Raw genomic sequence first — 60,948 nt, forward strand, 5'->3', positions numbered from 1 at the left:
AAGTAATGTAAAAATTTGTATTTGTTTTTTGCAGCAAGGCTGAATTTATTTTTATTTAAAACATAGTAAAACAGCAATATTGTGAAATACTTTCAGAACTTAAAATAACCGTTTTCTGTTCATTTGAAGAAAAAAATTATATTTGACAGTGTTTACATTGAGTAAAGTGCAGCAAGATTTGTGTAGTTTGTTGTATCTGAATTCTTCAGCTTTGACTGGAAGATCTGCAAAGACACTGCAGTCTACTGTGCCAGTGCCGGTCGAATCTCCTAGTATGGCCTCATCTGAGCCATCTGAGTAGGATGACCATGAACTTGTTGCCCAGGCAGACTTGCTGGAATCTTACGTGATATTGAACATATTTTTAAGAAAATATTTAAGATTCTAAAGTAATTCATTCCTGGGTTACCAAATGTAATTTTCAGCAGTTGTAACTGTGTCACATGATTCACATGATCTTACATTTTATTTTATATCATGTTATTTTTTGTTGGACCTGACAACATTAAAGGCTTTAGTGCAGTCTAGAAGTTAGTTGAGACATTGGTTGGACTCAGGGACCACAGCCTTGACAAGAGAGGAATCTGCACAAATTAGACTGGCAGATTATGACAAAGAGAGGATTGTGTACTCAGCACGCCACCAGTCATCCCTCAACAAAGGACTGTTTAGGGCAACAGAAACAATTCTGGCACCAGGAGTAGAGAGTACCAGAAGGTAAGATCTTTTTTATCATATTTCTCCAGGTTTCTTGAATAGTATGATTACAATTGTGCTCACAAGTTTTCATACCCTCTGCAGAATGTGCAAAATCTTAATAATTTTAACAAAATAAGAGTAATCATGAAAATTGCATGTCATTTTTTTTATGTAGTACTACCCTAAATAAACTATTTCACATGAATGATGTTTGTATATAATCCACAAGAATGATAACTGTCAGACATACTTCCACCAGCACTACAGAAGTGTAACAAGGGCAAGAAATTTATCCATGAGAAACACCATAGTACATGTCCAGTCTGTAAAAATATGCGATCATATTTCTGAATATAAGTAGTTCCTTGAACAAATAAACAAAGCAGAAGAAAAGGAACAAACACAAGTGCGAACACGTTACTCCCATGTGTTCTTTCTGTAGTGCTGGTGGAAGTCTGTATGACAGTTAACATTTTGTCTTGTGGATTATATACAAACATCAGTTATGTGAAATAGCTTATTTAGGGTAGTACTACATAAAAAATAAAATAAAAATAACATGCAATTTTCATGATTACTCTTATTTTGTTAAAATTATTAATATTTTGTACATTTTGCAAGGGGTATGTAAACTTTTGAGCACAACTGTAATCATATTATTCAAGAAACAGTCAGACCTGGAGAAATATGATGAAAAAGATCTTACCTTCTGGTACTCTCTGCTCCTGGTGCCAGAATTGCTTTTGTTGCCCTAAACAGTCCTTTGTTGAGGGAGGACTGGTGGTGTGCTGAGTACACAATCCTCTCTTTGTCATAATCTGCCAAACCATGCCACAAACTATTAATTTGTGCAGATTCCTCTCTTGTCAAGGCTGTGGTCCCTGAGTCCAACCAATGTCTCAGCTAACTTCTGGACTGCACTAAAGCCTTTAATGTTGTCAGGTCCAACAGAATCCTTAATAACATGAAATAAAATAAAACGTAAGATCATGTAACAGCTGCTGAAAATTTAATTTTGTCAACCTAGGAATTAATTACTTTAGAATCTTAAATATTATCTTTCTTCAAAAATTTTGTTTGACCACAATGTTTACACATGGAATTAATAAATAAAAAAGTAAAGAGAAATTATAATAAAAAAATAAAAAATCAAACAGAAAATTCTATTTCTGTTTAAACAACCCGGTGTCTACATATAACGTATGAAAAACCTGAATTCTTACATCAAGAAGAGCAGATTGTATTACAGAGGAAGACACCTCACCAGACATGTTTCTGTGCGTCCACTGTAGAGACGCTGCAGACGGTGGGTGGTGTGCCGTGGGTGGAGTTTGCAAATGACCAAAAGGTGAGGTGACTGCACAATGTGCAGAGGACAACACATGGGGAACCACTGATGGCACAAAGGACAACACATGTGGATCCTCTTAGGGCACTGCACATGATGTTGAGGCTCTTCTTCATCAAATGTAGTGAGAGTTAATTCATCAAAGTCTACATTTCCACATAGCTCTTATCTTCTGCTTTGACAGACAACTGCAATGAATGTACCATTATATTGATGTGGAGTAGTAAATGGCACCAGCTTATGTCCAAGAACATCTTCTCCCAGCACATTAGTAGCATGACGAAGGAGGCCCCTGTATGAATGATGCCACTGCTTGCCCTGAGAGGTCTTCTTTCCCTCTGGCCAATTCATCCAACAGGTAGGCCTGTTAAAATGGATCACTTGCCAATGTCCCTAAAATTTAAATGACAGAACACTTATGTTACAAACATAATACATTTAAGAATTACAGGACAGTTACTTTACCTGAATTAACCTGTTTCGATGTAGGTGGAACAATTCTAAAGAAGTTGAAACTTTTGCACACCTATATGTTGAAAATGGGAAGTCGTGGCCTAGTGGTTAGAGAGTTTGACTCCTAACCCTAGGGTTGTGGGTTTGAATCTCGGGCTGGCAATAACATGACTTAGGTGCCCTTGAGCAAGGCATCAAACCCCCAACTGCTCCCCGGGCCCTGCAGCATAAATGTCTGCCCACTGCTCCGGGTGTGAGTTCACAGTGTGTGTTCACTGCTCTGTGTGTGTGCACTTTGGATGGGTTAAATGGAAAAATGTATCACTGAGAAATGAATTCTGAGTATGGGTCACCATACTTGGCTGAATGTCATGTCACTTTCATTTTCACTTTCATGTAGGGAGAGTGTGCCCTCCCTTTGTCAGGGTTCCTGTCTGCATATAGAGCTGTACAACAGAGTTATCCTTAATGCAGGCTGCATGCTTCCTCTGAGACTTCCAAATCTCAGCCATTCGAGGAGAAAGTGTCATGTCCCCTCTCCCCTTCAAAGGAATTGATCAGCTGGGGGATGAGATCTACAGTCTCCCTTGTGCCACGTGTTGTTCTTTTACAGTGTAGCATCAACATCTGAAAGTTGCATCAGCTGAGTCTCTAACTCTGCACAATTGCCTTTATAAGTCTGTCCATGTCCTCCTAATCCCAGTAGAAAATACAGCGGCTGAGGTGGGCCATAAACATTGAATAGAGCTGTTAAGAATCTGCTGTGCATCCTACAGAAATCCTTGTCATGAAATGCCTTCCATTCCTCAAATATTTTTTTGAGGAAAGTACCCCCACAACAGTCTCTGTCGACATACAGCAGTTCAGGTGGAGGCACTGCAGCCTCCTTGTACCTTTTAATGTTGCCAGCAATCATGGGTGTCAATCCAAAGCCTGTCATGATGAGCTGACCATGTTTGTGGAAGTCGTGGCCTAATGGTTAGAGAGTCGGACTCCCAATCGAAAGGTTGTGAGTTCGAGTCCCGGGCCGGCAGGAATTGTGGGTGGGGGGAGTGCATGTACAGTTCTCTCTCCACCTTCAATACCACGACTTAGGTGCCCTTGAGCAAGGCATCGAACCCCCAACTGCTCCCCGGGCGCCGCAGCATAAATGGCTGCCCACTGCTCCGGGTGTGTGCTCACAGTGTGTGTGTGTGTGTGTGTGTGTGTTCACTGCTCTGTGTGTGTGCATTTCGGATGGGTTAAATGCAGAGCACAAATTCTGAGTATGGGTCACCATACTTGGCTGAATGTCACTTCACTCACTTCACTCACTCACTCACTTTATTTGTGAGTTTGTGTGTTCCTCCTTTACACAGTCGGAATGTGTACAGGTTAACTTGACTCTCCACAGCTTTCTTGGCATCCAGAGAAAGAAGGGGTGGCTAAGGTAGCGCTCTGTCCCTAGTACTCCTGTAACTGCAAAAGTGGGCTGTGGAGGGTACCACCACAGTAAGGCAAATTTGTTTTCATAACTGTAAAAAAAAAAAAAAAAAAAAACATGTCAGAAAATAACTTCACAAAATAAACCAAAGAACCCTTTCAGATGTTCAGGGACTTACTGGACACAGGTCGTAGAGCGATGTTCGTGGAGGAAGCATATGATGCGGTCAACCAGAGTTCGAATTGGCCTTTTGCTGAACTCTCTTAATGTTTTTTTTTCATTACATATCACATCGGATGCTATATTCTATAGACAAATTCTATTTATACTGAGAGACAACAGTAGAATTTTTAAGGATGTGCTATTTACACTAAGTGAAATTAGCGATTCTATTTACGCTATGAAAAAGTAGCAGATCTTTGCAATAAGTGTAAATAGTAATTAGATGCTATTTATACTTAGAAATTGTGAGAAGTGCATACACTCGTGCCAAAAGTATATGTTTTCTATGTATATTTATGCTTTGATTTGATAGAAAACAGTACATCAGTGCAGCTGACACATAAGAACGTAAGCTGCCTGTGTAGGGCTCAGATTCTCCAAAATGGCGCTATGCAGATGTGAAGGGACACGGACAAATTGTTGAATAAAGATGTTTTTTTTATTCTTATACAAAAAGTATCATCGTCGCTTCATATGGTTAGGGTTCAACCACTGATGTCAGATGGACTATTCTGAAAATGTCTTTCATACTTTTCGGGACCATGACAATGTATTTTACTTGGTAGTCTATAGGACAGTCATAAGCCTCCCGGTTTTCATACAAAATATTGAAATTGGATTGAAACTCCTCTCACTACAATTAAATAAGATATATAAGTTCATCCATACTCACACTAAGACATGTGCTTATACCCTCCTCCATCCCCAACTCCTCCTTATGCAGGCATGATCACTTAGCATCTTGTCCACACAAATAATCTATCATATAATTGTTGCTTAATCTTGTCCAGTCTTATTTACAGACCTGTATCACTTCTGCGTGGATTTTATATAGTTTGCACAGTGGTGTGCACAAGGGGGGGCCTTGAGCCCCTGCCCCTTTGAGGTCTGATGCTGAAGTGCCCTTGCGGTCTGGTCTGCCTTTGTGATCTGCTTTTAAAGAAATATTGCTGTAATTGTAATATCAGCTGCAGTTTCAGCGCCACGGAATTAATATACTGTGACATAGGCCTACATCAACATCAGTGTTAACTCAGCTCTAGAGTTGCTCTCACGGGACACTGCACATATTCACAAAAGTACTTTTTTTGCATCTGCTTTAAAGTCTTACTGGTTATTTAAATGTTTCATTCATGTGCTTTCTGACATGCGGTTCTTCCGAGGACACTCAAAGCCTCAAAGCACGATATGAACTCTGCCTGATTACTGAACTAAGTTATTTTTTGTGCTAAACAGACAAGGTTTATGTGTAGCCTCAGTTGGATAGGTCTAAAATGAAAGTAAACAACTGAAAGAAACATGTCTGTGGATTAGATGCGTTCAGGTCTTAAAGGGACAGCAGGCTACAACATGCTGCCGACTGTAAGTAAAGGGATAGTTCACCCTAAAATTTCTCACATGTTCACATGTTGTCCCAAACCTAATTTCTTTCTTGTGCTGCACACAAAATATGATATTTTGAAGAATCTTTTTTTGTAACCAAACAGTTGCTGATCCACATTGACTTTGATAGTAGGAAAAATAAATACTGTGGATATCACTGTGAACCAGCAACTGTTTGGTTTTCCACCTTCTTTCAAAACAGAGTTTATGTTTAGCAGAAGAAGAAAACTCATTCAGGTTTAAAACAAACAACTTTTGAGTGGGTACATGAAGGTATACAAAACAACACTAACCTATTTAAATTTTTGGGTGAATTATTCCTTTAATTTTAATAAAACACAAACTCTAGACTGTAAAACTTTTATACAGTTGCTTTAATAGGAATCAATGTATATAGTGTTTTATTTTTATTTGTTCATTAAATTTTTTGAATGCTCCTGCTAAATACTATTGTACCTAAAATTAAAACACAGTTTATTTTTATTTGTATATTATGTGTATTTGTAATGTGCATCTTTGTTATAATTTTCTTTTTTTAAATAGCAATGATAATGATAAAGATTTTTATCTTCTCCCACCTTGGCCTAAATATCCTCCCATGCCCCTCCAGAGGTCTGTGCACGCCACTGCTTTTGAATATGAAAAAAAAAATTGGTTATTGCATTAGGCTTCTGTAATGTTTCCAAAAGAAAAATACTAGCATTACAGCAAAACACCACCTAAAAAACTCTACAAAATACCATTTTTGTTTATATGAGTTGGTGAGGCTGGTTCACCACCAGGGTATTGCAGTGTTGTGTGTGAGTAGGGCAGCTTTCTGTATGCAAACATTATCTGGGAAAATTATTATTATTTTTTTGTTTTTCCAAGGATCTAAACACAAAGCAGCTAAAATCACTTAAACATTTTGCATAACTGTTTAGAATTTTTTTTTTTATTTGACATTTGTAAACAAAGAAATATGCCAAATAAGAGGATCATAAGCAGGTTGTTCAATAACAGGGTAATGAGAAGATCTGGATAATAAAAGTAGAAAAAAAAAAAAAAAAAAAAAAAAAAAAAAAAAAATTATATATATATATATATATATATTGACAGTTGCTTTTTTACAAGACTTTACTGCTAATCAGAGAACGTGTGTGTTAAATCCACCTGTCAGTCACTTTTTCCAAAAATGTGTACATAGTAAAAGGTATGTCAGGACCAGGAAATCTTGTAGACAACAGTGAAATATTTCAAAAAAATATTTCAACCAAAGTCAAAGGACAAGTGAACCTAAAGTACCAACACGAATAACCATAATGATGATTTCAAACAGACTTCAACATGTAGACATGTACCACAACTCAGAACAAAACTCACATTCATATCTGTGTACACATTCAGTCTGTATAAATAACTTATCACACAAGATGTAACTACTGGAAGATAAGTGTTCTGTTGTCATTTATTAATACAAACAGGAGATGTCTTAATAGGTGTGTTATTTAAAAATAATTAAATGAGTGTAATGAAAATATACTCAAAAAGATCTCACAAACATTTTAAACAGCCAATGCACAGAGACAAAAAGCAGAGCAGACACAAGTGTCATGAATTCTTTGGTGATACATAATAGTATTCATTACTGGCCGTGCACATAAAACATGCAATGTGGGAATACAAATGCACTGATATGATTCTAGAGCTGGGATGATGGCTATGGTGCTATACTCAAACACATTTCTGATGTAATCTGCTAAATACGACTGCAAGACATTAGGGTACTATAAACATTAAATCATGAATTTCTGTGAAGCTTCTTTGATACAATACCTTGATCTGGGTTACATTTGAGTGAATAGACTGTAAATGTCATTGGGATATATGAATCACTTGGTATATGAATAATGGTGCATGAATGTATGTTTTATATTGTATAAGTACTACAATATTGTCAAAATATGACCAAATATAAGTAAATTGTTTAAAAATGCAAGTTCTAAAAATTTTAAACTGAAGCATGCTTTTTTTTTTATTCGTGGATCTTTGCATAAACCTCAGATGCTCATAGTGCACTGGATGAACTGTGAAAACAGATACAAGAAAGAAATTAATCTATACCAGTAAGACATTTAAATGCAATAATTTTAAACATCTACATTACCTAATGGCAGATAATTCAAAGTAATTCAATTTTTAGAATATATAGAATAAAACAATGGCAACTGCAATAGGATAAAAGACACAAATGTTCAACAAATAATAACATTAATTTAATAAATGTATTAATAAACAAACAAATCCCCTGCTAAATCATTTTGCAAAGCAGCACAATTTGGGTCTTAGGGCGCACGACTAAGGAACACATAAACACTGAACTGGAGCTAAGTGAGTAATGTATGAATTGAAATACAACACTATATACGTATATACTGTGTAAATTCACTTATGAGAGGCTTGCGTTATAAATGCATTTGAAAACCATTAATTCAAGTTAATATCTGGATAAACAATATGTATTAAATAATGTGTTTGTGAATCTTACCTATTTGATCTGCAACAAATTACATTTTTTTATGCACCTTTCTTAATAATGAGTGCACTTTTTTGTTTCACCCTGTGTACAACAGTAGCGTCTATGGTATATGGACTGTGTGAATAATTTTTTCCCCAGCATACACTGACCACATCCTTTTTGAGAAATGCTTTGCCGAACTCCCATCACCAAACCTACAATCCATTTTGTACACCTTTAATTAGCCGATTGTGAGACATGCATGTTTTTTTAGTGGTTTTAGTTGCCTGAGAGCACAACATAAGCACTGTGGAGCTGGTGAGTAATGTAAAATTTGAGTCTTGCAATGTTTTATTCCTATCAACAGTATATTTATTAGTATACAACTTCACCATGATTATAATATCACATCAAATAGTCTTTTTGTGGTCCCCCATCCAGTGAGTTACTACTGTAACCACAATTAGCCACAATTAGCCTTTGTCCAATCATTCTGATGATTATTGAAAAATTATTATTTTGTGTTTTGTTTTATTTGAACTATCACATGTTGCATTGTACTGAAATTAATTTGAAAAAAAAAGAAAAAAAACATTCTCTTGCCATAAGTAACGTAATGTTTTGAGGACTTACATCATCATATTGAAATGTTGCTGCTCCTTGTTGTGCCTGGTCCCTTTTTCTGAACACATCTGATCATGAGACAGTTTTATAATAAAAACATGAATATTTTTCACTTTATTAGTTTAGTCAATTTAATTAATCAGTCACTTAATTTAAATGATGCTGGTGAAAGTCAAATTATCATTAGGATCATGCAATCATTAGCAATCATGAACATCTAAACTTTGAAATTAAAAATCACATGCATTGACAGGCCTGAAGAGAGAGAGAAAGAAAGAAAGAGAGAGAGAGAAAGAATAAAAGCTCTATTTAAGGGTTATCCTATTATTCATGTACACATATTTAATGAGTATCAAGTATCACCACCTCCCAAAAAAACATTTTTTTTTAAATGTCATTATGTAAGAAAATATACAGAGCAGTAACCTAGACATCCATTTTTTTCTGTTAAACACAGTGTAGAACAGGCATAATTCAACATATGCAACATATGCTTACAATCAGAATTTAAGGAGTCATATGATGCTTTTTAAAATTTCATTATTTTGTGTATTTTGTGTAAAAGAATATGTTGACGTGTTTTAATGTTCAAAAAACACATTATTTTTCAAATACTGTACATTATTGTAGGTTCTCTATGCCACGCCTCTCTCAAATATATAGTTTTCTACAAAGTCCCTCCTTCCGACCATCTCTGATTGGCCAACTGACCCAGTGCATTGTGATTTACCGAACACAGTAAGGCACTCATCAGAAATGTCTCATGTTCATCTTTCAAAATAAATGTAAAGACCGTAAATAATGTCCTTAGTTTTAGCATCAGTTCAAGCCTGAAAGTGGAACAGTCGCGTGACAGACACAGTGATGAAGCTCGTATGTGTTTGCAGTACACAAGCCATGGACAGTTAAGACAGCTGACTCCACTGTGTGACCCTCCCTCTCTCTCTCTCTCTCTCTCTCTCTCTCACACACACACACACACACACAAACGCGACGTGCAAAACTCCGCACTTGAACAGTCAATAGCAAATACTTAAACTAATAACACTTCCAGTAGCTGATTCAGAAGCGCCAGATTGTCGTAGTTAAGTCAGAGTTACCTCCTCTCCTAGGTTCACGAAACCGTCGTCCATAAAATGTGTTTCTTATCTGTTGTAAGTAATCTTAAAGATTCCTAAATGCATCTACTTCTGGAAGGCCAAATAAAGGTATTTTTCTTTCTCCTAGATACACACAGCATCTCCCTGACATGGCTGCTTCAACACTAACTGCGGTTACTGAAACCACGTCTTCTTTCTTTGTGTGAACATTTGGGCAATATTAAGCAAATATTTTCCACATAATGATGTAGACATGTGGGCCGTGTTTGAACGAGCTGTTTAAGGGGGCGTGCAGAGTCTTAACTTTAATAAAGAATCTCTCTTTGGATTCTAGACTTTAGTCTTTGCAGCTTTACAAATCTTCTTTATGCACCAAGAGCTTGAAACACTCCACAGAGAAAGGAAAAATTTTAAATCACATCATATGACCCCTTTAAACACCAAAAAAATCATTAAGATTTTTTCATACTTACCAGTCAAGCTCCTCAGTTTGACACAGCAAGCGACATAATCATCAAATGAGATCTTCCCATTAGAGCTGTAACGCTTAATTATGCAGTTCATGGCCTGAGGACTCAACCTGTACCCTGCAAACATGACACACCGGGATCTTCAAAAAACACATTCATACACTTTATTTACAGTCCATTTACAACTCTTGCCAATAATTAGTCAGATGGAAATCAAATCGCATCCATGCTGTTTTCCACCTATTTTGCTTTCCGTCAAGTATAAAAGTCCCTACAGATAATTCCATTCCAGAAAAGAATAAGTACTGGAAGCGGAGAGTTCCGTTTCTCAGGAAGTCTTAGCTACAATGTCACTGCTTTTTCAATGGCTTCCTGTTCAGCTCAAAGAAAAAATCTGAAGTTAAGTCAAAATTAAATTCTGAATATTTTAACATTTTTGGTAACACTTTAGTTTAGGGACCAATTCTCACAATGAACAAGTTGCTTATTACCATCCAGATTACTAGCATAGCAAAAGTCAAAGTTAATAGTTAGTTAATGGTGTGAATTGGTTCCCAAACTAATCTCTCATAAGAAATCTGATTGACACTAAACAGACATTGATTCTGAAGTTTTACCCATAGAGGAAACAGCTTGGCTCATTTCCTGTGGGTCGACTGTGCCACTCATGTCCCTGTCAATGCTCATGAAGTGCTGCTTCCAGCCACTGAGCACAGCCCACAGCTCCTTAAACTCATTGAAGCCCATCGAGCAAGACATGTCTCTCTGATGAACAGCTAAGTTATGGAAAAAAATACAAGAAATGGCCACAATTCATTTCGAACCAGGGTTGGCAATGTAGTCAGGTCTAATACATTCAGTGTTAAAAATCGGAATAGGTCTGAAACGATTCAGTATGTCCAAAAATGTCTTCATTGTAAGTGAGAAGGATACATCCAGCATGCTGATCATCAGTCTACATGTCTCAATGTTGAAAGCTGCAAGACAAAGAATGATTGTTACAGAACTGCAAAGTTATAAATCTGCAAATACTCTCAGTTCACGATTATGGGAAATTCTGCACATTCTGCATCACTATTAAATTAAGACAAACATTCTTACGTCTGTAGCCACCAGAGAAGTTGGCCTGAGTCAAACAAGTCTGAAGTTCCTCTGCAGATATCTGGCCATCCTAGAAAAAAACATATAACTATATTTATAACATCAATAAGTCTATAATATTCATATCAGAGAAAAATGCATTCCTGATTGTTCAGCGGAATGAAACAATTTAAACTTTCTATATGAGAAGGACTGATGTGTATAGGCTAATCTATGCAACCTCAGCAGGATTTCAATGCAGCAACTTTTAAAGAAATGAAACGCGCTCTTACTTGACCAGCGACTGCAGTGAAGTATCCATACAGAGGGTCCTGCTGCTGTCCAGGGAATCCACCTGGATACTACAGAAGAAGCAGAAACAAGTTGATTTTAGTGTCATTGTAAATGGTGGAAATAGTGAGCGGTACGTTCTTATTAGAAGTTTTTTTGTTGTTGTTAGTTTTTTGAACATGCCTAAATGTGAGATGATTCCTCAAACTTCAATATGCGTGTAATTTTTCCAAAGAAAAAAAACCAAACAAATATATATATATATATACACACACACACACACACACAGTGAAATTGGACAGCACCTGAGTTAAATATATGAGTGTCACAGCAAAGGGTCTGAATACTTAATGCAAAAATATTAACAATTATGTGTTTTTTTGTCAATATGGGGTGCTATGTGTACATTAATGAAGAAAAAAAAAGAGTTAAAATGATTTTAGCAAGTGGCTGCAATATAACAAAGAGTGAAAAATGTAATGAATACTCTCCGTACCCACTGTATGTATTTATGTATGTATATAGGGCAGGTAATTTAATGCGTTAATTAGATAAATTAATTAATTATGAAGAAGAATAACGCATTAAAATTATTAACGCATTTAACACACTTGCCCCGCCCCACACCTACGTGGATCATCTGCCATTTCATAAAGTATATATATATACACACACACACTGTAATATCTAAAAGCATATTCCTGCTATAAGGTTCAATTGTATACCTGGGAAAAAAACAGTATTGTACTATTTTTTACACACAAAAAACTGGTATAGTATTTATTTATTTATCCACAATTTCACACATTGCATACTACATCAGAAAAACAATAGTGTTCTATTGTGAGAAAAAAATGGACTCCCAAGAAGCAATAGCTTATAAATAGGGGTCCATTCCATGTGAGCGGTCCAACTTTAGATACCAGGGCAAGGGACCAGGGACGAGCTCTGAGTTTACATCATGCAAATAATACTGCAAAGCAGTACAGCACACTTATTCCAGTTTCAGTATGTGTCTGCATAAGCAGAACTGTATACAAGAGTGGATCGTGTGAACAGGAAATGTGGTTTTGCACAAGTGGTTGAAAATCCCGGACTAAAACCCGAAAGGTTGTAGGTTTAAAATAAAACACTTGATGAAGCAACCAACTGATTATCACTACATGTGTTCTTGAGCAGGATACTAGACCTCATGCCATTATAATTTAACTTGACTAAGAAACAAAAATTTGAAACCACATTATTCAGTGAACATTTGCTACTTTGTGATTTCCCAATGAGTTAACCAGTTTAACACCAACCAATTATTACTTTAGCTGGCACTTTTATTTTGAAACTATTTGTATTTGTAGGAAGGACGACAATCCTGGGCACAGAGCACTGCACATTTTCTACGTCTTTCTTATTTAACACAATTAATGCAGATCACAAGCTCCATTGAAAGGGAACTGGACTGAGTGCGTGCGTGTGTGTGTGTCAGATAAGAGAAACGCATAAAATGCGCAATGCTGTGTGTGTGGTCAGGACTGGAGTGAGCACCACTGATCCACATACAATCTGACACACCCAGTTCTGGTCAAGGGTTACCAAGTGAACCAAGTGTGTTCAGACCATAGGTTTAGACAGTAAACCAGAGATAAACAGACCAGAAACAATTAAATGCCATGTATTCTACCAACCCTTCAGGACAGTTTTAAACGCCACATATTAGCACTTTCCTCATAGCCGTAGCCTAACAGATTTCACCCCGAGGCAATCTAAACAACATTAAACACGATCCTGGTCACACTATGTTAGAATAAACATAAGATTGTTTGACTTCAGGCTTCACCAGAGGATCGAGTAAACAGAGCACTTATCAATCCTACCCCTCCCGCAGCCGGTGCACCATATCCCGGGAAATTCATCGTAAACGAGCGTTTTCTTCTGGAGACTGACCAAAACCGGACAAGTTGATGCTTAAGAGTGTGGATGTTAATCTCCACCCACTTTCGTCAAAGGAAAACACAGGAAGTTCTTTTTTTTTTCTAACGTAAGATGCCTGGCTTGCACTATGACGTAATAATAAATAGCAATACTAATAAAAATAAAATAAATCCTTTCTATTGTCTATTATCAACTGTGAAATGGATTTTAAAGCCTAGAAGCGAATGAAAAATAATTGGCTGATCAACCTGTCCGATGAGTGTAACACGCTGTAAAATGTGTAGGCTACTTTATATTTAGATGCTTATATTATCTTTATTAAAACGAAAAAGCCTACTTGTGTGAAGAATTGAGGCAGGTGAACGTTGTTGTATTTAGTTTTAAAAACGTAAAATATAAAAGTCTTTAGTAACACTTTAGTTTAGTGAACACTATTCACTAACTAGCTGCTTATTAGTATACATATTACTAGCATACTGGCTGCTTATTAGTAAACATAAAGCACATTTTACTGCCTTTAACACCGCAACTATTATAGCAGCCTTGCTCTCTATTAATAAGCAAATCAGGATCCCTAAAGGGGAAACTCTTAGTTAAGAAACTATTAGTGAATATGTGTTCTCCAATCTGAAGCTGATAATTTATTTTTATTTTTGTATTTTATTTGTATATTGTTTATATTTGTATTTTTATTATCTTTATTTATTTGTTTTTAATATTATGTTTGAGTTATCTTCAATGAAAGAACTGAATGTAGGCCTATTCCTTTCTTTCTTTCTTTTTAGTTATTTTAATAACAGAGTTTTATTTACATTACTGTTAATCCAGAAAACTATTTGGTTCTACTTGTAGAATTAGACAGCTGTAGGCCTTATTATTAAAATAAACAATAACAACTATGTGTGTCCCATAATCAGGAGGCTAACATAAAGTCATTTTTATTTAATCATTTTATATCGATTATGGGGTAAATATCTGTGTGTTATGTCAGGTCCCATCATGCAGTAAAATATTACTATCGTGCAGACAAAACAGAAATAAAGAGAGAGCGCCCCCTGGAGGCAAGGGTGTCGAGACGAACGCATTGCATTGCGCTATACAGACGGCCATGTAGTGTTTTGTTCTTCACATTTGGACAACTGTAGTGTATCATCCGGGTATTCTATGCACGCAGACAGTTTTAATAACGTGGACATGATAATACATGATGGGCACCGAGGTTTGTTTATTAAGCGTGACATGGACCCACTGTGTGCGCGCTGGTCGGCGGAGTCGTGTTCGCTCAGTTCATTTTCACCAAAAAACATAGAGCAGGAAAGTAAACCAAGATAATCGAGATTGTGAGTGCACGTTTCAAATCCTGTAATGCCTTTCTCAGCCCGTTTACCCACACAGTCAAGCTGCAGCAGAAGTCGACGGCGTTCTTCGTTTAATCTGGATGTGTGTCAACGTACAGAGTGTGGGATGCAGAGGTCATTCAGCCCTGTTGATCCGCGTTTATTCAGAATAAATACAGTATCATGCTCATGTGTTGTATAGTGTCACTTCTTTTAGTCAAGCATCCCACGGGTTCTTTTGCTATCTTAAATATTTGTATTCGCATTTAAGTATTGTTTTATCGATTTACACTTTATAGCAAAACAATCATTGCAGACTTAAAAAAAGTATATATATATATATATATATATATGTGTGTGTGTGTTTGTGGGGGGGGGGGGTCGTGTTTTTGTGACATATCAGGACACAACTCTGTATAATGACATGGGTATGACACAGGTATTACAAGGAGAGGGTGACTCATGTCCCCATTTTCAAAACGCTTATAAACCATACAGAATGAGTTTTTTTGAGAAGGTAAAAATGCACAAAGTCAGCAGTCTTGGCACCAGTAAATATTGTTTTCATAAAGCCATGAACCAGATCAACCAGTCCAGCTAGGAGGTAAATTACAGCTTTACACACTTCGATATTAAGAAAAAAATAAAATGGAAAAATAGACAAGAAAATGAAACTTTGTAACGTGCATTTATTTGATATGCATACATGAAGGGATGCCATGAAGCACTGCAAATGACATAAGATAATTCAAATAAAATGATGCATAGATATAATTGTTGATTTAAAGATGTTGATTGTTTATAAAAAGAGAATCATTTTACGTTTATTACAAAATATGCATATGCACAAAATTTGAGTGTAGCAAGGAGCTTATTTGGTGGAGATTTTCTTTGCAGAGGATCAAGGGTGATTGTAATTTTTCACAAGTCACTTTACTCAAATCAAATATGGCTTATGACTGTACATAGCATCCCATAGGAAAATACACTATGCGTCATCTACATTTAAAAGTTCTGCTATAATGACCAAATAAAGACCAAGGGCTGCAATACAGAAACTTGAATTATTTCATCAATTACCCTCTCATTACTCCAAACACTAAGAAACACACATTGTGTTTTAATGCTTTTTGTGTCTTAATGTTTAATTGTGTTTCGGTGGCTATATTTACCTTCTGACTTCGACAGAGTGCACACAATGAAACAATCAGTGCGTGATGATTAAAGACCTGCCTCATTGCTGGAATGTGTTGTGTCAGAAATAAGTGACAGCACGACTCTTCAATCCTCAGACTATAACAGTTTGAGACGGGGAACAGATTCAGTGCTCTCAAATAGGCTACAGGAATCATGAAGGAATCCAGTGGGACCGTCAGTTTCACTCTGGAGATATATTAAGGTGCTTATAATTTCTGTTTCTGACATTTGGAAATACCTCAGTGCAGAGAAGAAACCCTGACCTCATCGAACCACACAATCAACACATAGCACAAGGGCCCTTGGTCAGCATCATTTAGTCTGTGGATATACAGTAAACTTTTTTTCTTTTAAGGTTAATGTTAAAAAACACTCCAGACTGCACCTGTGCTTCGTCTCTGTCATTGCCACATTTTTGTTTGTGTGTGTGTGTACTTAAAGTGGCTGTTTGTGTCATGTGATTTCCTTGCAGGGTTTAGATTATGGGGTGTTATCAGTTTTGAGGCAACGCCCCCTGTGTGCCAGGGCTATAAAAGCGTGTGTCAGACAAGAAACGTTTTCTTCTGTGTTTGACACTACGCCTGGAAGCGAAAAAGGTATGCTTACATGCTAGTTGTATGCAAAGAGTTATTATTAGACTTACCCTTATCTGTTTACTTGTGTCATGCAGTGGACGTTTTTGAGGTCAGCATTATATGATAAAAGTCTGGCTTCACTATGACCATTTATTGTGGATGTTTTTGCATGCTTGTCTTTTGCATTAGCTGCTAAATTGACATTTTGATCACTAAATACCTGGTTCTCGTGGTTGACTGTTGTAGAACTTCTTGAATGGCTTGTTTAGAAATTCCCTGGGAGAATTTGGTCAACTTAAAATTAGTTTTAAAAGCTGTACAATCCTTCTCTTATGGAGCCTTGTAAATATGAGGGATCTGATTACCGTTTGGGAGGCGTGAGATGGGGGTAGGGTAGATCACAAGTACATCCAGTGTACTCGGGGTATGTGGTCCACTGTATTTTTGGAATAGAGACGAGGAGGGACTCGACCTTCACAGTGACAAATCACGTCAACACAGTCAGAATTTTAGTTTAGTAAAACCCTATGTTAAAACTGTTTATAAATATACAGAAACCAGTCTATCACATTAATTATAATACAAAAACCTTTTATAAAAAACATTACAGTACATAACCATGATTTTGATTAAACCATTTTTCTATAATAAATTGGTTATTACAAAATGATAACTCGAATATGTAGGTTGTTTTACATTTTTACCTGTGATATATCACACCCATGCTCTTCTGCCTCAGTGGATTACTTCAAGCTAATATCGTTTTCTCCTTCACTGGTGAGAGACTTCAGCGTCTGCCTTCTTCTCGGCCGTGAATCAGCACAGCATTGAGGAGAGGGGAGGGAATAATTAGTCATGCCACTGAGCCGCTGGATCTGATTGGTTGTTTCTGTGTTTGTGTTTCTGAAGATGCCAGAGTTTGAGAAGAGCACCGTTCACATCAGAGACCCTGAGAGGGTGGAGCAGATTATCTGCAGTCTCATTAAAGGTGGAGCATCCAAACTGCAGGTACAAACACTGGCTTCATTAGGCCATCCGTCTATCACACAATACTCTCACATTACTAGTGTTATGCACTGAATGTAAACACAGTCATTAGTAGTTGCTTGATAAATCAGTCTGTGACTAGTGTCTAAAGACCCATGGTGTCCACCTTGGCTCTGTTGACTGTCCTCCTGTTCTTCAGATCATCACAGATTTTGATATGACGTTAAGCAAGTTTGCTGTCAATGGAAAACGCTGCCCAACATGTCATAGTGAGTAAAAAACAGCCCCCTTTTGTCATCTTTTTATTTTGCAACAAAGAGCACAACATCTGCAAGCATTAAGTCAATAAACAAAATATTCTCAAAGGTTTACAATACATGAACTAAAATGATATTATTTATTAAAAGTATTACACAATTACATTTCTATATATATATATATATATATATATATATATATATATTCAAATATATGTCAACATTTTTCCAGATAAAAACAGGCTACTCATTTATGGATGAAAAAAATCAACCTGTTCTGGATATAAAATTAAAAAAATATTAAAATAAGTCTTTGAGATCCAGTAATCTGTTTGCTTTTATAGATGTCATTGACAACTGCAAGCTGGTGACAGAAGAATGTAGGAAGAAGGTATGTGACTTTCTTCATCTTTTCTTCAACAAAACATGAGCGTTTAAAACTTTACATGAAGTTTTATGAAGTAGATTTACCACCTAAAAATGTTGTTTTTTCAGCTGCTCCAACTAAAGGATACGTATTATCCAATAGAGATAGACCCTCATCTGACCATAGAGGAGAAATATCCATTTATGGTGGAGTGGTGAGTGACCACACATGAAATGATCTTTCAGAAGGCTTTGTTAAATAAATGTGGTCTTTTATCCTCAGGTATTTTAAGTCGCACACATTATTGGTAGAACAGAGATTGCAGAAGGACAAACTTCCAGAGATCGTGAGAGAGTCAGATGCCTGTCTGAGGTACAAACATTTCCACTCACATCAAGAGGCTTGCGCAGCTTTCACTCTGAATGCCAAATAAACTTGCTTAAGAATTGCAGCAGCTGTGGTATCATTTTGCAAAAACACTACACCAACAGCAGTTACTCTCTCAAAGATGTTGCCAGATCTGATGTTTAGCATGTGTTTGGTCGCGTGTGACAGGGAAGGGTACGAGCAGTTCTTTGACCGGCTGCACCAGTACAGCGTTCCTATGTTCATTTTTTCTGCCGGTCTGGGAGATGTGCTGGAGGAAATTATCAGACAAGCTGGCGTCTACCACACCAATGTCAAAGTTGTGTCCAACTTCATGGACTTTGATGCCAATGTGAGTCTCAATGCCTTCATAAATATCACCAGTTTCTATAACTCTCAAACACTGCTTATATTGAGCTCAGTTGTAATCAGGATCTTCTGTATCGTCTTGTAGGGCGTTCTGAAAGGCTTTAAAGGAGAGCTGATCCATGTTTACAACAAGCATGACAGTGCCCTGAGGAACACAGAGTATTTCAAAGAACTGAAGCACAATGGAAACGTTATTCTGCTGGGAGACTCTCTCGGTGATCTCAACATGGCAGATGGTGTGCCCAACGTAGAGAACATCCTCAAAATCGGCTTTCTTAATGACAAGGTACTGTTTTCTTTTCTGGTTGCCTGAAACAGGGCCGTTGTTTCACTGATTTCACTGATAAGGTTTTGATGTATTTCACAGGTGGAAGAGCGGTTAGAAAATTACATGGACTCTTACGATATAGTTCTGGTGAAGGATGAAACACTTGAAGTGCCTAATTCCATCCTACAGAAGATCTTATAATAGACACCGCAGAGCCTGATGGGAAAAGACTCAAATTCCAGGATATTCACTTGGATAACTGAGGCCAGCCTTCGTCTGTCGACATGTCTCACATGCTCACACAAGCCATACTTCACCCTTTGACCTTTTTAAAGTTGTGTCCTCGCAACATATCGAACTATTAAAAATAAACACATACATCTGGAATCTCAGTGTAAACTAATATTGAAGGAAAAATATGTTATTTGCATATTGGTAAAATTATTATTTGTAGTATTTTTGATATGGAAATTCAGTGTTTGCAATAAAAGTTGGGACAGTGAACAATACAAAGCCCAACTGACTTTCAACAATCATATTCATCATCATTCATAAAATGATGTGCACTTATAAAGTTTGAAGAGCTGTAAAAGTTCTCATGGATGATTGCTTGCACAGATCAAAATGAAAGCAATACTGTTAATTGCTCCAAAAGCCATGACGTTTCATGTATTATGAGCTTTGTCCTGTGAGGATGTGTAAGCATAATTGATCAACCTTTCGGTGTTAACATTTGCACAACTTTCTGATCACCTGTGAGGTAGGCAATACAGGTTTTTTTCTTTAGATTGTTTGATTCTATGAAATTATGTGTGGATAAAAAAAGAGCTGGCAATATCTGTTACTATTCTACTTTTCTTAAAGAAAAAGGCTAAACACATTTTGTAAAAAGTTGGGGAAAAAAAGAGTATTTGTGTTTGTATTTGATAACTATAACCAGTGTTGGGGAAAGTCACTTTAAAAAAAAGTAAAGCATTGCAATATTATGTTGCTCAGTTAATTGTTATGAAAAATAATGCTTTAGTACTTTTGAGTAACTTTATGCCAGCTGCGACAGGAGTAGTGTCAGTGAATAAATGGGAAAACAAAAGTAACATGAGTTTCTTATTTGAAAAAGTTCCTCTGATATTTTCTTAAAAATGGAAAAGTAATACATTACTTTACTAGTTACTTGAAAAAAAGTAATTTGATTACGTTACTTGCATTACTTGTAATGTGTTACACCGAACACTGACCATAACAGTAACATATTTGTTCAATGTGACAATTTGTTCAGATTACATATCCCATTAGGCAGTGACAAATGGGTGTTTTTTTATGTTGACTTACTGAATTGATTTGTCCCAGAAAATAAAGCAAGTCTTATGCTTAGTGAAGGAAGTCTTAGGCTTTAGTGTGTTCCACTCAAATTGTGTGAAATGCTGAACATGAAAATTTATTCCCAAGTGGCTTTTTTCCCTTTTTCCTGCAGTTCTTGTCTGTAGTTGCAGTGCTAGTTGTGACCTGCCTTTGAACCTCAGACCATTAAACAAGCAAAATGACATGCAACTACTGTCAGCACTACTATATCTACAGGTTCTGACAATTAAACACAGCATTTATGCTAAACAAAAGAATTTATTATTTTGAAGTTTCTTTCATGTCCTCCTCCATCCACCCATTCAAAACTGACTCAATGGCCATAAGTGACAGACACTTGAGACCATGGGCGTAGGTTTGGTCTCAGCTTTGGTGGGGACACCCCCCCCCCCCCCCCCCCTCAGTGTTCCAAACTGTTGGCAATACAGAATATCACAATACAGAAGTAAATCTACTTCATCTGATTATATTGTATCCTTACCCCGATATACCATCCTGTATACTGTCCCTAAAGAGCTAGTATAACTGTATAATCTAAAAATGCACTCTCAAAAAATAAAAATAAAACCTTAGACTGTGTAATGCTGAACAACCAAACGTTTTATTAACATAAATTCTGTACATTATTAGTATTTACACTAACAAAGAAATACTCTGCCACAAGGAAACAAATCTAATTAAATAAATATAAACATTTTTTTATTATAAACACTATTTACCCTCCGGTACACTCACGTTAATACCTAGGAATGTGAAATGCTGAACAACCATACGGTTTATTAACAAACAAAAAAAAAACACTGTTGCAAGAGGTAGACTTTGAGAACTTTTGAAGCATAATAAACTAAAAACAAAGCATAAAAAACTTCTTTATTCTACTATTTGGCACTCAAAATTATAACTCCATTATGGATACTTTACACATTTTACTGCATTTTCTTGTTTCTATCCTTTTATCTAAACTTTCCAAACAGATGCCTACGTCTGTCATTTACAGATACAAACTGTTGGCCTACATCGTTAAGGTCGACTTTGTCAAGGGCCTCTTGATGTACATGACATACAGTTACATTATTAAGGCGCTGCTGAGACATAGTAGATCGTAACCAGGTTTTCAGTCTCGTCAGTGCACTAAAGCTTCGTTCAGCTTCAGCTGAGGCCACAGGGATGACCAACAACAACCTAACAAGCTTCTCAACCTCATCAAATAAGCCTCTCACCTCACTTGGCATTGCTTTCAGAATGCATGCAGCTTCATCACTTGATGTGATTGTATGCTTTGAAAGAAACATTGTTAGCTGAACCTTCAAAATATCCATGTTTATTTCTGGATACTGTACAATCACATCATCCATCTGCCCAGTGAGGAGAACATTCTCGATCTGTTTCAGTTTCTGTAACTCTGGTTGGTTAAAACGTTCCTTAAACTGAATGCCCAAACTGTCCAACACCTTGAAAAATTCTATTCTATAGTATTCCTCTGGTGTTTTTGGCTTATGCTGACTTGCCCCGCCAGTGAATCTTTTGGGGGGATTTCTCTGATGAGGGAGTTGAATCGGTTCAATTCCCATGGAGTCTACCATTGACACTGCCTTCTCAAACACTTTTGCAAACTTTTCCTCACTCCTTTTTTCTTGAAGAGTTAAACTAACATAGTCAACAGCAGCTTGCATGCCTTTAATTGTTTGGGACTGTTTTTGCAAAGATTTGTTTAAGCACTCAAGCTCTCCCAGCACCTCTGATGCTACCAGCAGTACCAGAACAGTATTACCCTTCTGGAAGCGATCTAGGAGACCATTGGCTCTAGTGCCATTTTGAGAACCAACAGAGGACATTTCCTCCAAACTACACAACACAGCTTCATACTGGCTAAGAACTGTATCAACAGCTTGACCACGCACTGTCCACCTAGTTGGACACAGAGGTTTAACTGTTTTGGTAGGCCCCTCAGATGTTAGATGGCTAGCCAATACCCCTTTGAATTTCCCTGATTGGTTGCTCAGAGTTCCAAGCTCATGGACCCACTGCAATGTGTCACGTAGTAAGGTAGAGGCACTGCAAGCACTCTGTGTTATTAGATTAACACAATGTGCACCACAATGCACATACAAAGCCAATGGCTGTTCTCTCTTCAACACTGCCTGTGCTCCTGAGAATTTCCCTGCCATATTGGCTGCTCCATCGTAAATCTGACCTTGCAAGCCAGAGATTGGAATATTCAATCTCAGGAGCACATCAATAGCTAGCTTAGCCATCTGCTCACCAGTTGTCCCTAGCACCTCATATAATCCCACAAAGACTTCCTGCGGCACAAGGTCTTGATCCACATATCTGAGACATATGGAAACCTGCTCTTTCCCCTGTATATCCTGTGTACCATCCATTATGATTGAAAACTGTAGCACAGACAAGGACCTGATTGTTGAGGCAATTTCCCTCACAATTGTGTTGGCAAATAAAGCTAAGTACTCATTTTGGCACTGTGGACTGATATAATCATGGCAACGTTTGAGCCAAGAGGATAAAATAGGGTCCTTGGTTGCAAGGAATTTCACAAGATGGTAAAAATTACCCTCATTAAACTCATGTCCTCGAAAGGCAACTCCCTGCCTTGCTAGATATCTCAAAGAGCCCTTATTTTGATCGAGACAGTACCTCGCCTCCTCCTGTAATCTAGCCATTGAACTGGATATTTGTGTGTGCACTGGAGTTTGCTCCAGTGTATTGACAGTAATGGCATGATGGTGGGCTTTGCTTTTCTTGTGGCGATTAAAGCATTCTACGGCATGTTTCCAATTGTTAAACCCATTAGAGCAAAAGGCAGGGTCATTTCTTTTCTCTAGAGTGGTCTTTTTGATGGTGTATGCTTTTACACACTCAAAACAAAGAACTTTCTCTAATGTAGGACTGTAATGCAGCCATGGATATTGACTAAACCACTTTGCCTGAAACCTTAACTTCTTGTTTCGAAGTTGCTGTACTTTTATGAATTTTCGATCAGACTGGTATGGCTTACTTCCCAAGTCAAGGACACTGCTACACTGACTTGCTTGAGGATTGCTGTTTCTCTCACTGACTGTCTCCTGAAGAGCAAACAAAACTTACCCTGGTTTTTATCCACACTGATATCCTTTTATACTAATACCAATTCACTTCATTTTCACATAATAAAACAGGTAGACTTTATTTATATTTAATAATTTGCTATTAATCAATAGTAGTATATCTCATCACAGAATCACTTTAAGACCTTCTCTTTAAGACGATCTATCACTTTAAGACCTCACCTGAAGCCCTGAAGGTCCAGCTACTTCTTCCTCAACATGCTCTATGACATCTTCACAAGATGTCTGAGTTTCCTATATATGTACAGTAATTAAATAAATGAACTAATGAATCAAATACACACCTATCAGTATGCATTCAACGCATCATGTTTATATTTCAGAGCAATTTAAATATGAAGGGGACATGGTTTTAAAAACTTTTAACATGCATGATTTCCTTTAATCACGCTTTAATAATTCATAGTTCATAAAGACCTCACCTTAAGCCCTGAAGGTCCAGCTACTTCTTCCTCAACATGCTCTATGACATCTTCACAAGATGTCTGAGTTTCCTATGTGTAATTAAATACTGAACTAATGAATCAAATACACACGTATCAGTATGCATTCAACGCATCATGTTTATATTTCAGAGCCATTTTTAAATATGAAGGGGACATGGTTTTGTGGATTAATGTGTTGAAATGTATGTTAATCTATGTGTTAGTTTGTCTGTTTGAGACTAGCAGTAAACTAGATCAACATTAGAATAAAATACAGATCATATTCTAACATTTTATTATTGTTAAACTATATAACATTGATTAGTGACTGGTCAGTCACTACTGCTAGTTTATTTGTGTGGCTAGCTAGTTATTTTGCCTGCTTACACTCGGACTCTGCTTTATGAAAAAGCTTCTTATGTCCCTTTTTTTCTTCTTGGGTGGCATCTACAAAGTACAAAAAGGGGCAAAAAAATTGAATATTAAAATGTTTTTACTCTGGCCTTTGTATGTGGCAGAGAGACAGCCCTGGTAACTTACCGTCGTCGTCGTCAACATGCGCGCGCATACACACACACACCAGCCGCTCGCTGCTAGAGCAAACACAAAAGTAGTCCCGGCCCGACTTAACACAGTTTGTAAAAATGAATTCTCTGCCTCAGAGTTTCTCAGAAAAACAAGCAAACAAAAACTTTATGCAGTGTACACTTTGGAAAATGTCAGTTGTAGATTTGAGTTAATCATTTAGAGCAGGGGTTTTAAACTCAATTCCTGGAGGGCTGGAGCCCTAGAGTTTAGATTCAATCCTGCTCCAAAAAACACACACCATGTAGTTCTCAAATAACCCTGAAGGACTTGATGAGTTGGATCAGGAGTGTTTAATTAGGGCTTTATCTTAACTCTGCGGGGCTCCAGACCTCCAGGAATTGAGTTTGACACCCCTGAGTTAAAGTACATCCCTTCCATCGTGCTGTACATCTGGTTCTGCAGATAGTCTGCTGGAACCAGGAAACGTGCTTCAGCCAATGCTTCAGTGCTTCTACTGAAATATTTTATATGCTACCATGATAAAACTGTGTGAGATGATGAGACAGAGGAGCACTGGTAGGCACTCTTTGAGCTCTTTCAAACTTATTTATGACAATAAACAGTTTTTTTTATGATTCCCAATAACTATTACGTGATTTTATACTGCAGAATAGTGACTATTTTTTTGTCATCATTGACAAAAGGCAGTTCATCATCGAATTCAGTCATGTCATCTCTGTTCAGTTTAAATAGTGTCTGTGCATTTATTTGCAATCAAGTCAATGATATCGCAGTAGATAAAGTGACCCCAACTAAGCAAGCCAGAGGCAACAGCGGCAAGGAACCGAAACTCCATCGATGACAGAATGGAGAAAAAACTTTGGGAGAAACCAGGCTCAGTTGGGGGGCAAGTTCTCCTCTGACCAGACGAAACCAGTAGTTCAATTCCAGGCTGCAGCAAAGTCAGATTGTGCAGAAGAATCATCTGTTTCCTGTGGTCTTGTCCCGGTGATCATCTGAGACAAGGTCTTTACAGGGGATCTGTATCTGGGGCTCTAGTTGTCCTGGTCTCCGCTGTCTTTCAGGAATGTAGAGGTCCTTTCTAGGTGCTGATCCACCATCTGGTCTGGATACGTACTGGATCCGGGTGACTGCAGTGACCCTCTGATCTGGATACAGACTGGATCTGGTGGCTACGGTGACCTCGGAATAAGAGAGAAACAGACTAATATTAGCGTAGATGCCTTTCTTCTAATGATGTAGCAAGTACATCGGGATTTGGATATTAAAAGCATATTAGTATGTTATGTGTAAGCCAGGTTAAAGAGATGGGTCTTTAATCTAGATTTAAACTGCAAGAGTTAAAAAAAATGTTTCGAGTTCTGATATTTGGGTTAGTTTTGGTACTCAGATCTGGCAACCCTGCTGTGTGCACTCGCGCACCATCAGTGACATGTAAGTGTAGAAGGAAGGGCACAGAAAGTTGAAGCGAGCCATTATTGCACTAGAGTGGGTTGAAGAAGTCAGACCTTGATAGGGTGGTACTATGCACAGACTCTTTAGCGGTCATTAAAAGTATTCAGTCAATGACATCAGTAAGAAAAGATCTACTAATATAACTTTTTTCAGTTTATTTAGATTACATCGAGGTGGCATAGATGCACAGTTTGGCTGGGAGCCAGCACATGAGGGGGTTAAAGGGAACGAGAAAGCAGACAAACTGGCTAAAGATGCGCTGCTAACAGTAATAATAGTTACAATTCCACTAGGAAAAGGTGAAGGTAAAGCAGTAGTTAAGAAGAAAGGACTTGAAATATGGCAGAAATGGTGGAAGGAAGACAGGAAAGGTAGGAGATATTATAATATACAAAAAACTGTCAGTATGAAGAATTACATGGAAAAGACCAAGAGAGAGGAAATTTTCATGACAAGATTGAGAGTGGATCACACAGGGCTGAATGGCACATTATTTTTATTGGGGGAAAAGAAATAGTGATAACTGTCAAAACTGTGGGATTAAATAAACTGTTGAACATGTAATATACTGTACATTGAATGAGGTGGAAAGACGGGTGTTTAAAGATAAGGTTTAGGAGACAGGGCGGGAGTGGAATCTGTTAGGGATACTGGGACTAGAAGGAGAGAGAGAGGAAATAAGAATCAACAGGAGGGCACTATTTAAATTTTGAAAAGACTCAGTGTTGTGGAATAGAATCTAAAATTGTAAAATGAGATGATTGTACGTTGGTTGCAGTCCTAAGGTTAAATAAGAGAAGAAGAAGAAGAAAATTCAAGTTGAAGTAGAAAGGAAGACCGCATAATCTCGCTTTAGAATTGGACACACTGCACTTAATCAATCTTTATTTATAATAGGTAAACATGAGTCTGGACTTTGTGTTAAATGTGAAAGATATGACAACGAAAGATTACAGCTTACAGAAGCACTTAATATAGAAATAAATGTGATCTCACTTCATAAATTGTTAAATAAAGATGTGGAAATACAAATGTTTCACAGATTAATTAAGTATCTCAAAGATACAGAGGTAATAAACAGGATTTAAAGAATTACTACTACGTTTATTATTTTATTACTATTAGTTTTCATTACCGTCAATGCTCCACACTCCATCCTCGTAGGTGGCGGTAAATACACCTAAAGCTGGTTTGCTAACCGCCATAAAACGTCAAAGAAGAAGAAGAAGAAGAAAGTTGAAGCGGAACGCGGCTGCCGCTGCTTCAAAACTGTTCTCAGTTCAAGCGAGCTTTTCAGTCCCTTGAAAAATTCATTTTAAACCACCGTTTCGTTCACGAATCTAACATCAGTCAGAGGAGACGCAGGGAGAAAGAAAGCCTGCCGATGAGTGTGAGGGGACTGTTTTTACGTTTTGGCTAATTGGTGTTACTTTGTTAGCTGCCTCATTTCTTACTAAATATCTGTTTAGGTTCATGACTATTTCGCGTAAAATATTATGAGTCGGCGTTAGCAACCTATTTAGTGGACAGAACCGTTACATATTTGTCCCTATAACGTTAATTTAGCTGATGTGTGGAACCAGCGAAGCTCTCTAACGTTAACGTGACCTTTCTAAGCGGCGATAACTTAAGGGTGACGTCTTTACAACTATAACGTGAGCATATGAGTCCGACTAGATTAGATTTATATGTGATCCTGGACCACAAAACCAGTCATAAGGGTCTTTTTTTAAAAAACGGAGATTTATACATGATATCATCTAATAGCTGAATAAATTAGCTTTCCACTGATATAAGGTTTGTTTGGACAATTATTTGGCCGAGACACAACTATTTGAAAATCTGGAATCTGAGGGTGAAAAAAACAACAACAAAAACAAAATTCTAAATACTGAGAAAATAGCCTTTAAAGTTTTCCAAATGATATCCTTAGCTATATACATTTTCGATATATACGGTAGGAAGATATCTTAATGGAACAGGATTGATATTCTAATGATTTTTGGAATAAAAGAAAAATTGATAATTTTGACCCGTACAATGTATTTTTGGCTATTAATTTGGCTATTACAAATATACACGCGCTGTTTAAAGTTTAATAAAGCTTTATTTTTTTTTCTCATACATTAGAATGTGTCCTGTTTACTAAGAATAATAATTATAATTACTTTTATTGTTTTCTGAGGAAAAAAAACTATCATATATTTTTAACAAGATTTACAGAAAAAAAAATGAAAAATTAATTAACCAAAAATTATTGTCAAGGAAATTTTGAACAAGAATCATGAGATGATATTAAAAGATTTTAATTTAGGATCACAGTGCAGCCCCCCACCCCCAAAAAATTTTTTTTTTGTAATTTTAATTTTTTTTACCAGTCTTGGCCACTATCCTTAAAACCACTAGGTTTTGTCAGCAATAAGTGTTAAATCATTTAAAATATAATAATAAATATATTAAATGTATTATGATCACTTGTTTTTATATTTTCTATTATTTTTATATTATGTTAAATTAATATTTTATATAAGTATAGGTCAGAATAAATGTGTTGTTTCATTTTGCCATAAATATAACCATTATGATGATGACGAAAATTGATTTTGATTAACAAAATTAATAGTTATTTTCCCTAACTGGCACTTACTAACTGACATTTTTCTTGTCTCTTCAGCACATCACAGTTAAGCAGAGAGGGCAAGAGCCTCGACCGCGACGCTGCCATTCAGATGCTACACTATTCACATGCCCTTTCTGCACAACTGATGTTTGTAAGCCAAGACAGTACCATCAAATAATGACCCATATAGCTGGGCATAAACTGAGAGCGGTTGAATATGGAGGTGAGTTTGTGAGCTTAAAGTTTTTTAGTTAGTACTTAACGTGTTATAAACTAATAATGAAAAAAGTATTTTTGTTTGTATGTGGAGGTGAGTGTGTGAGCATAGTTTCTTGATAATAAGGTAGCAATAGTTAACTAACATATTTTAGAAACTAAGTGTGAAAATGTTTTTACATTATCCATTATGCCTGGTCAATATTGTGCTAAGACAAATGTGCTGAAACCTCTGTTTTAGATCATGTTATGTACAGCTGTAGTATTTGCTGTGGCAAAAAGACCAAACATTTTCACTGCTGCCAGTGTCCCAAGACTTACGTCAATAAAGGTGACCTAAAACAGCATCTTTCCAGTGCTCATCCAATAGCTACTTGCACTCCAAAACGAGAACCTGTAAGTCACCCATTACAAGAACCTCCTTCACACTTACAACCAGCACCTCATCCAACACCAGAACCTCCTTCACAGCTACAACCAGCATCTCAACCACAAGAACTTGATTTGCAGCAAATAGCACCTCCAGCGATTGAGAGAAAGCTGATCTTTATGCAGAGTCCTAGTAGGGTGAGTCTGAATTCCCAAAAAATTAGAAATACATTGAGTGGATAAATCACGAAGCCATGCAACATGTCATTAACAAGCACAGTGGATTGATAAAAACAATAGGATATACTGAGCAAATGTATGTTCAAATTTTCACCAAAAATAATTGTAAATCTTTTGGTATAAGTGTGATAATAGGGAATGTCGGTTCACACTTCCAGACATTCCTTTTAACATACACAGAGATATGATCTCACCATCATTGAGTCTGTCTGTGATTTCATGAGACAAAAAGATGAGATAACTAAATCCATAAAAACTGAGAATATCTCCAAACTGTGAAGCTACAGTACGGTGAAAACTTTTAATCACTTGTGCAAAAGTGCTGTAATTTAAGGATGTTCTCAAATGTAGTCATAAACGGATTGTAATTTATCAGATAATTTATATTAACTAAATAAAATCTCACTGGTTTATTACAGTTAATGGTGCTATGAATGATTAGAAATGCAAAGTGATATTTTCAACTGGCGCACTGAAGCAAAATATAAAAATAACTTTAAGTAACATGCCTCAGACTTTTGCAAAGTACTTTACAGGTGCTGGTCATATAATTAGAATATCATCAAAAAGTTTATTTATTTAAATAATTCTATTCAAAAAGTGAAACTTTTATTAATTTTATTCATTAATTACACACAGATTGATCTATTTAAAATTCTATTTTAAATGTTTTAATTTTGATGATTATAACTGAAAACTAAGGAAAATCCCAAATTCAGTGTCTCAGAAAATTAGAATATTGTGAAAAGGTTCAGTATTGAAGACACCTGGTGCCACACTCTAATCAGCTAATTAACTCAAAACACCTGCAAAGGCCTTTAAATGGTCTCTCAGTCTACAGTCGTGGCCAAAAGTTTTGAGAATTACATAAATATTGGAAATTGGAAAAGTTGCTGCTTAAGTTTTTATAATAGCAATTTGTATATACTCCAGAATTTTATGAAGAGTGATCAGATGAATTGCATAGTCCTTCTTTGCCATGAAAATTAACTTAATCCCAAAAAAACCTTTCCACTGCATTTCATTGCTGTCATTAAAGGACCTGCTGAGATCATTTCAGTAATCGTCTTGTTAACTCAGGTGAGAATGTTGACGAGCACAAGGCTGGAGATCATTATGTCAGGCTGATTTGGTTAGAATGGCAGACTTGACATGTTAAAAGGAGGGTGATGCTTGAAATCATTGTTCTTCCATTGTTAACCATGGTGACCTGAAACGCGTGCAGCCATCATTGCATTGCAGGCGAGGATATTGTGGCTACTAAGATTGCACCTAAATCAACAATTTATAAGATCATCAAGAACTTCAAGGAAAGAGGTTCAATTCTTGTAAAGAAGGCTTCAGGGCGTCCAAGAAAGTCCAGCAAGCTCCAGGATCGTCTCCTAAAGAGGATTCAGTTGCGGGATCGGAGTGCCACCAGTGCAGAGCTTGCTCAGGAATGGCAGTAGGCAGGTGTGAGCGCATCTGCACGCACAGTGAGGCCAAGACTTTTGGAAGATGGCCTGGTGTCAAGAAGGGCAGCAAAGAAGCCACTTCTCTCCAAAAAAACATCAGGGACCGATTGATCTTCTGCAAAAATATAGTGAATGGACTGCTGAGGACTGGGGCAAAGTCATATTCTCAGATGAAGCCCCTTTCCAATTGTTTGGGGCATCTGGAAAAAGGCTTGTCCGAAGAAGAAAAGGTGAGTGCTACCATCAGTCCTGTGTCATGCCAACAGTAAAGCATCCTGACACCATTCATGTGTGGGGTTGCTTCTCATCCAAGGGAGTGGGCTCACTCACAATTCTGCCCAAAAACACAGCCATGAATAAAGAATGGTACCAAAACACCCTCCAACAGCAACTTCTTCCAACAATCCAACAACAGTTTGGTGAAGAACAATGCATTTTCCAGCACGATGACGCACCGTGCCATAAGGCAAAAGTGATAACTAAGTGGCTCGGGGACCAGAATGTTGAAATTTTGGGTCCATGGCCTGGAAACTCCCCAGATCTTAATCCCATTGAGAACTTGTGGTCAATCCTCAAGAGGCGGGTGGACAAACAAAAACCCACTAATTCTTACAAACTCCAAGAAGTGATTATGAAAGAATGGGTTGCTATCAGTCAGGATTTGGCCCAGAAGTTGATTGAGAGCATGCCCAGTCGAATTGCAGAGGTCCTGAAAAAGATGGGCCAACACTGCAAATACTGACTCTTTGCATAAATGTCATGCAATTGTCGATAAAAGCCTTTGAAACGTATGAAGTGCTTGTAATTATATTTCAGTACATCACCGAAACAACTGAAACAAAGATCTAAAAGCAGTTTAGCAGCAAACTTTTTGAAAGCTAATATTTATGTAATTCTCAAAACTTTTGGCCACGACTGTAGTTCTGTAGGCTACACATTCATGGGGAAGACTGCTGACTTGACAGTTGTCCAAAAGACGACCATTGACAACTTTCACAAGGAGGGCAAGAAACAAAAGGTCATTGCAAAAGAGGCTGGCTGTCGACAGAGCATTAATAGAGAGGCGAAGGGAAGGAAAAGATGTGGTAGAAAAAAATGTACACGCAATAGGGATAACTGGACCCTGGAGAGGATTGTGAAACAAAACCCATTCAAAAATGTGGGGGAGATTCACAAAGAGTGGACTGGAGCTGGAGTTGGTGCTTCAAGAACCACTACACCAAGACGTATGCAAGACATGGGTTTCAGCTGTAGCATTCCTTGTGTCAAGCCACTCTTGAACAACAGACAGCGTCAGAAGTGTCTCGCTTTAAAAAGGACTGGACTGCTGCTGAGTGATCCAAAGTTATGTTCTCTGATGAAAGTAAATTTTGCATTTCCTTTGGATATCAGGGTCCCAGAGTCTGGAGGAAGAGAGGAGAGGCACACAATCCACGTTGCTTGAGGTCCAGTGTAAAGTTTCCACAGTCAGTGATGGTTTGGGGTGCCATGTTATCTGTTGGTGTTGGTCCACTGTGTTTTCTGAGGTCCAAGGTCAATGCACCCGTATAACAGGAAGTTTTAGAGCACTTCATGTTTCCTGCTGCTGACCAACCTTATGGAGATGCAGACTTCATTTTCCAACAGGACTTGGCACCTGCACACAGTGCCAAAGCTACCAGTACCTGGTTTAAGGACCATGGTATCCCTGTTCTTAATTGGCCAGCAAACTCGCCTGACCTTAACCCCACAGAAAATCTATTGGGTATTGTGAAGAGGAAGGCGATATGCCAGACCCAACAATGCAGAAGAGCTGAAGGCCACTATCAGAGCAACCTGGGCTCTCATAACACCTGAGCAGTGCCACAGACTGATCGACTCCATGCCACGCCGCATTGCTGCAGTAATTCAGGCAAAATGAGCCCCTAAGTATTGAGTGCTGTACATGCTCATACTTTTCATTTTCATACTTTTTAGTTGGTCAAGATTTCTAAAAATCCTTTCTTTGTATTGGTCTTAAGTTATATTCTAATTTTCTGAGATACTGAATTTGGGATTTTACTTAGTTGTCAGTTATAATCATCAAAATTAAAAGAAATAAACATTTGAAATATATTAGTCTTTGTGTAATGAATGAATATAATATACAAGTTTCACTTTTTGAATGGAATTAGTGAAATCAACTTTTTCATGATATTCTTATTATATGATCAGCACCTGTATGTCTCAAAAGTGGCCAAACAAATATGCAAACCAAAACAGGGCGTTTCCCAATCATTAGGTGTTTGCAACCGATTTAAGTGAATTGTTTAAATCAAGTGGACTGTTCCTGACACCTTTCTCTTTTCATCTGTCATTATGACAGAAAGTGATTTGAAAAAGTGAAGACAAAGCACCCACAGATGAGCGTAAATGGATTGTTTATTGTTTTGACTAAAATGTGTGAATTTGCTTGCTAGATGCCCAGTTAATTATAAAAAGGATAGACTATCTAGCATTAAGCATTATTCGTTAATTTTAGCTAGCTGTTTAGTGAATCAATTTGTCTTTAGCTGTGAAACCAATGGTGATAATGGTAACATGCATAACCCTTTCCAGATGGTCTATTCGTATTGCATTTAAAGGGGTCATATGATGCGATTTTTCCTTTCTCTGTGGAGTGTTTCAAGCTCTTGGTACATAAAGAAGATCTGTAAAGTTGCAAAGACTAAAGTCTAAAATCCAAAGAGAGATTCTTTATTAAAGTTAAGACTGCACGCCCCCCTAAAACAGCTCGTTCAAACACGGCCCACATGTCTACATCATTATGTGGAAATATTTGCTTAATATTGCCCAAATGTTCACACAAAGAAAGAAGACGTGGTTTAAGTAACCGCAGTTAGTGTTGAAGCAGCCATGTCAGGGAGATGCTGTGTGTATCTAGGAGAAAGAAAAAGACCTTTATTTGGCCTTCCAGAAGTTATGGAAGACGGTTTCGTGAACCTAGGAGAGGAGGTAACTCTGACTTTACTACGACAATCTGGCGCTTCTGAATCAGCTACTGGAAGTGTTATTAGTTTAAGTATTTGCTATTGACTGTTCAAGTGCAAATTTTTGCACGTCGCGCGTGTGTGTGTGTGTGTGTGTGTGTGTGTGAGAGAGAGGGAGAGAGAGAGAGAGGGAGGGTCACACATTGGAGTCAGCTGTCTTAACTGTCCATGGCTTGTGTACTGCAAACACATACGAGCTTCATCACTGTGTCTGTCACGCAACTGTTCCACTTTCAGGCTTGAACTGATGCTAAAACTAAGGACATTATTAACTGGCTTAACAATTTATTTTGAAAGATGAAGCTCACAATTTTGGAAAGGGGCCTTACATTTCTGACGAGTGCTTGCAATGTTCAGCCAATCACAATGCACTGGGTCAGTTGGCCAATCAGAGCAGACTGCTCTTGTCGGAAGGAGGGACTTTGTAGAAAAGAACGCGTTTGAGATAGAAGGGGGATAGAAGACCTACAATAATGTACAGTATTTGAAAAGTAATGTGTTTTTCAAACATTAAAGCATGTCATATTCTGTTACAGCAAATACACAAAATAATGATCTTTAAAAAAGCATCATATGACCCTTTTAAAAATAACAATGCTTTCTAGACTGCTTTCTAAAAATAATAACAGCTTTCTAGACTAGATATCTAGGCTATATATAGCTTGTTAAATTAATTGATTGATTACACCATAATTTTTTTTTATAAAAATTGTTTTGATTTTATTTTTAATGTTTAAGTTTGACATGCTGAATACAAAAACCATGTCTTTATTCGTATAATTAACATTGCTCATGAAAACAAAGCAAAAAAATGTTGCCAACTTATACAAGCTAATCTGTTATTACTCATGCATAAAAATGACATGGTACATGAATAATACTGAACTAACAACAGTTTGACAAACATTTACGAAAGGTGAAAACTTCGGGATGAATTTAGTCTTGTATGACTAGTCCCACGATGTTCTGGAATGTTCCAGAATATACTTACGTTAGAATATTACAAAATGTTACAGATACTTCTAGAATGTTCTCATCCCTGCAAAAGCAAAATATCTTTTGAATATGGATCGTTCCAAAACTTCAGATTCTGATTGGTCGAGCCAAGTTCAAAGCTGTTGTAAATTACTCTACAGACATACACTTTTGTTTACATGTGTGTGTTGCTCGGCAGCCACTCTGTTGGAACCACAACCATATCTAAGGAACTACATTGTTTGGTGGAATAATAATGTTTTTAATAATATCATTATACCCCGTTTCAAACTGTTATAAATTCACTGTAAACCACAGCTTCTTGGGGCTTATTGCTTTATTGAAAAACTTGTAGAATTAGTACAAAAACTTATCTTTACTAAACCAATGTTTTAGAATTAATGATATTTACCAAAGTATTGATGCTACGTGAAAAATACAATAATTAGCACCATAGAATTACAGAAGAACCATAAAAAATGTAAGTGAAACTCATTTTACACTGTTTTGTTGTTTTCTAGTAAAAATATGAAGAAAGGGTAATATACATTAGGGAAAAACATTTAGTTTGACATTTTCTCTTGAGAGTAACTGCCTTTTTTTTCTTGTCTCTTACAGTTGCACATTACAGTTAAGCAGAGAGGGCAAGAGCCTCGACCGCGACGCTGCCATTCAGATGCTACACTATTCACATGCCCTTTCTGCACAACTGATGTTTGTAAGCCAAGACAGTACCATCAAATAATGACCCATATAGCTGGGCATAAACTGAGAGCGGTTGAATATGGTGGTGAGTGTGTGAGCTTAAAGTTTCTTTAATAATACATCATAATATTGTGGGAAGAGTTAACAAACATAAGAAAAAAAATATTAACTAACAGTCAAAATAAATTATAAATAAAAAACAATGTTGTGCTTATACAAATGTGCTGAAACCTCTGTTTTAGATCATGTTATGTACAGCTGCAGTATTTGCTGTGGCAAAAAGACCAAACATTTTCACTGCTGCCAGTGTCCCAAGACTTACGTCAATAAAGGTGACCTAAAACAGCATCTTTCCAGTGCTCATCCAATAGCTACTTGCACTCCAAAACCACAGCCTGTAAGTCACCCATTACAAGAACCTCCTTCACACTTACAACCAGCACCTCATCCAACACCAGAACCTCCTTCACAGCTACAACCAGTTCCTCATCCACAAGAACTTGATTTGCAGCAAGCAACATCTCATCCTAGGGTGAGTCTGACAACCCTCTGTGGACACCTAGGCAATTGAATCGCCATTGGCTAGTAAATTTTTTACTCGCCAGACTGATATACTAATCTTTGTAAAATGGCACAGCACTTTAAATGTCTGAAAGTACTACATTCTTAACATCAAGCATTGTATTTGATAATCAAGTATTATTTAATGATAGAACTTTAGTAATGATAATTAAAAACATGTATGAATGCATATTAGTAATTTTAACTGAACTTAGGACTCGTGGTGCTGCTTTTTGGTCATTCAGTGTTTCTGTAAAAAAAAAAAAAATTTGGAAAAACTAACAATAATACTGATAAATTAATAATCATAATACTTAGAATTCTACTAATAAGAACAATATAAAATGCAATAAGGATTAACAAGCTGGTGGATTCATGAATATTACTCAGGTTGTGTGTGTTCACTCGAATTGATTTGCTGAAATCAAAACAGTGATGATAATAAGTGAGCACCAGCGAATGAGATTACTGTTTGCGCATTAGTCCTGGCCATTACTGGAAAACCCGGCAGTTCTTAAAAGCCGAAGAATTCCATTATTTTGACAGGAAAATACAACAAAGTATATAGTTTACAAATAGCGCATCAAGTCTGCATGGTATACAAGACTTACTCTCTCTCTCTCTCTCTCTCTATCTCTCTTTCTCTCTCTGCGTGTGTGTAAGACAGAGTGACTTTGTTTTGGGGGTGTACTAGAACAGGCTCTCATATTAGGTTGTTCAAAATACACATTATTTTTCACATATTTTACATTATTACAACACCTCTCTCCCTCTCTGAACAGCTCGAATAGTTCCTGTATCAAATGAAGGCCCGCCTTCTGAAATATGAAATGTGCTGTGATTGGTTAGCTGGGCCAGTATGTGTTGTGATTGGCTCCACTCAGCGCCTGGTCGAGAAATGTCACGCCCTTACCATAGCCACCTGCTGTGAGCTTCAGTGTAAAATACTGCGTCAAAACCAAATAAAATTGAGTGAGATAATTGTGACCACTCTTAGTTCATCTGCCTTGGGAAAGCCAGCGTGTCTTTGACATAGTGATAACACTCGTTGCCTTTTTTAGTGCAGCTCAACCAGGTCTTGTCCCATTTTCGATTTTTGTGATAGCCAGAAAGGGGAACAGAGTCGCGTGACAGACACAGTGATGAAGCTTGTATGGGTTTGCAGTGCACAAGCCACGGATGGTTGAGACAGCTGACACCACTGTGTGACCCCCTCTCTCTCACACACACTCAACGCGCAAAAATTCGCATTTGAACATTCAATAGCAAATAATTGAACTAATAACAAAACATACTTAGCTGATTCAGAAGGGCCAGATTGTCTTAGTAAAGTTAGAGTTACCTCCTCTCTTGGTTCACCAAACCGTCATCCTTAAAATGCAAAAAAAAAATGTCGTTTACAAACCAGTAAGACCTCCATTTATCTTCGGAACACAGTTTAAGATATTTTAGATTTGGTCCGAGAGCTCTCAGTCCCTCCATTGAAACTGTGTGTACGGTATACTGTCCATGTCCAGAAAGGTAAAAAAAACATCATCAAAGTAGTCCATGTGACATCAGAGGGTCAGTTAGAATATTTTGAAGCATAGAAAATACATTTTGGTCCAAAAATAGCAAAAACTATGACTTTATTCAGCATTGTCTGTTGTGAGAGAGTTCAAAACAAAGCAGTTTGTCATATCCGGTTCGCTAACGAATCATTCGATGTAACCGGATCTTTTTGAACCAGTTCACCAAATCGAACTGAAACGTTTTAAACGGTTCCCATCTCCAATACGCATTAATCCACAAATGACTTAAGCTGTTAACTTTTTTAATGTGGCTGACACTCCCTCTGAGTTAAAACAAACCAATATCTCGGAGTAATTCATTTACTCAAACAGTACACTGACTGAACTGCTGTGAAGAGCGAGATGAACACGGAGCCGAGCCAGATAATGACTCGTTCACGAGTCAAGAACCGTTTGCATCGGTTTTTGGACCACCAGTAGTTCTTTCTGACAGTTCGATTCAATAAACAGGTTGAAGAAAACGGTTCACCGGTTCTTTTGCGCTCGACGTAATGGAGTCATTGGTGATGATTGCCCTTGATTCAAGCCTTCGGTTTACCTGGGCTCATAACATTAGCACAGAATCAGTTCAGAATCAATCACCAAAAGAATCAGTTCGGTTCAGATGCTCTGTGTGTCAGTCGGCTTCATGCTGAATCACACATGCACAGTATCATCAGCATCGGTTCTCGAATCGGACACGTCTGACAGAAACGGTTCTTGACTCGTGAACGAGTCATTATCTGGCTCGGCTCGGTGTTCATCTTCAGTTCTCTCTTCACAGCAGTTCAGTCAGTGTACTGTTTGAGTGCATGCATTACTCCGAGATATTGGTTTGTTTGAACTCAGAGGGAGTGTCAGCCACATTAAAAAAGTTAACAGCTTAAGTCATTGGAAGTCATATTGGAGACGCGAACCATTTAAAACAATTCAGTTCGATTTGGTGAACTGGTTCAAAAAGATCCGGTTACATCGAATGATTCGTTCGCAAACCAGATATGACAAATTGCTTTGTTTTGAACTTACAAACGGCCACGGAAGAGAAGACAATGCTGAATAAAGTCATAGTTTTTGCTATTTTTGGACCAAAATGTATTTTCGATGCTTCAAAATATTCTATCTGACCCTCTGATGTCACATGGACTACTTTGATGTTTTTCTTACCTTTCTGGACATGGACAGTATACCGTACACACAGTTTCATTGGAGGGACAGAGAGCTCTCGGACTAAATCTAAAATATCTTAAACTGTGTTCAGAAGATGAACGAAGGTCTTACTGGTTTGGAACGACATGAGGGTGAGTTATTAATGACATAATTTTGATTTTTGGGTGAACTATCCCTTTAAAAATACAAAGTATCAAAAATAAAAATTAAAACACTGTGAACACTTGCGTTTTTACAAAACTGTAAGTGTGTCCCATCAGGTAATGAAAAGTTATACACACACTTGGGGTTTTCATCTTCACTTGGGCCAAATACAGGAAATACATCAATAAGTAGTCCTGTGCAAAGACCGCAAGTGTGGGTATATGGACAAGGCAAGAGAATGAAACAAGCGCTCTGTGTTTTCGGCAAGTGAAAATATATGTGCTAAACTTATACTTAGCCTCCATCTCACTCACTGGTGAGTAAAATCTGAGAATTTTTTTAGCCCTTGGCTAATATTAGATATCATTTAGTCACACAGATTTCGTCTGATTTCTAAAAATGTAAATGCATTGCGCTGAATGACTTAATCTAGTATTAAGTATTATAGGTTAAGATTAGCTAGCTATTTAGTGTAAATTGCTAGCTGGCGCTTTAGCTATGAAACCAATGGTGATAGAGGTCAAATTTATAGACATTTTTTCTTAAGGGTAACTGACATTTTTCTTGTCTCTTCAGCACATCACGGTTAAGCAGAGAGGGCAAGAGCCTCGACCGCGACGCTGCCATTCAGATGCAACACTATTCACATGCCCTTTCTGCACAACTGATGTTTGTAAGCCAAGACAGTACCATCAAATAATGACCCATATAGCTGGGCATAAACTGAGAGCGGTTGAATATGGAGGTGAGTTTGTGAGCTTGAAAGTTTATTTTAGTAATACATCATAATATTGTGGGAAGACTTAACAAACATAACAATTTTGAACTAATAGTAACAAAAAATGTTGTGCTGAAACAAATGTGCTGAAACCTCTGTTTTAGATCATGTTATGTACAGCTGTAGCATTGGCTGTGGCAAAAAGACCAAACATTTTCACTGCTGCCAGTGTCCCAAGACTTACTTCAATAAAGGTGACCTAAAACAGCATCTTTCCAGTGTTCATCCAATAGCTACTTGCACTCCAAAACCACAGCCTGTAAGTCACCCATTACAAGAATCTCCTTCACACCAACAACCAGCACCTCATCCATCACCAGAACCTCCTTCACAGCTACAACCAGTTCCTCATCCACAAGAACTTGATTTGCAGCAAGCAACATCTCATTTACAAGAATTAGCATCTTTTCCAGCGATTGAGAGAAAGCAAATCTCTGTTCAGTGTCCACACAGGGTGAGTCTGATTTCTAAAAATATAAATGCATTGAGCTGAATGAATATCTAGCATTAAGTATTATAGGTTAACATAAACTAGCTATTTAGTGCATCTTGCTATTTGGCGCTTTAGCTATGAAACCAGTGGTGATAGAGATAACTTGCATTTAAAATATCAAAGGCTTCTCCAGTCTAACTTTAGCTAGTTTTCTATGCTGGAGTTCTAGGCACTACATAATGTAGCTGTTGAAATAATCAGTTAGGTGACTTAATCTAGTATAAATTAACATTTACATTTAGTCATTTAGCAGATTATTTTATCCAAAGTGACTTAGAAATGAGGACAATGGAAGCAATCAAAATCAATAAAAGAGCAATGATATACAAGTGCTATAACAAGTTTCAGTTAGCTTAATGCAGTACATGTAGCAAGGGCTTTTATATAAATAAAAAGAAAACAGATAGAATAGAAAAAGAATAGACAAAGTTAGTGTTAGAGGTCTTTTTTTTTGCTTTTGTTAATTCTATAAGTCAAAGTCACCTTTATTTATATAGCGCTTTAAACAAAATACATTGCGTCAAATCTACTGAACAACATTCATTAGGAAAACAGTGTCAATAATGAAAAAATGATAGTTAAAGGCAGTTCATTATTGAATTCAGTTATGTCATCTCTGTTCAATTAAATAGTGTGCATTTATTTGCAATCAAGTCAACGATATCGCTGTAGATGAAGTGTCCCCAACTAAGCAAGCCAGAGGCGACAGCGGCAAGGAACCGAAACTCCATCGGTGACAGAATGGAGAAAAAAACCTTGGGAGAAACCAGGCTCAGTTGGGGGGCCAGTTCTCCTCTGACCAGACGAAACCAGTAGTTCAGATCCAGGCTGCAGCAAAGTCAGATTGTGCAGAAGAATCATCTGTTTCCTGTGGTCTTGTCCTGGTGCTCCTTTGAGACAAGGTCTTTACAGGGGATCTGTATCTGGGGCTCTAGTTGTCCTGGTCTCCGCTGTCTTTCAGGGATGTAGAGGTCCTTTCTAGGTGCTGATCCAGCATCTGGTCTGGATACATACTGGATCCGGGTGACTGCAGTGACCCTCTGATCTGGACACAGACTGGATCTGGTGGCCACGGTGACCTCGGAACAAAAGAGAAACAGACAAATATTAGCGTAGATGCCATTCTTCTAATGATGTAGCAAGTACATAGGGTGTTATGGGAAGTGTTTCCGGTTCCGGTTTACCTAATTAATGCAGCCTAAAAATCCTTTAACGGATTTGGATAATAAAAGCATATTAGTATGTTATGTGTATGCCAGGTTAAAGAGATGGGTCTTTAATCTAGATTTAAACTGCAAGAGTGTGTCTGCCTCCCGAACAATGTTAGGTAGGTTATTCCAGAGTTTAGGCGCCAAATAGGAAAAGGATCTGCCGCCCGCAGTTGATTTTGATATTCTAGGTATTATCAAATTGCCTGAGTTTTGAGAACGTAGCGGACGTAGAGGATTATAATGTAAAAGGAGCTCATTCAAATACTGAGGTGCTAAACCATTCAGGGCTTTATAGGTAATAAGCAATATTTTAAAATCTATACGATGCTTGATAGGGAGCCAGTGCAGTGTTGACAGGACCGGGCTAATATGGTCCTACTTCCTGGTTCTAGTAAGAACTCTTGCTGCTGCATTTTTGACTAGCTGTAGTTTGTTTACTAAGCGTGCAGAACAACCACCCAATAAAGCATTACAAAAATCTAACCTTGAGGTCATAAAAGCATGGATTAACATTTCTGCATTTGACATTGAGAGCATAGGCCGTAATTTAGATATATTTTTGAGATGGAAAAATGCAGTTTTACAAATGCTAGAAACGTGGCTTTCTAAGGAAAGATTGCGATCAAATAGCACACCTAGGTTCCTAACTGATGACGAAGAATTGACAGAGCAACCATCAAGTCTTAGACAGTGTTCTAGGTTATTACAAGCGGAGTTTTTAGGTCCTATAATTAACACCTCTGTTTTTTCAGAATTTAGCAGTAAGAAATTACTTGTCATCCAGTTTTTTATATCGACTAAGCAATCCATTAGTTTTTCAAATTGGTGTGTTTCACCGGGCTGCGAAGAAATATAGAGTTGAGTATCATCAGCATAACAGTGAAAGCTAGCACCATGTTTCCTGATGATATCTCCCAAGGGTAACATATAGAGCGTGAAGAGTAGCGGCCCTAGTACTGAGCCTTGAGGTACTCCATACTGCACTTGTGATCGATAGGATACATCTTCATTCACTGCTACGAACTGATGGCGGTCATATAAGTACGATTTAAACCATGCTAATGCACTTCCACTGATGCCAACAAAGTGTTCAAGTCTATGCAAAAGAATTTTGTGGTCAATTGTGTCAAACGCAGCACTAAGATCCAATAAAACTAATAGAGAGATACACCCACGATCAGATGATAAGAGCAGATCATTTGTAACTCTAAGGAGAGCAGTCTCAGTACTATGATACGGTCTAAATCCTGACTGGAAATCCTCACATATACCATTTTTCTCTAAGAAGGAATATAATTGTGAGGATACCACCTTTTCTAGTATCTTGGACAGAAAAGGGAGATTCGAGATTGGTCTATAATTAACTAGTTCTTTGGGGTCAAGCTGTGGTTTTTTGATGAGAGGCTTAATAACAGCCAGTTTGAAGGTTTTGGGGACATATCCTAATGACAATGAGGAATTAATAATAGTCAGAAGAGGATCTATGACTTCTGGAAGCACCTCTATTAGGAGCTTAGATGGTATAGGGTCTAACATACATGTTGTTGGTTTAGATGATTTAACAAGTTTATACAATTCTTCCTCTCCTATAGTAGAGAATGAGAATGATAAATGAACAATTCTGTTTTTAGTAATAGAATTAGTATAGTGACTGTTAAAGTTATAGGATTAAATAAAGATGGAAGAGATGTGTTTTTAGTAGGGATGCCACGATACCATTTTTTCAGAACCGATCCAATACTGAAAATTAAGTGTCTGCCGATACCGATCCAATCCGATACCAGCACAGTTTTTTTTACATCAATGTAGAATTTCTATACTTCTCTGTGTTGAACTGATCATTAATGACAAACTACTACATATACACAACTTAATTTTAATGAAAAATAACAAATTAAAAAATATATAATCATAATCTGTCAAAAATACTATTATAAACTAGGTTAGTGGATAATTCAGCTGCAAAAGATACTCTAGATTCTAGACAAATCATGAGTAAAGATGGGCAGAGGCTCTCCAATCTGTGAAAGACTGCGTAAAAAAATTGTGGAAAACTTTAAAAACAATGTTCCTCAACGTCAAATTGCAAAGGCTTTGCAAATCTCATCATCTACAGTGCATAACATCATCAAAAGATTCAGAGAAACTGGAGAAATCTCTGTGCGTAAGGGACAAGGCCGGAGACCTTTATTGGATGCCCGTGGTCTTCGGGCTCTCAGACGACACTTAAACATCGGCATGATTGTGTCAATGACATTACTAAATGGGCCCAGGAATACTTTCAGAAACCACTGTCGGTAAACACAATCCGCCGTGCCATCAGCAGATGCCAACTAAAGCTCTATCATGCAAAAAGGAAGCCATATGTGAACATGGTCCAGAAGCGCCGTCGTGTCCTGTGGGCCAAGGCTCATTTAAAATGGACTATTTCAAAGTGGAATAGTGTTTTATGGTCGGACGAGTCCAAATTTGACATTCTTGTTGGAAATCACGGACGCCGTGTCCTCCGGGCTAAAGAGGATGGAGACCTTCCAGCATGTTATCAGCGTTCAGTTCAAAAGCCAGCATCTCTGATGGTATGGGGGTGCATAAGTGCATACGGTATGGGCAGCTTGCATGTTTTGGAAGGCTCTGTGAATGCTGAAAGGTATATAAAGGTTTTAGAGCAACATATGCTTCCCTCCAAACAACGTCTATTTCAGGGAAGGCCTTGTTTATTTCAGCAGGACAATGCAAAACCACATACTGCAGCTATAACAACAGCATTCGTCGTAGAAGAGTCCGGGTGCTAACCTGGCCTGCCTGCAGTCCAGATCTTTCACCTATAGAGAACATTTGGCGCATCATTAAACGAAAAATACGTCAAAGATGACCACGAACTCTTCAGCAGCTGGAAATCTATATAAGGCAAGAATGGGACCAAATTCCAACAGCAAAACTCCAGCAACTCATAGCCTCAATGCCCAGACGTCTTCAAACTGTTTTGAAAAGAAAAGGAGATGCTACACCATGGTAAACATGCCCCGTCCCAACTATTTTGAGACCTGTAGCAGAAATCAAAATTGAAATGAGCTCATTTTGTGCATAAAATTGTAATCTTTCTCAGTTTAAACATTTGCTATTTTATCTATGTTCTATTGTGAATAAAATATTGGCTCATGTGATTTGAAAGTCTTTTAGTTTTCATTTTATTAAAATTTAAAAAACGTCCCAACTTTTCCGGAATTCGGGTTGTACATATTGCTCTTTTTATTCTTGTAAAATACATTCATGTAAACACAAGTAAATACTATCAGATAGGTCCTTCAAAGTATCTTGGAGAGGTTAGATGTCCAGGTCTCAACATCTAACTACTGCCTTAGGGCTCAGTACTTGGACCACTTCTCTTCTCTGTCTACATGGCATCACTAAGTTCTGTCATTCAGAAACATGACTTTTCGTAGTTTCAGCTGACTTTCTCAGACCACATTGCTAAAACTGTCCGGTCCTGCAGATTTGCTTTATTCAACATCAAGAAGGTCAGGCCCTTTCTTTCGAAACATGCTGCACAACTCCTTGTTCTAGCTCTTGTTCCGTCCAGGCTGGACTATTACAATGCTCTCTTGGCCGGTCTTTCAGTCAGTTCTATCAAACCTTTACAATTAATCCAGAACGCGGCAGCAAGATTAATTTTTAATGAGCCGAAAAGAATGCACCTCACACCTCTGTTTATCAGTTTGCACTGGCTACTAATAGCTGCTCGCATAAAATTCAAGTCATTGATTTTTGCATACAAAACCACCACTGGCTCTGCACCCCTTTACCTAAATTCATTACTTCTGACTTATGTGCCCTCAAGAAGATTGCGTTCTGCAAGTGAACGTCACTTGATTGTGCCATCTCAAAAAAGCACAAAGTCACTTTTACGGACTTTTAAATTCAAAATTCCCGCCTGGTGGAATGACCTGCCCAACTCCATCAGAGCAGCTGAGTCCTTAGCCATCTTCTAAAATCAGCTTAAAACACATCTCTTTCATCTTTATTTGACCCTCTAACTTTAGCACTCACTATTATTATTCAATTCTTAAAAAAATAAAATAAATCTAACTACCTTTCAAATCTTTTTGTATTCTATCTATTATTTTCACTTATTATACAATTATAAAAAAGACTATTACACTAGCTTGCTCTATTCTTTTTCTATTCTATCTGTTTTCTTTTTATTTATTATATTTAAAAGCCCTTTCTAGGTGTTCTGCATTTAAGCTAACTGAGACTTGTTACAGCACATATATTATTGCTCTTTTGTTGATTTTGATTGCTTCCATTGTCCTCATTTGTAAGACCCTGCTATTGTTGGGTTAAAAATTTAGTACTCAGAAGCTAGATTGGTAACTGTATGTAGCGATATGGACAAAAAAAAAAATCCTATCGCGATTTCTTTGATAAATTTAGCGATTTCTATTTTAATCACAATTTTGACACACACAGATATTCTTTACCGTCATAAATGCATTCAGGATTAGAGGTCGACCGATATATTGGTCGGCCGATATCCGTGTTTAGTAGCGCCGATTTAAAGTCAGGCACGTCGGCGGGCAGCCCCGTGTTATTGGTGCGGTGGAAAGTGCTGCTGCTGCTGCCACTGCATGATGTCAATATTCGATAATTTCCATGATCGATCGTCGTTTAAATTAATGATCAATTAATTACTTTAATGCTGCAAAATGCGTCTGCAGCGGTATTATTATTATGTGCAAAAGCCACTTGGAAAAAAAGCTTTCTCACCCGAATTAAAGGGGTTTTAGTCTGAATAAAATGCTAGTAGCAGGACTGTAAAATGAATAGATGTGATTATGATCATTTGATAAAATGAAGAGAGCGCGCCATACGTTGGTCATCATATAACTGATCATTTTACTTTGTTGACTGTTTCTCGTCAAGGAGACCGCTGAATGCGCCTCTTTAAATGGTTTCGTGGTGCTCGTTGTTGTATTTTAAAACGCATCTGCAATGTTTTCAAATGACACACTATAGTAGTGGTGCAACGGATCATCATTGATCCGTGATCTGTTCGGATCAATATCTTCGGTTCGGCACACACGTGACCCGCGGATTGATTAATGAAAAAAAAAAAAGTTGCGCATGTTTAGTCCACACCCGGAGGAGCTTGAACGGCCGGTTCATTTTGGATTCCCTGTCAGATATAATGATGAGGAAAGAGGTTAGAGTGAAAATATTGTGCCAGATCTTTATGAACAGGAGAAGAAAACAGTTGTGGATGAACTATCCCGAGCATCCTCTGTTGCGCTCACGACAGAAGGGTGGACGTCCAGTGGGACGGAGAGCTCTGTGACGATAACTGCTCACTTCATCACACCACACTGGAAAATGAGAAGTCGGGCTATTATGTTAAAAAGAAGATATTATGTGCACTTTAAGTTGATTTCATATATTTTAATTTAATAATTTAATGTTAATAAAAAGACAAAACGTATGTTTATTTGTCTTGGCCTTTTTTTTTTTTTTTGCTGATCCGAAAAATGATCCGATCCATACGAGGACGAGCGAGCACGGGTTTGGATGTATTTGGAGGTTATTGCTCACGTCTCGTTCTGCACATATCCAAATGTTTCCATATTCGCAATGTATCTTAATGTTAAACTATAATATTTTTTATTTATCTAATGTAAACTAGACGATAAAGATCAACCTCTTCACATGAGCAAAAACGTCCTTGGCGTCACAGCAGAGTGGACCGGTATACTACGGTCTATTTAAACTGACCAGTGTAAACTTTTAAATGTTTGGTTGACTGTACTTTATTTTAATAATGAACAGACTGCAATGTGACTGCGATGTAAGTTTGAAATTAGAATGCACTTTAGATGTTCTGTGTCATTTATACCAAACACAAATGTTGCTGGTTGCTAGTGTGTTTGCAGCACTACTGTTATTTATTTTTTATATATTTATTTTTTTATATTTTTCAGATTTTTATTTTTAAAATCGTATTTATTTAAATGTATATTTAAGTTTACAAGTGCTCAATAAATGATGTTAAGTTTAGAAATGTTGTGCATCCACTTATTATTAGTGTGACATTTTTGCATGCAAATGAAGGGGAAAACTTCAAGATATCGGCCTAAAAATCGGCAGCACATATCGGCCATCGGCTGACCCTGACCTCTAAACATCGGCATCGGCTATAGAAAAACCCATATCGGTCGATCTCTATTCAGGATTAATTTGAAACCTATTTCCAAAAGAAAACCAATTAGAGCTTTATCAAAAAGTTGTAACGTCTCTAGAACAGACATAAGTCAAAGTAATCACTATAGTAAAGGTGTTACAAAATTTCTAGACTTATGGCAAACATAAATAAATAAATATATATCCCGTGTCCAGGGACTTTTTTTCTTTTTTGCCATGCATTGTTCATAGAGCTCATTAATTGTAGTGGTGCCTCAGGTGTTGAAATAGATTTCAGGTTCACACTTACTCCGTTTACAGTCCAGTATGTGTAATAGTGTTGTCACGTTACCAAAATTGTTTCGATACCGATACCTAGTCAAGAATTGCGATTTTATTTTATTTTTTTCCTGAAAAGGGAAAATACACTCTCAAATATCATTGCTGTGCTTTATTTTAAAACCGGGACAACATTCTAATCATATAAAACACAAATAAATGAACATATGAACAGCAGATATTAAACATTTGAACAAAATATGAAATATCAAAATATAAAAAATAAAATAAGACCAATGACATTCAAGGTGAAGAAAGAATAAATTTAGCAGCATTATGTCATTTATCAAAAGAAACATCTTGATTCTGAACTTTGAATAAAAATATATACAGGGATTATATTAAATAATGTTTCTGAACTCAGAAGATTAAATGTCAAAAGATAAATTATATAAATTTAAGCAATGGCATTCAAGTAAAAAAAAAAAAGCAAATAAAATTTAGCAGCAATATCTCAGTAATTGTAACTTATTCTGTCAGTTGTGCAACCTTTTCTTTCAGAGGAGAAAACTCAGCCAGTGAGCTTTAATGAGCGTCATCTTTAATGAGCGTCATCTTTAGTGAGCGTCATCTTTAGTGAATGTCATCTTTTTCTACCAGTCGTGGACCGGCGGCCACAGTATCACTTGTGCTCACACATGCAGCCTAGGTCCCGCTTTTATGAAATTATTTGGCCCTCCCCAGCCTCAAATAAAGTAAACTTTCTTTACCCACCCCGACCCGCGCATCGGGGACAGCATGGAAGATACGTTGCTACTTAGACCTTCGTATTGTAACCTTATCAAAGAACCTATTATAATATGAAAATATATATTCCAAATATTTAATATAGGCTATATGAAATTGCACTAGTGATAGTTCGTTCAAGCACAAATCTTTCAGGTGAACTAATCACACTTGTTCACGTAATCCACTGGCTCATATTTCTCGTTCACTGAAGTTCCTCCCTCCACAGCATCGCGCGAGCACGGCACTATTAGCACCGCATGCGCAGCTCGTGAACAGCTCTGTGAACGGTTTCATCCTGTCAAAGAGTTACTCAAGATGTGACGGAGCATGTGATTTGTTGAATTTAGTGAACCCATACGCCCTTCACTGAACAAGATCGAGAGATCTTCTCATTCGTGAACGAGTTGAATGAACGGATACATCTCGTTTATGAACGAAATTAATGAGTATACAGGGTCACTGGGTCAGTGAGCCAAGCATGTAAATCTTGATCAGCAATCAGCAGATACAAAGCGCAGTTATAGGTGCTGTGCAGATACGCTCGTTTTCATATTTAGCCTACAGAACATTGCATAACTCCACGTTTAATCCCCGATTAATGTGAATATTATATATGAACTGTCTGACCAAACAATTAAAATGTTAATTATGCAAAAAAAACTTGTGCTTTGTTCATCTGAACAACTTATTTAAACTATTTAATGCGATTATACACACATTTTAGTAAAGCCAAATCAGTTTAGTAAAGCCACTAATGCAGCCATCTCGCTGTAGTGCTTTTTTGCTGCTTGCGTGAGGAGAAAATACACAGACGTCCATAGGGAGGCACTGGAAGCGTGCGTTGCACACACCAACATGAAATACGTCTCTTACAAATCTGGAACGCGGTCATTCTTTGAAGTATCGATACTAATACATTTAGGAATCGTGACATTTTTTATTTCCGAGAATCGCGATACTTTTGAAGTATCGTGCACCGTGCAACACTAATGTGTACAAAAGCAGCAGTGAGAGCGCGTAAATGTAACGCGAAAGCACATATTCGCCCAGCCCTAGAATGAACTGGCAATGAACAGAAAATAACTCTACTAATGGGAAAACCAGATCCAGCCAGAGCTTGGCAGCGGGTAGACAGTCAGCGGAGCAAGCAATCAGGAGGGAACATGTTGAAAGCCATTTATGTTGAGCCTGTTGACAGCCTTTTATGCATGTTTGAATTTGTTGTTCTGTAGCATATGCAGCAAAAAATTAATTGGTGGTTTATTCTTAAACCAATCAGCGAGCTCGAATAGTCGAAGTGTAGTTACATTTTATTATTTATTTTTTGTTATTTAATTATATATATGAAATTATGTTGTTATGTTATGACTTAGAAATTTTTACATATATTAACAATATTATTATTTATTTTAATAGTAATTGGCGGCCCACCTGCAATACCACCGCAAAAGGTTGAAAACCACTGTACATGCTTTTGATCATTACAAATAATAATGTAAAATTATTTTCTTAGAATAGTACAAAGTAATAACTCTGTAAGACAGGGGTCTCCAAACTAGATCCTGGAGGGCCAATGATCTGCAGAGTTTAGCTCCAACTGGCCTTAACACACCTATCTGGAAGTTTCTACTGTGTCTAGTAAGAGCTTGATTAGCTGGTACAGGTGTGTTTAATTAGTGTTGGAGCTAAACTCTAAAGGACACTGGCCCTCTAGGACAGAGTTTGGAGCTGTAGGGTCAAATTATTTTTATGTACTTTATTTACATTTTATTTACTTTATAATGCTGCTGTTTGCTGACATTATGTCTGTGGTCAAAAATTAAAATGACTGATGCCTTGGTGCAGCGCACACACATGCAAAGCTCGGGATATGACAAATGTATGCAGTTAAAGGGTTAGTTAATCGAAAAATCATAATTATGTTATTAATAACTTGTCGTTCCAAACCCCTGAGACCTCTGTTTATCTTTGGAACAATGTTTAAGATATTTTAGATTTAGTCCGAGAGCTCTCAGTCCCTCTATTGCTCCATTGAAACTGTGTGTACGGTATACTGTCCATGTCCAGAAAGGTAAGAAAAACATCATCAAAGTAGTCAATGTGACATCAGAGGGTCAGTTAGAATTTTTTGAAGCATCGAAAATACATTTTGGTCCAAAAATAGCAAAAACGACGACTTAATTCATCATTGTCTTCTCTTCCGTGTCTGTTGTGAGAGAGTTCAAAACAAAGCAGTTTGTCCTATCCGGTTCGCGAACGAATCATTCGATGTAACCGGATCTTTTTGAACCAGTTCACCAAATCGAACTGAATCATTTTTTTTTAACGGTCTCCAATACGCATTAATCCACAAATAACTTAAGCTGTTAACTTTTTTAATGTGGCTGACAATCCCTCTGAGTTAAAACAAACCAATATCACAGAGTAATTCCTTTACTGAAACAGTACACTGACAGAACTGCTGTGAAGAGAGAACTGAAGATGAACACCGAGCCGAGCCAGGCGCCTATCGTTTTTCACACGCTTTTATTCACGACATGCAAATGTGGTTTTGTTTTGAAGGAGATTTTTTTTTTTGCTGGACTCGGTCGAGATGAGAACATTTGGCGAGTCCAATGGCCAAGTCCGAGATAAATCAGAGTGCAAACACCAACAAGTCCGAGATGACAGAAAAATGTCTCAAGTCCGGACTCGAATCCAAGACCGGACTCGACTACTACAGCCCTAATAAGACATTTCTTTTAAATGTATAGCACAGAATTAAAGGCAGCAACATGTGATAGATAGGGCAGAACAAGAAAGATTACTAATAATCTTTGATTGCAAAGAAAAGTATTATAATACTAAAGGCGCCAATACAGAGTGGCATAGAGCGCTTATGCGCTTCCTGTGCTCAGAATGATGAGCTTGAAACAGTTAAATATTAAAATAAAAAAATTAAATATTAATTTGTATCTTACATGAAACTATGGAACAGCTTCCAAACTTGAAATATGTGCACGAAAACATTTTGGTGCTTTATAATGTTTTTGTCCCTTTCGTGGGGCTCAACAATAACACAATAGTATACGTACAATATCGGATTTGGATCGGTCTTGTCTGACCAATTCCCGATCCACCGAAAATGCCAGTATCGGAGCCGATACTGATCCCAAGTATTGGATCAATGCATCCCTAGTTTTTAGCCGGTTCTTGAAGATGCTTAAGGACTCAGATTAATTTGGGCAGGTAATTCCACAAGGAAAAAGTCCGTAAAAGTTACTTTATGCCTCTTTGGGATGGCACAGTCAAGCGACATTCATTTGCAGAACACAAGCTTCTACAGTCGTGGCCGAAAGTTTTGAGAATTACATAAATATTGGAAATTGGAAAAGTTGCTGCTTAAGTTTTTATAATAGCAATTTGCATATACTCCAGAATGTTATGGAGAGTGATCAGATGAATTGCATAGTCCTTCTTTGCCATGAAAATTAACTTAATCCCAAAAAAACTTTCCGCTGCATTTCATTGCTGTCATTAAAGGACCTGCTGAGATCATTTCAGTAATCGACTTGTTAACTCAGGTGAGAATGTTGACGAGCACAAGGCTGGAGATCATTATGTCAGGCTGATTGGGTTAGAATGGCAGACTTGACATGTTAAAAGGAGGGTGATGCTTGAAATCATTGTTCTTCCATTGTTAACCATGGTGACCTGCAAAGAATCGCGTGCAGCCATCATTGCATTGCATAAAAATCGCTTCACAGGCAAGGATACTGTGGCTACTAAGATTGCACCTAAATCAACAATTTATAGGATCATCAAGAACTTCAAGGAAAGAGGTTCAATTCTTGTAAAGAAGGCTTCAGGGCGTCCAAGAAAGTCCAGCAAGCGCCAGGATCGTCTCCTAAAGAGGATTCAGCTGCAGGATCGGAGTGCCACCAGTGCAGAGCTTGCTCAGGAATGGCAGCAGGCAGGTGTGAGCGCATCTGCACGCACAGTGAGGCGAAGACTTTTGGAAGATTGCCTAGTGTCTAGAAGGGCAGCAAAGAAGCCACTTCTCTCCAAAAAAAACATCAGGGACAGATTGATCTTCTGCAGAAAGTATAGTGAATGGACTGCTGAGGACTGGGGCAAAGTCATATTCTCCGATGAAGCCCCTTTCCGATTGTTTGTCAGTCCTGTGTCATGCCAACAGTAAAGCATCCTGACACCATTCATGTGTGGGGTTGCTTCTCATCCAAGGGAGTGGGCTCACTCACAATTCTGCCCAAAAACACAGCCATGAATAAAGAATGGTACCAAAACACCCTCCAACAGCAACTTCTTCCAACAATCCAACAACAGTTTGGTGAAGAACAATGCATTTTCCAGCACGATGGAGCACCTTGCCATAAGGCAAAAGTGATAACTAAGTGGGTCGGGGACCAGAATGTTGAAATTTTGGGTCCATGGCCTGGAAACTCCCCAGATCTTAATCCCATTGAGGACTTGTGGTCAATCCTCAAGAGGCGGGTGGACAAACAAAAACCCACTAATTCTGACAAATTCCAAGAAGTTATTATGAAAGAATGGGTTGCTATCAGTCAGGATTTGGCCCAGAAGTTGATTGAGAGCATGCCCAGTCGAATTGCGGAGGTCCTGAAAAAGAAGGGCCAACACTGCAAATACTGACTCTTTGCATAAATGTCATGTAATTGTCGTTAGCATTGCAATAATCCAGCCTGGATGGAACAAGAGCTTGAACAAGGAGTTGTGCAGCATGTTCCGAAAGAAAGGGCCTGATCTTCTTGATGTTGAATAAAGCAAATCTGCAGAACCGGACAGTCTTAGCAAAGTGGTCTGAGAAAGTCAGCTAATCATCATTCATAACTCCAAGGTTTCTGGCTGTTTTTTTTGTTGGAGTTATGGTTGATGTGCCTAGCTGGATGGTGAACTTATGATGAAACGATGGGTTTACTGGAACCACAAGCAGTTCTGTCTTGGCCAGGTTGAGTTGAAGGTAATGGTCCTTCATCCAGCAAGAAATGTCTGTCAGACAAGCTGAAATGCAAGCAGCTACCGTCAGATCATCAGGATGGAATGAGAGGTAGAGTTTAGTGTCATCAGCATAGCAGTGGTAAGAAAAGACATGTTTCTGAATGACAGAACCTAGTGATGCCATGTAGACAGAGAAGAGAAGTGGTCTAAGAACTGAGCCCTGAGGCACCCCAGTAGTTAGATGTTGTGAATTGGACACCTAACCTCTCCAAGATACTTTGAAGGTCCTATCTGATAGGTTCCTGAGATGCCCTTTGCCAGTAGGGTTGACGGGGATCTGGTGGTTAACCGTGTCAAAAGCAGCGGACAGATCAAGCATGATAAGTATTGAAGATTTGGATTCCGCTCTTGCCAGTCTTAGGGCTTCTACAATTGAGAGCAAGGCAGTCTCAGTTGAATGTCCACTTCTAAAGCAAGACTGGTTGCTGTTGAAGAGGTTGTCCTGTTTGAAAAAGGCAGAGACTTGGTTGAACACAGCTCGTTCAGGTGTTTTGCAATGAAATGAAGAAGGGAAACTCTAAAAGAGATGGGTTGAGGGTGGGTTTCTTAAGAAGTGGAGTTATACGAGCCTGTTGAGGGAAAAACACTAGTGTGGCGGGATATGTTAATGATGTGAGTGAGTGCAGGTACAACTGCAGGGGAAATGGCTTGAAGGAGATGAGATGGAATAGGATCAAGTGGACAAGTAGTAGGATGATTAGATGAATGAGTTTGGAGACTTCTGCCTCAGATAGTGAAGAGAAGGATGTGAACGAGTGTATGTTTGCTGGTAAGATGTGCTTGACGGATTGTGGTGTGGAAAATTGTGCACTGATGTTTTTAATTTTATTAATGAAAAACATGGCAAAGTAACCAGCTATTAGAGTTGATGCAGGAGAGGGAGGAGGAAGACAAAATAGCGAGGACATTTTTTTAAAAAGCATGCGATAGTTAGACAAATTGTTAATTTTTTTATGTAGTATGTCCTTTTAGCAGTCGAGACATTAGCAGAGAAGGAAGAGAGGAGTGACTGATACACATTAAAGGCCGTGTTGGAGGGTTAATTTTTTAATGAATTTGTGCAATTTGCTTGTTGGTAATAAACATTTAAACTGTTATCCATTGTATTTTATGTTGTTGGGTATCACAAAACGTAATATAATACGAAAAGTAGGTACTATCTTACAACGGTCTCCTTTCCCCCACAATGCATTGCATCACGTCACGTTTGGGAGAGAATTTACCAAAGCCCGTCTGGAGAGCATTGAGAGTGACTAGAGAGACGAGTAGTAGACGAGAGTATTCAGATAGCGCAGATTATAGATAAATACATAGATATATATATAGATAGATTGACAGACAGATAGATAGAGAGATATCGACCAACAGCGACCCAAACTCACTCACTTCCCTACAGCACAAGCTTTCCAACGCAGTTTCCATGGGACAGCACCACCCACAAAAGCACCTGCCAAACACAGCGACAGCATTTTCACCGGAGGAAGAGATAAACGCTTAGAAACGCCCATATAGCTAGCATGATGCCTTCTATTTATAGATGACAAAGACAAAGTTTACCAGTTCTACGACACTATGACAAAGGTTACCAGTACTTATCTGAACTAATGTCATGATCACTGCCACTAGATGTAAAGAAAACGTTGATTTTTTTCACTCGGTGCTACTCAATGACAGTAAAAAAATATTTATATATATGTCGTTATTGTGCACTGCTGCTCGTAGACTAGCTCCAGTGCTCATTGCTGCGATGCTAAATGATAGCAACTTACCAGGACACTTCACCAACTCTCCACTCATTCTCCTCGGACCATGCATTTATTTAGCTTGGACAGACATCAGTTCTTGGCAATTCCTCATTTGTCCTCTCTCACGTCTGGCAGGTTCAAAATTACACGGCTGCGGGCCATCATACATGTTGGCTCTTGCCACCTCTTCCTCATCCCAGTCAGTCGCTATAGTTCTAGCACGACTAACGACTTTGTTCTGTTCCAGGCAAGTTACGCCAAACTTTCTGAGCGCAAGGAATTGTAACTAGATTATTTATTTTATTGCAACGTTACATTGACCTAAAATAATTTTTTCCACTTGCATAAACACTGCATCCGTAGGCAGTATTATTCGTAGGGGCTGCCATCGTTGTTTCGCATGCTGCGTGCTCGGAACTCGGAGTACATCGATCTAGTACGAGACACGAGTTCACGGGTGGGAAGTCACGGGTTTGATTGCCATTCCAGTGTACTTTCACGGATTTAAGGTTGGAAAAACACGGGTTACGGTTTGCCTGGAACACGCCATCATACTAGGCTGAGGCTACCTTTCCTCGACTTCTCCCTAACGTGACGTCATCACAGAGTTGCGTAAAAAAAACGTTAATACCAAAAACTTAGAAAATAGGTCTTTTAAGACCATTTTTGAGACATTTTAAAAATGATTTACATATCTTGAGTGATGGTGCCGAACCCGGTGGTGGACACCGGAAGTAAGGGATGCCGTCAAGCTGAAGAAGGAGTCCTATCGGGCCTGGTTGGCTTGTGGGACTCCTGAGGCAGCTGACAGGTACCGGCAGGCCAAGCGGACTACAGCCCGGGTGGTTGTGGAGGCAAAAACTCGGGCCTGGGAGGAGTTCGGTGAGGCCATGGAGAAGGACTATCGGTCAGCCTCGAAGAGATTCTGGCAAACCGTCCGGCGCCTCAGGAGAGGGAAGCAGTGCCCTACCAACGCTGTTTACAGTAAAGGTGGGGAGCTGTTAACCTCAACTGGGGATGTCGTTGGACGGTGGAAGGAATACTTCGAGGATCTCCTCAATCCCGCTGTCACGTCTTCCATTGAGGAAGCAGAGGCTGAGGGCTCAGATGTGGACTCGTCGATCACCCAAGCTGAAGTCACAGAGGTAGTCAAGAAACTCCTCGGTGGCAAGGCACCGGGGGTGGATGAGATCCGCCCTGAGTACCTCAAGTCTCTGGATGTTGTGGGGCTGTCTTGGCTGACACGCCTCTGCAGCATCGCGTGGCAGTCGGGGACGGTGCCTCTGGGATGGCAGACCGGGGTGGTGGTCCCTCTTTTTAAGAAGGGGGACCGGAGGGTGTGTTCCAACTACAGGGGGATCACACTTCTCAGTCTCCCTGGGAAAGTCTATGCCAGGGTACTGGAGAGGAGAATCCGGCCGATAGTAGAACCTCGGATTCAGGAGGAACAGTGTGGTTTTCGTCCAGGCCGTGGAACACTGGACCAGCTCTATACCCTCTACAGGGTGCTGGAGGGTTCATGGGAGTTTGCCCAACCAGTCCACATGTGCTTTGTGGATTTGGAGAAGGCATTCGACTGTGTCCCTCGCGGCGGCCTGTGGAGGGTGCTCCGGGAGTATGGGGTCCGGGGCCCTTTGCTAAGGGCTATCCGGTCCCTGTACGACCGGAGCAGGAGCTTGGTTCGTATTGCCAGCAGTAAGTCAGACTTGTTCCCGGTGCGTGTTGGACTCCGGCAGGGCTGCCCTTTGTCGCCGGTTCTGTTCATGATTTTTATGGACAGAATTTCTAGGCGCAGCCAGGGGCCGGAGGGGGTCAGGTTTGGTGACGACACGATTTCGTCTCTGCTCTTTGCGGATGATTTTGTCGTGTTGGCCTCATCAAGCCAGGACCTTCAGCATGCACTGGGACGGTTTGCAGCCGAGTGTGAAGCGGCTGGGATGAGAATCAGCACCTCCAAATCCGTGGCCATGGTCCTCAGTCGGAAAAGGGTGGCTTGCCCACTTCAGGTTGGTGGAGAGTTCCTGCCTCAAGTGGAGGAGTTTAAGTATCTTGGGGTCTTGTTCACGAGTGAGGGAAGGATGGAACGGGAGATTGACAGACGGATCAGTGCAGCTTCTGCAGTAATGCGGTCGATGTACCGGTCTGTCGTGGTGAAGAAAGAGCTGAGCCGCAAGGCGAAGCTCTCGATTTACCGGTCAATCTACGTTCCTACTCTCACCTATGGTCATGAGCTTTGGGTCATGACCGAAAGGACAAGATCCCGGATACAGGCGGCCGAAATGAGCTTTCTCCGCAGGGTGGCTGGGCGATCCCTTAGAGAGAGGGTGAGAAGCTCAGTCACCCGGGAGGAGCTCAGAGTAGAGCCGCTGCTCCTCCATATCGAGAGGGGTCAGCTGAGGTGGCTCGGGCATCTGTTCCGGATGCCTCCTGGACGCCTTCCCGGGAAGGTGTTCCGGGCGCGTCCCACTGGGAGGAGACCCCGGGGAAGACCTAGGACACGCTGGAGAGACTATGTTTCCCGGCTGGCCTGGGAACACCTCGGTGTCCCCCCAGAAGAGCTGGAGGAAGTGTCTAGGGAGAGGGAGGTCTGGGGTTCTCTGCTTAGACTGCTGCCCCTGCGACCCGGCCCCGGATAAGCGGAAGATGATGGATGGATGGATCTTGAGTGATTTATGTACCCATTAATCGAAAGTGGTGGTTAACCTGCAACATGGCCTTTAAGGAGAGTAGTATTTTTGGATTTGCGCCGCACCCATTCAGCAGCTCTAAGCTTAGAACGGTGTTCGTATAGAACATCAGATAACCAAGGAAGTCCTGGAAGATAAGGGGCAAACAGTGTCTAAACACGATGTAAGAGTGGAGCAGAAAGTATCAGTAGCACTGTTAGCATCAAAAAGTGCTCACAGTTTAGGGGAAGGAAGCAAAGATGAAACCATAGCAGATAGCCAGGAGGGTGAGAGTGAGCATAAATATGAAAAAGTATAAATATGAAGCAATGGTAATATACATTTGGGAAATACATTTTAGAGTAAAATTTATAGACATTTTCTCTTAAGGCTAACTAGCATTTTTCTTGTCTCTTCAGCACATCACAGTTAAGCAGAGAGGGCAAGAGCCTCGACCGCGACGCTGCCATGCAGATGCTACACTATTCACATGCCCTTTCTGCACAACTGATGTTTGTAAGCCAAGACAGTACCATCAAATAATGACCCATATAGCTGGGCATAAACTGAGAGCGGTTGAATATGGAGGTGAGTGTGTGAGCTTAACATGTTATAAAATAACAATAAACTAATATTTTTACAGTATTCATAAATTTTTATTAATGTTAATTTAAAAATATACAAAAAATTTTTTACAAATACACAAAAAGAGACGTTTTTTAGAAAGTGATTGTAATTTCTTTCAATTAAAGTTATTATGCAAGGAAATTTCTACTAACAATTTTTTTTTTCTTTTTTTTAGATCATGTTATGTACAGCTGTAACATTGGCTGTGGTAAAAGGGCCAAACATTTTCACTGCTACAAGTGTCCCAAGACGTACATCAATAAAAGTGATCTAAAAAGGCATCTTTGCAGTGCTCATCCAATGGCTCCAGAAACACAACCTGTAGGTCGCCCACTACAAGGACCTTCTTTACAGCAACCTGCACCTTGTTCTTTGAAATTAGCAGCTCACCCAGTGATGGCAAAACGAAAGCAAATCTCTGTGCAATGTCCTCATTGCGGGCTCAGTCTTAATTCTAAAAACTTGAAGAAACACATTGAGCGGAAGCATCATGAAGTTTTGCATCCCGAAACCTCAGTTCTACCAGCACAGTGTGTCGATAAAAAGAATGGACTATATGTTGTATCAGAGTCATTTTCTGAGCCCTGTACCTTCATCCATGTGGTAAAGAAATTTTGGGGTTCATCCCACAAGGTTATGTGTGAAATGGATATTTGCAACAGTCGTGTTGAAATGGCACAAAGGAGTGAACTTTTGGTTGAACAATGTGTGCATCTAAACTCAGTAGACTACACCTGTGATGTTGCACCGAGTGAGGATTTATCAGAGCAAGTGTTGACTGAGATGGTGGAGCGAAAATGCATTGGGGACATAAGGAAGAAACAATGCCTTAAGCTGCAACATCAGGCTGAAAGTAAAGGTGCCACGTTTACTAGCCTTGTTACAATTGGAGGCCCCGACTACATGTATTATGTATCAATTTATGAGCCAAAGGTGTCACATTACAGTAAAATGGGCAGAGTCTTGGTGAATTACAATGCTAAGATAAAGACTTGGAATTGCCCTTGTAGCAAAGGTAGAAAACCATGCGTGCACAGGAGTATTGCAAAGTGGTGCCTCTATCAAATGAAGAAGCAGCTCTTCAAAAACCTTCCTGAAACAGAGGAAGGAATTGAGCCAGCTCAACCTGAGGACCTGGCCAGCCAGCAGTACTTCGAAAAATGGGTGCCCATGACTGGTTAACTCAGCCCAAAAGAAAAACAGGCCTTGTTGACATGTTGAGAAAGGAAATTTCCTGTAATCTTTTGACATATAAGAGGTTATTTACTATAAAAGCATACCGTGAGCTCAAATCAAAACTTCCTGGGTAATCCAAAAACTGCTTTTATTGAAACTTTTATTGAAACAATTTTATTTCCTCGTCCGGCAAGACTGCTGCACAGACACGTCAACACCTGATACTTCATCAGTTCTGTGGCTCGACCCACTGGTGCATAAGTGAGGTGATAAGGATAGACAGGGGAAATACTAAAACAGGATCACTGGACTAAAAATAGCATTACCTACCAAAGGATCATCTTAGGAAAAATTTGTTTCCATTATGTAAATTTCTCAGTAGGACATATGTTGTTTGGTACACTCCACTGTGAATTCTCTTCAGCTACGAATAAACAAGGTTTTCAAACGGGGAGATGGATCCATCAGTAATGCATCATTATATAAGCATTTCAGTTCTAATGCCTTATCTGTCTGTCTGACAAAATGATGCATATTGATAGTTACGTATATTGCTTCTAGACTATCCTTGCAGTATGCATAGGAATATCCTGTTTCAAAAGGAAATACTTAAATAGGAAATTAAATTATGCTTGTTAAGTGATTCAATGGGGTGTTTAATATACAGTCGTGGCCAAAAGTTTTGAGAATTACATAAATATTGGAAATTGGAAAAGTTGCTGCTTAATTTTTTATAATAGCAATTTGCATATACTCCCGAATGTTATGAAGAGTGATCAGATGAATTGCATAGTCTTTCTTTGCCATGAAAATTAACTTAATCCCAAAAAAAC

General features: G+C 38.5%; 3 protein-coding genes across 6 annotated transcripts; 2 read left to right on the forward strand and 1 right to left on the reverse strand.

Annotated features, from left to right (window-relative positions):
* Nucleotides 1-6,957: 6,957 nt before the first annotated feature.
* Nucleotides 6,958-13,612, reverse strand: LOC132102746 (sorcin-like). Its single transcript, XM_059507378.1, has 8 exons — nt 13,459-13,612; nt 11,593-11,661; nt 11,321-11,390; nt 11,153-11,196; nt 10,837-10,984; nt 10,223-10,336; nt 8,659-8,717; nt 6,958-7,594 (listed from the first exon to the last, which is right to left on the reverse strand). The coding sequence occupies exons 1-8, from the start codon at nt 13,495-13,497 to the stop codon at nt 7,568-7,570; spliced, it is 570 nt and encodes a 189-aa protein (XP_059363361.1). The 5' UTR covers nt 13,498-13,612; the 3' UTR covers nt 6,958-7,567.
* Nucleotides 13,613-14,710: 1,098 nt separating this feature from the next.
* Nucleotides 14,711-20,115, forward strand: LOC132102748 (cytosolic 5'-nucleotidase 3-like). Of its 3 annotated transcripts, none has more exons than XM_059507379.1 (10): nt 14,711-14,856; nt 16,523-16,646; nt 17,535-17,633; nt 17,812-17,881; nt 18,214-18,260; nt 18,365-18,450; nt 18,519-18,608; nt 18,792-18,954; nt 19,057-19,257; nt 19,339-20,115. In XM_059507379.1, exons 3-10 carry the CDS (start codon nt 17,535-17,537, stop codon nt 19,438-19,440), a joined length of 858 nt encoding a protein of 285 aa, XP_059363362.1. In that variant the 5' UTR covers nt 14,711-14,856; nt 16,523-16,646; the 3' UTR covers nt 19,441-20,115. The 3 variants fall into 3 exon arrangements, with proteins under 3 accessions (XP_059363362.1, XP_059363364.1, XP_059363363.1); XM_059507380.1 differs by lacking the exon at nt 14,711-14,856 and adding an exon at nt 16,208-16,252; XM_059507381.1 differs by lacking the exon at nt 16,523-16,646.
* A 7,314-nt stretch (nt 20,116-27,429) lies between these two features.
* On the forward strand, nt 27,430-60,290 carry si:ch73-341k19.1 (uncharacterized). 2 transcript variants are annotated; one of them, XM_059507382.1, is made up of 9 exons: nt 27,430-27,542; nt 28,827-28,995; nt 29,230-29,555; nt 35,653-35,824; nt 35,982-36,271; nt 39,738-39,906; nt 40,044-40,393; nt 58,732-58,900; nt 59,115-60,290. In XM_059507382.1, exons 1-9 carry the CDS (start codon nt 27,537-27,539, stop codon nt 60,119-60,121), a joined length of 2,658 nt encoding a protein of 885 aa, XP_059363365.1. In that variant the 5' UTR covers nt 27,430-27,536; the 3' UTR covers nt 60,122-60,290. The 2 variants fall into 2 exon arrangements, with proteins under 2 accessions (XP_059363365.1, XP_059363367.1); XM_059507384.1 differs by lacking the exons at nt 39,738-39,906; nt 40,044-40,393.
* Nucleotides 60,291-60,948: the final 658 nt, after the last annotated feature.

This window comes from Carassius carassius, chromosome 24 (assembly GCF_963082965.1).
Source record: "Carassius carassius chromosome 24, fCarCar2.1, whole genome shotgun sequence".
Lineage (NCBI taxonomy): Eukaryota > Metazoa > Chordata > Actinopteri > Cypriniformes > Cyprinidae > Carassius > Carassius carassius.

Bases quoted from the DNA above. Each gene is read 5' to 3' on its own strand.
- si:ch73-341k19.1 (XM_059507382.1), top strand. The intron at 29,556-35,652 runs GTGAGTCTGAAT...TGTCTCTTACAG, and splicing joins TTATGCAGAGTCCTAGTAGG to TTGCACATTACAGTTAAGCA. The intron at 35,825-35,981 runs GTGAGTGTGTGA...CCTCTGTTTTAG, and splicing joins GAGAGCGGTTGAATATGGTG to ATCATGTTATGTACAGCTGC.
- LOC132102746 (XM_059507378.1), bottom strand. From the start codon at position 13,497: ATGAATTTCCCGGGATATGGTGCACCGGCTGCGGGAGGG. The intron at 11,197-11,320 runs GTAAGAATGTTT...TTTGTCTTGCAG, and splicing joins CTTCTCTGGTGGCTACAGAC to CTTTCAACATTGAGACATGT. The intron at 10,985-11,152 runs GTATCCTTCTCA...GCTGTTCATCAG, and splicing joins TGATGATCAGCATGCTGGAT to AGAGACATGTCTTGCTCGAT.
- LOC132102748 (XM_059507379.1), top strand. From the start codon at position 17,535: ATGCCAGAGTTTGAGAAGAGCACCGTTCACATCAGAGACCCTGAGAGG. The intron at 17,882-18,213 runs GTGAGTAAAAAA...TTGCTTTTATAG, and splicing joins ACGCTGCCCAACATGTCATA to ATGTCATTGACAACTGCAAG. The intron at 19,258-19,338 runs GTACTGTTTTCT...TGTATTTCACAG, and splicing joins TCGGCTTTCTTAATGACAAG to GTGGAAGAGCGGTTAGAAAA.